At 38.5% G+C, this 60,948-nt stretch overlaps 1 protein-coding gene across 1 annotated transcript; it reads left to right on the top strand.

The window, feature by feature from the left end:
- The first annotated feature begins 6,991 nt into the window (after positions 1 to 6,991).
- On the top strand, positions 6,992 to 60,058 carry kcnk9 (potassium channel, subfamily K, member 9). The gene is made up of 2 exons (XM_033975353.2): positions 6,992 to 7,496; positions 59,184 to 60,058. Exons 1-2 carry the CDS (start codon positions 6,992 to 6,994, stop codon positions 60,056 to 60,058), a joined length of 1,380 nt encoding a protein of 459 aa, XP_033831244.1.
- Positions 60,059 to 60,948: the final 890 nt, after the last annotated feature.

The raw sequence follows: 60,948 nt of genomic DNA on the forward strand, positions 1-60,948 counted from the left end.
CACATTATTAGCTGGTAGCGTCATTAGCCTGCAGCATGTACCTGTATCCTGATTGTAATCAACACAAACATTTCACCTCCGCCTCGGTCGCTGCTCTTTCCCCTTTCAAACATTAGCACAAAATGATGATGGAAAAACAACATAACTCATATTTATGTAAATCGCAGGTTATTTCCAGCTTGTGGGGGCGTCGGTCTCTATATGGCGATGGTCTGCAGAGGGCGGGGCAGAGGGAGAACGGGAGCAGAGTGACACCTGTGAGCTCTTTCACTCTCCACTGAACACAACTTTCATAATAAAACTATCAGGCCTCAGCAATGAGTTGGCAGGAAAAGTGAGTGTGGTGCGCACGACTAATTGAAATGTCTTTTCATTTCAATGAGTTTATTTCAGGAGTTACAGAAGGCTCTTTTCCTCACCAACCTGAACCGTGAACAATATGCAAATACAGAACAAATCCTCAGCCCCGTCCTGACGTCACTGTAGAACTGCAGCTCCTGAGACTTATCCACCGCTATGGGTTTGAGAATCATGCAAAACTAAGAAAGTTGCCATAGTGATTAACAGGTTAAAACTAAATATCTTTGGGAAATAGTCCACAAAAATGTGCTCAGCAGGAAAAGCATGAATATAGTGAATAGCTCAGGTTATGGAGATGGTGGGCCTGTGCTCCTGTGGCCGCTCCAGAAACACCGAAGAGTGGGTCAAATGCAGACGGTAGTTTTCATACGATTTGAACAATAAAGTTTACCTTAAAAACCTTAGCAAAGATTTAGACTCTTAAAAGATGAGATACTTTACATTTCCTTCAGATGAAATTCCTCAAAGCTCGATCAGTGGACCTCTGTACTACACCACTGCAGTACACTGTTAACACGTGTTGATTCTGTTGTCTGAATAATCTGCTGTGATCTGCCGTCTGTGCCAGATCTTTGCTCTGTCTAAGATACAAACACATATTTTTGACACAGGTTTACCCCAACACCGCTCAAAGTTCTGAAACTATTTCCTCACCCAAACTAAAACCTCTTCTGTCTTGATTTGAACATTATTCTAAATCAGTCGCTCTCAAACACGTCTATAAAAACCTCGTGTTTAAATAGCTTTTCTTGTGCGCCGTGGTGCTATTAGTTGTGTCATCGCCATGGAGACTAACCTAAGTAGTTGCCATTATTAAACTTTTGCATGCAGCATTAGAGGTTCTGGAGGTGGGCTGGATGTGAGAACGACAGGCTAAATATAGAGGCTCCTCCATCCAGACGCTGCTGATTAGTGGATTTGTTTAGACTCCTAACGCCTGCATTTATGAAGTACTCTCAGCCTCTTCCATTTTTTGTTTTCTTATAATGTCAGCTATTGTCAATCCTTCCCATTTCATTATATCTCTATGGGGTTTTCACAGAGTCGCTCTAAAATAAATAAGTATTGAAGTGATTTACAGACTGATACTCACTGACAAGATAAGCACGTGTTTATTGGTCGGTTTTGTGTCTCTAATCTAAGCTAATGCTAACTTTTATTAACATGTAAATACAATTGGCTGTAACAGATTTTAAAGTAAATACCTGTTTATTTTTACATATCAGTTATTTTAATATTATCCATGAAAATTAGCATTAGCATTGAGACAGAAATACCTTTACAAACCCATAGAGATATAACGGGATTGTCAAGAATGTTCCACAGTTTGGTATTAAACACAGCCATCTCCATGGTAATAAGCAGCCATACCTAGTCACGGGTCAGATCTATGGAGACGTGACCCTGCTCACAGCAACAATTCAAGTTTTTTAAGGTTTTTTTTTTTTTGTAATAAAACATCTAAAGTCGAATAAATGCATGAACGATCTGTTTAATGCCATATTGTGGGACATTGCAGGCAAATAACTCCAACATTCTCTACAGACAGAAGCAGGTGTCAGACCCTAAGTCGTCACAGTGTATTTATAAGATCCTACAATATATACATGTATGTACAAGGGCACGACTCAAATACATGAAGAAATATCAGTTATGGTCTTTAATAAATGGATGTGGAACATATAGAGAAACAAATAACTGAATAATATCTCCACAAATGCATATGTTTATCATTTTGAATATTCAGTTTGTTTGTTAATCAACAGTTTTTTATGTTGTTTTTTAATTAACTGTAATATATTGAACTGGAGTCATCAATGGTACCAATGGACCCCAACACATTTATGTAAATTCCCTCACAAGCGACTTTACTCCACTTTGAACAGATGAATTCATGGTGTATTTGAAAGTAAAATGAGCATAATGGGTAAAGTTGAACGAGAATAGATGCTTTTTGTAGAATTAGCTCAAAGAAAAATGGCTATAATTACACTGTATTTTGCACCAGGTCAAAAGAACAAGAAGCTGAAGACCTGATTCTGAATAACAATTTGGGCGAATGTCTGTTTAATTACATTTTTTATATGTTGGTGCCATAATGGTGTTGATTTTTTAATAAGCAAATATACAACAACTTTAACCCCACTTTAAATTGCATTAAACATATGAATTAATTTACAATGATAATTTCTATCTTGCATCACCTTATGTTGCCTGTTATGTAAAATCTACTTTCATGAGTTTGTTCTATGCTGTGGCCGTGTCTGTCCATCATTCAGTTATTCACAGTTTTATTTGAATTGATTCATGCACGTTTGACTAACTCTGTACTGTCCTGCATTTGAGGCTTGAGTGCTCTGAAAATGTCTGTTTTCACTTACCCCTTATCCCCCGCTCACTCGTCTGCAGGGCTCAAAATGTCACAGAGACAGTGGGCCTGTTTCTAAGCAGTTAAACCAATATTTTGGTTTACAATAAAGAAAATGGAGAACAATAAAGTAGTAACAGTCCTTGACAGCACATTATGATAAAACTCTGCTGGATGAGAGCCATGAGGCAGTTGTTTCTCTGTCGTGGTGCAGCATCTTCACTCACAGTTCAATATCAAGTGTTCAGAATTAAGCTTTAACAGGGCTGGATCAGATTTTTTTAGTAATAAATTAAAATGTATTTTTCTCCAGTACAAATAAACTATTACAGCAGCTCTAAGGTCAGTTCAATTCAATTTTATTTTTCACAATGTCTGTCTAATCCCTCAGTCCAGGCCTGATCCATAGCAAAAGAAGAAGTTTAAATCTGTCAACTGGACAAATCGTTGTAAGAGTGAAGACGTTCGGCTGCTCGTCTAAGCTGCTTCTTCAGTTCTGGTCAGATTGCTGCTTGACACTGCCTTATATCTGTCTGAAGGGAGGGGCTAACTACAGCTGAAACTGGAGACAATAGCTGTTTACAGTTTCAGTGGACGTCTTCACTCCTACAACGATTTGTCCAGTTGACAGATTTAAACTTTGTCTTTTTTCACAAGGGTCAACGTTGTTTAAGGCGCATACACACACACACGTAGCATATACATTTACACACACTGTTTACATACCACACACGTGTATACTGTGCACATATATCTGTTTACACATGTATGCAGTATATGAACAACACTGTGACAAACATGGACACCCTAAGAAGCTATTCAAGCTCATGAAAGGAGCTCCATCACCCTGTGCAACACAAACTATTTGAGGCTTGGCAGGTCGTTATGTTTAACTTTTGCCATTTGAGTTTGACGAGCTGTTTTATGAAAGCAGAATATTGTAAGAAGAAAATAAATAAATAAATCAATGAGATCACTGTCTGTGTTGCAGTCTGAATTTAATCATAAAGCATTGTTATCAATTAAGAATCAGGAGGTAACACTGATGCACTGTTAACATGCTAGTTGTTGTTGGCAGTACTGTGACGGGAAGACTCCACTCTGGACTTCCAAAATTGTAAAAAAGTGCTTATAAACTCATCTCTGTGAAGAATCAGAATGGTCAGAATGCCTTAGAAAAGTGAGGGATAACTGGACCACTCTAAAGCTTTTAAAATGAACCAACTCTGTCTTTCACATTTTTGAGACAGTAAAATGAGGTACAGCATCTTTAAACATCTCAGTGTTCTCAAAGACATGTGCAAAGTGTTGATGTCCGAAACTATCTGCGCACATTAGTTTGTACTGGAGCAGAAACAGCCCCATCACCATGGAAGCCGTGCGTCATGTGATCCCCATCAGCAGGTGGAGTTTGCTCACTTCTCCTGCAGCATAGCAACAGCGGCTAAAACAATCGCTCACTGCCAGAGTTCATTAAGTAACCAGCGCTGTCTCATCATAAGATCACCATCACCGAGCAATACAGTCACAAAGTACTAGTCCAAAATAACCCAAGTTTGGTCCTTTTTTTTTTTTTTGTAGACTCTTAAAAAGTTTAGAGGCACTGAAGGCAAAGGTAACGTGGAACATAGTGTGATTTCAAATGAGAGCCGCGAGACATGTTGTATAAAATCAACTTTTTAGAAAAATTTTCCAACTCGTGAATGGGTGTACTGGTTTCTTTTATTAATTAATTTTAGAACAATATTGTTATTTATAATGTCTGCAGTGTAACTTAATGATCACAGGTAAAGTGTGACTATACAGCAGACAAAAGCACAATGTCATCTTTTATCTTTTATCTTTTTTGTTTATTCATCACGTAATTATTATTCACACAAGACAAATATTTACAGAAATGACCCCACCAATTTTTTTTTTTCATTTTTTTTTTTAGCTACAGATTGAATACTTATGATAATACAAGGCTGTGACTATGGAAACTAGTCATTTTCACTCATTTTTAAATAGAGAAGCAAACTTACCGACTTTTTTTCCCTGGAAATTCAAAATTATAGCTCGCTTAACCAGCGTTATTATCCAGTCACTTTGAAAATATATTATGGTCTGCCTCACTTCTGCCTCCAGACGTTATTCCAGAGTTTTGAACATTCTTGTAGCAGAGCATTTTATAAAGTTTATACAATCACTGGTTAAGATTGTGTCTGTGAGGTGCAGGCACAGATGACGGGGCGGGGCTCACGGGAGCGGGACTGTTATATGTCCAAGTGTCATTGTAAACTGCCACATGTCAGTTACATAATGGACATGACCGGGAGGCTGTCTGCATCCAGAGTCTTTGGTCTGAGCAAAGTCGTCTTCTGTCTTCTTTCTTTGTCTGAAATGTACCACATGTACCAACGGTGTTAAATGTATCTATCTCCATGGAGACAAGCAAGGGGCACAAGCTAACTAAGTTCCATGTCAAATCTGTGGAGACGCGACCCTGCTCATTGAAAGAAAGTATGTTTTTTTTGAGTAAACATGTTATGACTAAAAAAATACTTCTTTTGTGGTGGAGAGAAGATGACACACCCTCCAGCAGAAAAGTATACAAACATAGTGCACTTTTAAAAGAAATGAGGCAATTACATTTTTAGACTTCATATTTAAGTGTAACTTATTTCTATTGTTGAAGTTTTCGTTGTCCAAAGTTTTAATAAAAGCAAACAGAGCGTCCTTGTGACAGAGGCAGTTTCAGTGATAACTACTCTCAGATAATGACTGAATTCTGAAAGCACCTTTTGGACCGTTTCACTCATAATGTACTTCACACAAATACTTTGTGCTTGTTCTCAGTCAAGCCAACTTAGCTGTGAGACACTGGAGGTTCAGAGAGACACAGTTCAACAGGAGAATCACTGCGTCACTGTGAACAGGGACGAGCTTTGTAACAACTCAGCTGTACAAAGCCTCCATGGACTTAAAACCTCTTATACGGATATTGCACTCCCCCCTGTCACGTTCCTGAATCCCCTCGTGGTCCCCCGCGCCCCTCCCGGTGCGTGCTCGCTGCTCTGGGGCTGTTCGGCTTCAGCACCTTGGACAGCGGCGCGCGCTCTTCTCTGTTCGCGCTGAGGTCGGCTCGTGGCGGGGGCGTGGTCGTTGTAGGAGGGGCCCTTCGTGTCCCCGCGGAGCACATCGCGGAGTGGACACACGCTGAGGCGGACGGGACACGCGCGCGTCGTGACACTTGTGGAGAGGATAGTGCAGCAGGAGCCACCCCACGGAGCAGCGCGTGGAGAGCGTGGACTGTGGATCTGTCACTGCAGGAGAGGCTCGTGACACCCACACGCGCAACAAGTCTTTGCTCTCACTCTGAATCCCTGTTTATTTCGTTATTATTCTGAGAGAAAAGGTTTTGGAGAGGTGTCTCTGGACGCGCGTAAAGGAGCGGAAATACGCGCGTGTTGCCCGTTCTAAACTCTTTCTCTCCTCGTGGGACCTGTTGTTCCACACACCGACCTCCACAGCACAAAGTCAGAGCAGGACCGCGGCATGAGGCTCTGACACAGTGCGGACATGTGTGGACTTTGCACCGTGGCTCTGAGGGACAGAAAGTGCGCTTTTTACCCGGACAGGCTGTGGCGCGCGCAGTGACAGGAGCCGAGGAGCCATGAGGACCAGGACCTGAGCGAACCCCGCTTTTTAAATGCGTTTCCCCGTTTCCTTCTCTTCCCTGTCCATCCATGTATCTTGTGTTCAGACTTGGCGTTAACTCATATTCTTGGACCTGCTATAGTTTATTAAAGATAATATTTGAACAATTGGCAGTTCTGGCAATATTTTCGGAGTTAATTTTATCGAAATCACCCCAAAAGTCGCAGCTCCAAAGGCACAGCGTTTGTGGTGCTGAAAGAACAGCATAATTTTGTCTCACTCTTAAGTCATTCAACTCTGTTTCTTCCTCTCTTTACTAAGTTAAAATAAGAACAGCGTTTCGTAGCAAAAGGGTGAAATTCTAACCCGAGATAAATTGGGCTTTGGGGAGACGAAAGTTATTGATAAATGAAATTAACCGTGTAAAAGTTGGTTTTGATTTTCTCGATTTAAACCCCCAAAAACCCAAGAGAATCGGTTAGACGCCACAGCAGAGGCACAAAAACTTCTTTTTATTGTTATTTTTGACCCACACTCTCAGGACGCATGTTAGTGCCAGGTCTGAACCATGAGCGTGTGAGCGTGTGAAGAAGCCTCTCCTTTTACGCGCGGCTGTGGCTGTGGATGGCACTGCGCTCTGGCTGGGCTTGCTTCGGCCGGGTGTTGCGCAGGGTTTGCGGGCTGCAGGGCTCGTGGCCGCGGCGCTCCAGCAGCCTCCTGTGTCTGTCTGTGCACAACGACAACAAGGGGAAGGCGTGGGGACAACGTCAGCCTCCGTACGCGCGCTGCTGCTTCGCGGGGAATCCGAGGGGACATGAACCCCTCGGACTCCGCTTCCTGTCGGCCATGAAGCGGCAAAATGTGCGCACCTTGTCCCTGATCGTGTGCACGTTCACCTATCTGCTGGTGGGAGCCGCCGTGTTTGACGCGCTCGAGTCGGACTTCGAGATGCGTGAGAAGGAGCAGCTGGAAGCCGAGGAGAAGCGGCTCCAGGGCAAGTACAACATCAGCGAGGACGACTACCGCAAACTGGAGAGTATCATCATGGAGGCTGAGCCGCACCGCGCCGGGGTGCAGTGGAAGTTTGCCGGCTCCTTTTACTTTGCCATCACGGTCATCACGACTATAGGTAAGACATTTCCCCTGTACATCCTTTCAGTTCAAACTTGTTGCGCCAGCCTACATAAAACACAGGCTTGTTTCCCTAACCTGGCAGTTTCCTTTATGATTCACACCAGTCACTTATTACACAATTTAATTTGTAGAATCACGGATTTGGGGTTTTATAAATGTAAGCAAACAGCACGAGCCGCTCGAGCTAAACTTCTCAGCAACACGTTGTCGCTCTGCTCCAGTGGGAGTTGGAGGCAGCGCTGAGAGCGTGTGATGAGGAGACTCTACTATTCTCTCTCACACGACTCCAACAATGGAAACATGGCACTGTTGGAAAACCATTTCAGCGCGCAGTGGGCAGTATTGTTACGCTCAGGCAAATGTAAATCCGTTAGTGGTGCGTCATGGAGGATCGGTGTGTGGTGTGGAGGGAAGCGGGTTTGTGAGTCACAAAGGCCGGGCAGAGGTGTTTAATGCTGAGGTAAAGCTCCAGAAACTCTCCGGTCTGTGGTGCTGAAGGGACAGCGCAGCCTGACGTCACTGCTCTGACTCTCAAACATGTTGGCTTTTACGCACGCAGCTGTTGGAGCACTGTATATCATTTATGAATTATACACAGTCTGATAGAGACAGTGTACAATCAGTGCATTCAAAAACCCATCGGAAATGTTCCAAAATCATGGCTGTGATTCTCCCTCAAAGAGACAAACTGCATCACTCCCTGCGTGAATGTCTGCGTCACAACAATGAAACGTGTTTTTGCCTCCCCCACAAATCACAATTTCACACATTCTCAAGCATGAAAATAAACAAAATAAATATGAATAATGTTTGTACAGAGGTTTGTAAAAAAGAAGAGGTAATGCAGCAATTGAAAATAGAAAGAATGATGATGGTGAAGTTAGTATTATAGAAGGTCACTAGGGTCACTTCATAACTTCAAATGCACTTTTTAAGGGTAAAGTTAAGGTACACTTTATTGTCCTTACAGGAAAATTTGTCCTTTGCATTTGACCCATTGTTCAGTGCTGCTGGGGCACCTTATCGCTCATCAGGACCAGTGGGCGCTCAGTCCTGTCCCTCGGGACCCATCTCTGTGATGTCGTTGCTAGATTGATGATTTAAGACACATGCAGCGACACAGATAATAGTACAACAGAATGTAGACTTGCCCCGTCAAATAATGTATTGAATGGATGAATTCAGGGCTGTCCTTCCGTTTGTCATATAAAAAGGCATATTGCCACAAGTAAATTCCAACTGACTGTCTTTGGAGTAGTTTGTATGCAACAGTATGTATAACTACATTTTCTAAACCCCTGTGTAATGATTACCTGAATTAGCCTCCATAAAGCATGAACAAAGACTTCTTAATGAAAACATACTTTATTAATGATTCAGGGTTAGTAACTACTTGATTAAGGGATTAGGATTTGGGGTATTAATAATCATGTCTTTTCTAAGCCTGAATCATTCTTAATAAACAATCTGTTCATTATTATAAATTAAGTCTTTGTTGATGCTTTATATTAGTATTTATTTAGTAACGGTGCAGTAGTGTTTGTATCCCGTCTTCTTGCTCTCTCCTGCACTTTGGGGACACTGTTATGAAACTGTGGAGCTGTTATAGAACCAAAAGAAGCAGTGACAGCTAATACACAGTCTGTGGGTCAAGTGTGCCCAGTAACATTAAACACGAGCCCCTGTACAAACTGTAGCCATGGGTCTAACATACACTACTGCACAGTGCCATCCACATACGGACTCTTTATGAGCAGATATTTTTGGAATCTCATTGTATAGTGCATTGAAACATGTGCTGGACATAAGTCTTTCTCTGGACTTGTTCAAAACACATGCTCCTAGCTTTAGCAAACTGACTCACAGGTTTGACGGTTCGATTCTTGCTCCCGTGTGCATGTTATTGTTCTGTCCTTGGGCAAGACACACTCCCCCCTTTAACCACAAACCTGCTTTATACTTGTAATGCTAGTGCTAGTGGCTGTCGATACAACTAGCTCCAAAACCCTCTATAACGTACTGTAAACAATCTGGTTTCATATACACTCTTGTTAGCTGTCCTACGGAGCCTTCCTCCTGTAAAAAACAAGATAAGGCTTTGTTTCCCATAATGCACTTCAACATATGTAGCTCTAGGTATACTGTATACTCCTGGCCATAGAAGTCATCAATTATCCAAAAGGCAGGGCACACTTTTTGTATCCCTTATAGGAACAGAACAAACCAGTTTCTGTGGATGTGAAAGAAAAGCCTGTCTGAGTAGAGGTGATTTATCTTACTGACTTTGAGCACTGGGGAGAATATAGACGTGCACACAGACACCTCGACGTTTCATGTGCTTTTGCTGAATCACAAACATTTCTAGAGACTTGCAGGAGTTTTGCTTTTTTTTTTTTTTTTTTTTTACTGTTCAAATTTAATAGACGTCAGGAATTTTGGTAGATTTGAACCACGCAACTGTCTGGTCATATTTGCCTCTTGACAGTGTGCACTCTCCAGGTTTTATATTTGTCATGGTTTATAGCTTAAGGATAGCAAATAAGTAGGTGGTAATGTACATTTCTTCAAACAGAGGTGACAAGAGATTTGAATAACTGCTTCATTCATAAGAGATTTGACATTCAGCAGATCTCATTCTGAAATCAATAGATAAATAGATACGCTGGTGTATATAGATTTATTCACCTTTACAGTCTGCATAGAACCAGTGTACTCACTCAGTATTCTTGCAATTTGGTTCAGAGAAATTAATCTATGAGGTTTGTTTGTTTTTTTTAGTTTTTTTGAAATGTTCTCACATACTACGATGACAATCAAAAAGAGAAGTGTACTGTTAGCCATTTTTTTCCTGTGTTTTTCTGTGTTTTGCTGCAGCCCAAATCTCTAAGTCCACACTGCTTCCTACAGACATAATGCAAACAATCAATATAATTCAGATATTCTTATACCTGAAAACCATGTGATAAGATAGTGTTTAAAGTTGATTATTATACTTTATGAAAAGGGACATTTCAAATTGGAACATGTATAATCTGTCAGCAAATATATGTAATCTGTTACCAAATTTCATATCCCTGTCACAAAGTGTGTGTATATGACCTCATCCTGTTTCTTTACCTTTCAACTTTAAATTGCAGTCTACTCTAGCCATTTTTCATTCACTGCATTGCTGCTGGTGTTAGCTTCTATTGTAGCCACAGCTGCCCTGGGGTATACTGACTGAAGCGAGGCTGCCTCTGACCACATCACTCAACACTGATTACTTTTTCCTTTTCTCATTACGTCACTTGCTCCATATTTGAATCTCTTTTAGAAGATCTTATAATGTTCTTTTTTCATCTTTATTCAATTTCACGTCCGTCTCCTCTGGCAGTCCCATGCACTTAACTTAAACTGTGTAGTGTATTTGCTGTCAAAGTATGCCCCAGCCTCACGTATGTCTCACAGCTTGGATTTGATGAATGAACTCTGTGAAAGAAAAGCTATTGTTAAACACACCTTTAGGCTGACAGCACGAGCTTCTTCACCTCCACATGCTCCCCACTGTTCCAATCTAAAACTTAGTTTTCCCAATAATAAAACCACATCAATTCTTCCTCCAACCAGTTCCACTGTGAGTCTATTTTTTGTGAACCCCCACCCAGCTGAGAAGATAAGACTGACTTTCTTTAAAGTGCCACATATGAACTGTTTGTTGAAAGTAATTAAATGTGCTGCCATCATGTGGGACAAAGATATCGATTCAAATATGACGCTGGCTGGTACATAAAGAACATAGAATATAAAGGGGCATTTACTTTAGCTGTACTGTGCCTGTCGCCTCGTCAGATATAGTGTCATGTATGGTATGTATAGGAACTTTGTGTTGACGTTTTGAAGGATTTCAGATCCCAAGATAAAACAGACTTTTGCAGTGTTCCACAGAAATGTTTGGACCACTGTGTTAGGGCTGCACAATATTGGCATGATCGCAATTTTACATACGCAAAAAAAATATGTACGTACCTTAATTTACAGGTCAAACTGTCAATAATTAAATAAAACTATCTGAAAAAAGCATCCTTAATCAGTCTTTTGAGTGTTTTGAGCCAGCGTCTGTCTTGGTCTTGGAAAAAAAAAAGATGTACAGCTAAAGTCTTCCTTATGTCCACTGGATATTATTCCAAGTCAGTCAGTTCAAGGACGTTTTTGATTCTATTAGACCTTATATTGATAATGTTATGAACTTGTCTCTGATGTCTGGTTGTTTTCCCATTGCCCTGAAACATGCTGTGGTCCAGACGCTCATCAAAAAGCCTAATCTTAGCCCAAATATTCTTTCTAACTTCAAACCCATCTCGAAGTTGCCCTTTTTGTCTAAGGTTTTCGAGAAGGTTGCATATGACCAACTGCAGGTTTACCTTAATCTGAAAAAATCCTGGTTTTAAATGTCAGCACAGTACCAAAACAGCTCTTTTAAAGGTTTTTAATGACCTGCTTTCAACTGTTGACTGTTGCTTTAGATTTATCAGCTGCCTTTGACACGGTGGATCACAGCATCCTCCTGTCCCGCCTGGAGACACATGTGCATTAAATGAGTTTTGTGTGAGCCTGGGACAGTACTCTGCCTCTGTGTGTCCCTTAGAGAACAGAGGGCTTCAGGGTTGTCACTCTGTACATGTTTCCCCTGTGTGATGTTTTTAGAAAAGCACAATGTCACATTTGATTGTTTTGCAGATGACATTCAAATATATCTGCCAATGACAGTCAGACAGTCAGGGCTCTGCAGGACTGTGTCAGGGGTGTGCAGACTTGGCTGAGCATAAACGGCCTTGACTTAAATCAAAATAAAACAGAGATTGTGGTGTTTGGCCCAACTAACGCACTGGTTGGTCCTGACAGTGTGATTGGTCCTCTGTCCTCTTATTGTCGTCCTGCAGTGAGGGATCTTGGTCTGATTGTGGGCTCTGTGTTCAAACTGGACATTAGCTCTGTCATAAAGGCCAGCTTCTTTCAGATGAGGTTCTTTGGGCAGATTTTGAAAAAGCAATCCATGCTTTTGTAACGTTGTGTCTGGATTATTATAATTCTTTGTATGTGAGGCTGGACCAGGATTCCCTGCAGCACTTACAGAACGTCCAGAACACTGCAGTTCGTCTGCTGACAAAAACTAAGAGACAAGAGAACATCACATCTGTGCTCTGCAGCTGTGATGGCTCCTCATTTCATATCAGTGCAATACAAAATGTTACTGATTAAATGTGTGCACTCTATGGTCCTCTTTATTTGAGGGAGTTGATACAGCCCTATACTCCACCCACAGCCCTGAGGTCAGAGGTCAGCTGACCAGCTCCTGCTGCTGAGCCAAAGCCAGGTTCAAGAGACAGAGCGTTTTCTCTTTTATGTGAAGTACTTTGGTCAGCTGAAGTTATAGATTTAATTAAATTTAGTTGTTTTCGTTAAAAAAATATAAGTTTCTGTACCTTAGTGTTATTACAATATGTTTAAAGGTGAACTATAAAAAATGTAGCCTGCAGAGACAGTGCCCTACAGTGATGCTCTTCCGTTAAATGGCCCAGATGGAGCAGTTCCACTGAACTGGTTGTGTCCTCAAGAGTATATACACTGCTGCTGTAAAAAAAAAAAAGTCAGAATAATTAAGAAAATGTAGTGATTTTTATTGTTGACTAATACTGGACACATGGGCCATACTTCGCAGCTGTGGAAACTGTGGTTATCTATTTGGCAATACATCGGGCAGCTCTACATTACATCCATTCTTCTGACAGCACGATGTGACAAGTCAAGAGACAGATTTTATTCCACGCTGATTTATAACACATCAACTTCTGTTAGAACAAATGGCCCCAGTGTTTGAAAGTTCTGGGTGGAATATTTAGTTTTTTTGACAAGTAAAAAACAAAAGAGAGCACTATGTACTGTTCATGAGAATTCAAATGCAGTAAAGTCAAAATCATTTATGAAATGTGCTGACAATATGACAACTCAGTAATTTGAAGTAGACAGGAAGCAGGATAGAGAATATTGTGTATGTCTGTGTGTGTCTGCACGTGCATGTATGTATGTGCACGTGCATGTGTGTGTGTGCACGTGTGCATGTGTGTGCATGTTCGCGTATGTGGATATACAGTATGTGTGCAAAATGTGATTTTTGAAAATAAGTTAATACATGCTTGCCAGTGGTGTAGTGGTTTAAAGTGTAGAGTATATTTGGTTGTTATGTCGGTGGGTTTGCCTCTCAGCCCTGACCGTTAGCTGAATGTCTCTGCCCTCTCTTTCCCCGTCTCACACATGACTGTCCTGTCCCATAAAGAAAAGAGACCATGTGATAGTAGAGTTTGCATTGCAGATAGTTTTGAATTTCATAAGAAGCTGCTTTGGAGGTTGGTTGTAAACATTACACAATTAGATAGATTTGTGATCTGTGGGGATATGTTTTGTTTTTGTTTCTTAATATTCTCGACAAGAACTGCTGTTTGTTGGTTTGCACCAGGGAGCAATATACATCAGCACACTGGATATTTGCAGATAGGCACTCTGTTTATAGTGGTACAGAATACAGATGTTATCTGAGGCTGCTGATGTTATCACAACATGTGTATTTCAATGTTTGGGGTTGTGCGGTTTTAACACATTCCCAATTGTTAAATTAACTTAATGTATCCTTGTTATGACCCAGCTCATATGGGGTCAGGGAAGCAACAAAAAACAGGATGAAAAAATGGTAAAGTAAGAAGTAATTTAATAAGCAGAGTTGTACAAGATAAAAAAAACAACAAAAGGGACCTAAAATATTCAAACAGAAGGTAACGTGCAAGGGTTTAAACAAAAGAAACAAAGGTTAAGTTTAACTAAGACAAAAATTTTACCACAACATAACAACATCTTGACAAACAAACACAGAGTCAGTATTGACAGTCGAGTGTCTCAAAACAAAGTCACTTTCACATTAGTGACGTAACAAAAGAGACAATATACACATACAAAACAGCACACACAGACCTGCAGCCCCGAACAGGTGTCCTGAATCTTGGCCGGGTTGGGAAACCGTCCTCCAATCATCAGCAAGGGCTCACACAGCCAGGATTTCATGGGGACAGGGGACAGATTCACCCACACACACGAAACATAATAGACAAATATTCACAATGACAAGAACATAAGGCCGTAACAAACCTGCTCTCTTATTTATTTAAAAAGGTACTACAATTACTACTATATCTGTGTTATCAGCACCTACACCTGCAGAGGACACATACAAGTTTATGAAATTCTCAGTACATGGACAGAATGTCAGCATTAAAACTGACAACCCAAGGGACACCCACTCTAATGTTTGTGTAACTAGAATAAACCAGTATTGGGATTGTATCAGTAAAAACATGATTTTCTTCAGATACTAAGTCAAGTTTATAAAATGTAAAATCTAAATCTTACAGACAGTTCCTTTAAGTCTCACAGGGCCAGATTTATCAAAGAAATGTGCCCAAATCTGTCATTTATGGTTAGATGAATTCAGTAGAAAAGCACTAACACAGGAGCAGAATCTCTCAGCTGCTTGTCCTGAGTGAGACACGGCCAAAGCTCAATATGATGGTGAATTACTGTGGTTATTAGCATCAAGGTAACACACACACACAAATATTGCTTACAATGTAATTTCACCAGTGAGATTCAATTACACAATCTAGATATTCTCTCATATTGTGCTCTGAATTTACACAGCGTGATAATTACAACCAAAGCACTGGTTGTTACAGCTCACTTGGTTACCGGGCAACCACTGTCCATTTAGAGGTGAATTTAGCTAAATGTGTGGAAATATAAATACATAGGTTTACCCTGATGTAAGCTTGGAAAAAGTCTATCCAAAACAACATTTTTTCCCCTTTCCTCCCAAGCTCAGCAGTACACTTTTAGAACTTAATCAGTGTGAGGCATACTATGCATACTTCAAGGCTGTATTAAAACGCCAAACAAAAACATAATTGCTTTTTAATGAAGAATTTATTCCCCAAAGCAAGTAAAAAAAAAAAAAAAAAGGTTTAGAATTGATGTGCAAATGAATTTAGTGACTGAGTGTAATGGGGCTGGGTGGTCTCATGTGATGGGCTAATTGAAGCATTTCTATTAGGGCGAGAGGCAGCAGTCATGTTTGGGTAATTAGTTAATGAAAAGATCATTTTGTTATATTTATTACGCAATGTTGCCATTTTAGAAAACATGTATTGCATTTGTCATTGGTCAGTGTGTATTTGTGTGGCGTTCAGTATACAATATGGTACTTTGTGGCAGATCGGCCATAGTTCAAACTGCCAATCTCAGAAATGAAAGGGCCCATATTACGCTATTTTATGATCTATGATGTTCTCTAGGTATGTTTGTCATCACATACCTAGAGTTGTGTTTTCACACAAACCCTGCATATTTAGACTGAGTTCTTCTCTCAAACACAAAACACCCAGTTCCACCTTGTGATGTCATGTGGTGATATAATATAAATATAATATAATAATTTCAGCCCTGGAAATGCCAATTTCTACAAAACAAAAGATAAAAGGTAAAACTACCGCTTCATGACAGCACAAGGTGGGACAGAGCATCTTGAGCTTTGGAGATGTAGACACACTAATAATAAAGTGTTAGTCAAACATGTGAATGAAACAAAACACACCTCCAGGTCTGTTTGTGAGGAGCAAACAACATTTAAAGCTCACAAGAGTCAACTTTGCGTAAAATTGGACCTTTCTGGTCCTATTTTACGAGACCGTTTCTGGAATTTGGTTTCCTGTATTCCTTGTTTAGAATGTTCCACAGTATGGTATTAAACATATCTGTTTTGTATTTGTTCAATTACAGCTGTGTCTATTGTTCAAAAATACTCTCAAATACCTGAATTCTTACTGTGAGTGGGGCAGCAACATCCCAGATCTGACTTGTAACTTGTCACCTTCTTATTTACATGGAGATTGATAAGTTTAATGTCATGCTCAGAAATGTTCCAGACGATCTCCATGGAGACATGCCAAAAGGTAACAAAGCACAGCTTAATGCACTTTCTAAAACTTACTGAGGCTATATCCATATTATTATTAGAAAACAATCCTGCCATTACCAGTATGCACAGGGACACCTGTCGACAAGCTGAGCCAACAACATGTAACTTGCATATTAAGATGGAATTTTATTTTTATTTTTCATTTTTTCATGTTTTAGTAATACAACAGGTTGTCTACATGAAACCATGAGTTTCATAGTTACATACTGTGGAAATTGCATTGTACTTCATAAGAACGAGATGTAGCCTGTGAACTGTAAAAACATTAAATATTTAGTTCATGTTTCCACTGAATGAATTCAGTGGAAACATGATTTACAAGTTACAGCTTTAATACAGACTTTTTCAAAATCATATTTCTGATGATCTAATTCTAGACAAGAATTAAAATGAGAATAAAACCATTAAAATGATTTGTGGTACTAGCAATAATAGTAAACTAAAACATGTTCTGTCTGACTGCTAGCATTTTCCCTCCGTTCACGCACTATTGCTTTTTAAAACGCGGTTGCTATGTGATCTTGAAAGCGAGCGCATTAGCCCAAAATATTAAAATCATCTTTCAAGTCGGATAATCATTTTTGCGTGATTATACCCAAAACACAATTTTTCTGACGCGCACTTTGACTCACGCCTGTTTGATGTCTGCTATATGAGAGAGCTAAGTGCCATTCCAACGCCACATCGCTCAGCTGTTCCACCATAAGGCAGAGCGACAAGCGTGAATCTGGCCCTGTATTTGTTAAGATGACTCACATTACACATTTACGACCACAGCCACTTAACACACTGCTCTATACCCGTGCTGCTGTTAGAAGAAAAGAAAAAGAGAATAAGACCTTCAAATATGACTGCTCTTTCTGTCTATAATGTATCATTCAACATTTAATCTAATACAGGTGTTTTTGAAATGCCTGGAAAAACACACCATACTTACTAGTGAGGTCGCCTCTCCACAGATCTGACCAGCAACTGAATCTGGTTGTCATGGTGTGAACTTGACAAACCCCTCTTTAAGGAAAACGTTAACATCTGAACTCATTATACAAGTGATACATACTGTAACACTAGTAATACACGTACTGTGTTATGGTAGCATGAGATTATGTGATAAGGGTTTTTAGTTTGGTTTTAAAATATGGATAAGTTCACTGAGTTTGCTTTAGTTTTTTGGCATGAAAAATAGTAATTGCACATAATTACTAGCTCAGACACATTAATAATGGGGTGAATTATCCGAATTTATCCGTATTATAAGACTGATTATAACATCAGTAAAGCATCTTTGTTCTCTCCTGTACACAAAATACCATGTCTGAACTCCAACAACTCCAAATTTCCCCAAAAATATCTGTTCATCCTGCAGAATTCTACTGCAATACTTATAGTCTACCCTATATAACCACACTGTATACATACTTTCCAGATATTTGCTTCCAGTACTCTGATACTTGATAATGGGACTGTGCGAAAGCCCCACTGCTCTCCTCTGATCCCCTCATCTCTGCTCCTCTCGGGGACACGGTCTGGAGGACTTGTGCGTGCTGATTGCTGTACGTTCGTGAGTGCCTTTAAAAGAGCCATCTCAAAGCAGTTTATCCCAGGTTATATCAGATAAATCTTCCATAATACTGATAGAAGCTGATTGTAGTGCATTGAACATAGTGGTGACTGTATAACGTTTTGCTAGTGGCCAGTGCAGTTCTTTCAATTTAAAATATAATCCATTAAAGCAGACATATTGTGATTGTATCTGCTCTACAGCTATAATCTATGACACCTGTGAATCGTTATGTTATAATAAGCACATTTTAAATCACAATATTCATCTAAAACCACTTAATTAAAGAAACATGTCCGCTGACTTCTGCATTAAAAAACTGTGGTGAACAATGGAAGCTCATGTCGTCGTAAACGTCATCACAACAAAGAGTCGCACCTCCGATGGATAGCTGCCGATCACACTAGCAAACGGCATATTTTTTTCCCATTTGTACCAAAATACTACGCAATACTAACGAATCCTGCGTGTATCACCGATTAAGAAAATAAAACTGGAGAAAGGAGTAAGTACATCACAGTGGGAGTGTCCCAGTGGTAGTGAAAACAAAGATTGATTGGCAAATGGCACTGTAAAAATGATGAAATAACGATTAACGATTGCTCAAACACGCACGAATCACTCCAAATAGAACTTTGGGCAAGTAAATAATCAGGGGAAACAACTTTAACATGTTTAAAAGCTTAAAAAGTCGATTTTGCATAATAGGTCTGCTTTAAAGGGGCTCTGTATGTTTAGGTCTACTTCAGATAGATTGTAAATGAGCCAAAATTAGAAAAAAAAAAAAGATTTTATTAGCCCCAAACCAGGACGTGCACTATTGGCATGCTACTTATTGTTAACATTTCTGTGATGGCAAAACTAAAAAACTACAAAAAGTTGTGAAAAGCACTTATAAACTCATTGCGGTGAATAATTAGGATGCTAGGAATGCATTGGGATAGTGAGGAATATGACCACTGCAAACTGTTTATAAAGAACTAGCTCTGTTTTTCACAGTTTAACAACAAAATCTTTTCAAATCTAGGGCTAATTAGATTTTCCGAATCCATGACGAGAGCGGTCGATCACCTGCTTAGTCATGGAAATGTCCCAGATGACATTACAGCCCCAAACCCCACGGCTTTAGTCACCATGGATTATGTAAATCTTCAAGGACATAACGTTCAAGAGTTTGAGAAGGAAGTCAATAAAGTGATGGGGTAAAACTACATGGCATGCAGATTCATAGTTAACAAGTCTTTAAAAGTGCACTCTGTAACTTTTCTAGAAGAGAGAATGTGCCACAGTTTGACATTAAACATATATATCATCATGAAATAATGCATGAATAGCAATAAGCTTAGTAAGCTTGGCCAACTCCTTCTCTCTGCAGTGTGTCAGCAGATACAGGCTCCTGCACCCTCTGCTGGGGTTTTGTGCACAGAAACAGAGGTTTATTGACCTGTTCTATATTTATACAGGTTAGTCTATATGCAACAGCAAAGTGACAGTGTAACAGCCTGAAGTTAAGTAGACCTCAGAGTATTATGCATTATTATTATGTATGATCTAACTTCCCAAACATAGATCAATGGTCAAGACAAGCTGCTCACAGCAAAAGGCCTCCAGCTGTGTACTGTGTACTGTGTACTGTGTACTGTGTACTGTGTACTGTGTACTGTGTACCGTGTACTGTGTACTGTCAGTGCCTGGTTGAACACTGGTGACGAGGTCCATAAATATAGAGTCTATTGCCACCATAAGCTAAAGGGAGGCTATGTACATTTACTTTGATGAAGAGAACTGACCATCCATCTGCACATTTGACGCTGGATTGGGACATGTGAACAAAACTAGGCAGAAAACAAATAGACCAAGTCATATCTGAAAAGAAGTTTGAACACGCCATCTGAAAGTCTGTCTTATTCTCTTTATAGATATATGTTGCCACATTGTCTGTAGGTGAGTAAGACGTCTGAACATTTAACAAATATGCAGAGGGTATATGCTTTTGACCCATCACATGGAGGCCGGCATGAGCTGAGCTCTGCAGACTACAACTTTGTGATTGCGGATCATTTTGCATGGATCATTATGCATGAACCATTCATCCATATGGTCAATTGACTTTTATGTGAATGCCCAGAGCACCGGAAAATTATCTAAAAATATTGACATACATGGAGTTCTGACAACCCTATAGCCTGCACAGGGTTAGACTTATTTATTGTTGTTGCTTTTTATTGCTTTCTGAATCATAAGTGTAAATTTCCGCCAAAACAGGAGTAGTTATTACTTTGCAGCCACACCACATTGAGAATGCTACGTCTCGACTCATGTCACAGGATAATATGGGGTTTGGTACTTGGATGGCAGATCATAGAGGGGGCAGCTGTGGCTACAGTGCACACTGTTGTGTGAATGAATGTAGAGTGTGTGTGTGTGTGTGTGTGTGTGTGGGGGGGTGTGTGTGCGTGTGTGTGGGTGTGTGTGTGTGTGTGTGTCAGTCTGCCCCAGGGCAGCTGTGGCTACAATAGTTCATTGCCACAGTGAGTGTGAACTGAATGAAAATGTAGGCATAATTAACACATTTTTGATTCCATGATTTTTTTTCTGGTGAAGTGTCTGTCACCTTGGAGATATTATTTTTCTGCCTGGTAATGTTCCACAGTATGTCATTCAACTCATTTATCTTGTAATATTGAGCTACAGCAGTTTATATAGCCCTGAAAAGTATTCTTACTGTGATTGGGGTCATCTCTCCACCTTCCAGTCTCCATGGAGACAAATAAGTTTAATGCTGTACTGGGGATCATTCCAGGCAAAGCAATAACATCTCCATGAAGAAAAGGTTACATAATGCACCTTTAATTGGAACAGACAAATATAAATGAGTAGTTCTGACTGTACATGAGCCATGAGGAGTTTTTGTTTAATGTGAAATAAATAATAATAAATGTTCTAATCTCCCATTGGACAGACTATATATAGACAGTCCTGATGTGTATAAAGTTTCCTACAGGTGCTTCCCCTCCCTCTTCCTCCTCCTCTTCCTCGTTGAAGTCCATAAACATTACGAGGGCATGTAGCAGGCTGACTGCACCATCAGGCTGACGCTGTTCATGTCTGTGTTTTATGGCCTGATGAAGTTTTATCAGTGATTAATGGCGTGGCGCTGAAGTGGCGTGATTCCGCACTCACATTTTATTTGTGTGCTCAGATCAGATCATATCACAGTGGGAAATGAACACTGAGCGGGCTGCTAGTCAGCTGCAGTTCCTCTTTACGCCACACGGATGTCTGCTTCACCAAGTGCATCTTTTGGTTGGTTTGTTATAGAAAGTATTTTTAGTAGCAGATAAAAATAATAATAATAATAATAAAAAAACATATAAAGTATACCGTGGAAATATTTAGTTCAAAATGTATTCATGTTGCATCAATTTATTTATTTATTATTTTTTTTCAGTAGAAACAATACTTTGTGCCAAGAGTCAAATTTGGTATAATTTCAATATGTACAGGTAGGCTAGTAGTAACATAGTAGTGCCAGTAGTAACAGGAAAGAAGTAGTAGTAGATTAAGTAAAAGCAAAAATACTACACTAATAGAGAAACCAATTTTACTATAAAAACATGCACTCTACTTTAAAGTGAAATTCTGTATTTGCTGAAAACAACATATTATTTTTGACTCTGTGTCCCCCCTCCCCTTTCTCTCCATGCTAAGTCACTCCCCCTTTACAGATCTACCACAACACAATCAGCATTCATCCCACTAATATAAGTACTGCACATCGCATCATTTGTGAAGTTGTAGTGTATTCTATGCTTTTATATATTTATGGAAAATTATCGTGTGGGAGCGAGGGTGACGTAGGCTTGTGGGTGGAGCACTGCACAGAATCTTACAGCTAACCTCAGGGAGGGTTCGAATAGGGTCTGGGAGAGATCAAAACATTACTCACACATGCACGGATGACATATAAACCTCTTCAGACATGTTTTTGATGATGGAAGAACGTTTGAAAAGCTTGATTTTGCATAATGCACCATAACATTTAAGTGTGCAATTTCTCTCTCTGTATTTAGGAAAAACGCAACCTATTCTCACCACAACTCTAGTATCTACTATAGTTAGTGGTCCCTCTTCAAATGTAAAATGTACACTCTTATTGAAAAATGATTTGAAGTTCTCACCCTAGCTACACTTTGTCTCCAGTGAGGCTTTCCTTTGGCGTGGAGAGCGTCGTGGTGGGAGCTTGATGGATGTCTCTGCACAGATCGATGGGAATGTGCCCCCGTGGTGCAGAGTCACAGCGGGAGGTGCGTGAGAGAGAGCGGGAGGGGCTGTCATCCACTGCTCTTGGGCTAAACGCACGCATGGTGGCCCTGGGTATATGTGGAAGAGTACTGTAATATCCTATCAGCGATGCAAATAACATCATTAGTCAGTGTGATAAGACAATAACATGATGGACCAACAGTATTCTTGGTCCATATCTTGTAGGTTTAAAGCTGTATCATGCAACTTTTTTGGTCTGCGTCTGATTGTCTCTGTGGCAAAGTGATAGCTTTGCCTGGACTGAAGCGAATTAAGTTAATAAGTGAACAATTTTAATAAAAGCATACCTTATTTGACCTGTCTCTTCATCTTCAGTCTAACACAGTTGTGATAGTATCTGAAATCCAGCAATGTCGCATCCATAATTGACAAGAAAATTATACAATTCTACAGTCCACTGGAATCAGGTAGAATTTTGAACACAAAGAGAATAAAATTTACTCAGCGCACACAATCAAATTTGACAACCCCACACAGTGCAGTCTGGAGCTGGGAAAATTGGATGAGAAAATTCTGTCTAAAACTCTATTATGAGGAAATAGCGTGGAGGAAAGGTGCCGTTTTAGGAACTCGTTTGAAAATAAAAATGCATTTTTTCTATAAGAGTATAATTACATAACCCAATCCATGTTATAATATTGAGAAGCGACTTGTGCATCAAATGGACGGCTCAAATATCTGACTTTGTAAAATGCGTGTCTATTATTCTTAGTATTTGTCCACAATTACAGGCAAAGTGGCCACACCTCCTCGAGAAATATACATACTGTCATTGTGTCCTTAGGCAAGACACTTCACCTCCAAAGCCCCTGGTAACAGCATTATATCATGGTTTAAAGCTCACAAGAGTTTGCATAATGTAAGACTTTTAAAAGGCAACTAATAGTGATTAACTTTTTATTTTTAACCATGTACTTTGTGGTTGTTAATTCATCTGACAGGGAGATTTCTCTAAATTATTTACAACCGAGGCAAGCCAGAGATAAAGTTGCAACAGAACTGATGTAAAAACCTGCCTAAAAAACAGTTTACAGTTTATTTTTCCAGGCCAAAGAAATTCAAAATTTCATGAGATCGAAACAATAAGAGCATTTGAAACCCACTCACCCCGGCTCACCACAAGAGAATCTGGGCTTTAAATAAACCGTGAGCAAACCACCTTTAGCTTGGTAAATGTCAGCCACAGCTCTAGAGGTTTCTGCTGTTGACGTGCCCTTTGGCAAGACACATTCCCTTAGTTCCACAAGTCCTTATTTAAAACAAATAAAAAGAGTAAAAATAACCAAATCGTAATATACATATTTTTTAAAAAGAAAACTGATATATGACTGTATTTAGTGTGCAGTGTTGTATTTTCAATCATGCCGATGTTAGCAGATGTGATTTGAGATTAAAAAGTGCAACTATATTTACTTATTTATGAAAAAAAACTAAACTGCTTCAAGCCATTTGGCAACGTTGCATAAAACACCTCGGCACATACCCTAACTTGTACAAACCATCTTGTCTGTGTCTGCATGTATTTAGTCAACGTTTACTCTTGGCTCGTGGACTATCAGCCAGCTTCAGCATCTCGCTTCAGGACACATGCATGAGGTCACACAGGGGTCAATGGAAACACTTTTGTTTTACAATTCCCACTATAAAACGAATTCCCAGACTTTATGAGTGCTATAACAGCTGGGATGGAAGATGCTTGGTTATTTTTAGATGCAGTGTGGATTGTGTTATGGAGGCACAGTCATGCCTGTGTGTTTGAATACAGTTTGAATGTGCCATCATTTTCTTATGTTACAGAGCTTAAGATGCACAAGCATGTATCACATAATGGTGTCAGTAACAGAATACAAAATGAAAGCCAAGTATGTAGTATTTAGCATCTTAAATCTCCATTGGTTTAACATTAGACTAACTGAAAATGATACGAGGTGTGACGGCACAACCTGGAGAGCTATACACAAACAAACAAACAAAACAAAAACAAATACTATACCCCATTAAATTACAGAAAAGAAACCTTTCTTTCTGTACTGGATTATGGAAATATTATCTATATGCAGACTTCAGCCTCTACTTTGAAACCTTTAGATTCAATCTTTCACTCAGCTCTTTGTTTCATAACAGGAGACGGATTTAAAACCATCACTGTTCACTGAAAAAGTAGGTTGTCCATCGCTCTCTGTCAGAAGAACAACACTGTATGACATTTATGTATAAGGGCCTACTTCACAGACTGCTGGAATATCTCACTTGCTTGTTAATCATTGATACAGGAACATTTCATACAAAACCACACAGCTGTATATGTCTAAGGACTGGCCGCACCGCAACTGAAATGAGAAATTATTTGCTGCACAAACATGGAATATATTTCAAGGACATGCAAAACTGGACACTTTAGTGCCATAAATGCAATTTAATAATCCAGTGATAAACATTTATACTCACACCTGCTCCTGTTTTTAATGTTTTAAATAAACTTATGCAGTTCTTTGTTTTGTCTATTCTTGTGTATTCCGCATATTATAAACCCGATCAGCTGTCATCTTATAACTTGTAATATAGAACCAAAGAAATATGTTCTTAGCATCCTGTTGGCCTTTACTTTGCTGTACCAAACCACTGATTTCATTCATAGAAACAGGAGCAGCTCATGTCCCGTACTTCTGAAGTGTCGCCCCTCTTCCATACAGATAAACATGTCTTCTCAGTTTGTTGGCGAAAAGGTGGTGTGGACTTTCTGTTCCACTTCGGCGCCCAACAGCTCCGCAGAGTTCATCCAGGATACAGGTACACAACGCACACATCTTTGTCCAGACGACGGGACAGAGGGTGGGGGAGGAGAGGAAGAGAGGGGTGCTGGAGGTCCCGGTCCAGGTGGCATCCCTCTGAAGCGCGGCAGCAGACAGGTTGGCCTCTGCTGAGACAGAAAATGGCGACAGGGAGAAAAGGCTTTGATGTGTAAAAAACATGCGGTCCGGTGGTCCCCAGTGTCAGGAGGATGAAAGGAGAAGTTGACAAGTTTGACTTTGGTTCGCCAAGGTCTTAACTGCTGTTCAGATGGAGGCAACAAAAAAAAAACAGAAACACTTTTGTCTTGGGTTTTTATTATGTGCAATGTGGCGGTAGTGGCTTGTCCTGGATGCTAAGAATGTGTTGAGTTGGTTGTAAATAAAACATGTGGCAACAAAGCAGCAGTGGCAGTTTCCATGTGAACTTTATGCAAGTCAATGCAGTACAATTCCAGTACCATATTTTCTAGTTTTGGACATCAGCAAATTGCACCTGTCCCAATGTTAAAAAAACAAAACAAACATATTATGTAAAATTGACTTAAGTTTTTATCCATGTTATAACAATGTTCCTTCATCATTACACTATCTTACTCAAACTTATATTTTGATTGATTCATCCTGTAATCCTGTATAGTCCTGCATTTGAGGTTTGAATGCTCCGAAAATGTGTATTTTCACCTACCCCTATCTCCGCCCTCTCTGCCTCTGTACTTACTTGTGATTATTCTAGAAGTCATATTAAAAACAGCATCAAATCTGCTATAATGCCTTCATGAGGAGGCATCTGTTAATGAACCTGTTAAGATATACACTAAAAACAACAACACAATCTTTAAGAACACTCGCATATGCCCTCAAACGATACAAGCACAAATCTTTAATCCGCAAGTTACTGCTATTATGTTGTCATTTGGATCCGTATTAGATTGTGTACTTAGTAAAAGTAGCACATGCTCCTTCTCCAGACTGGCTCAGAGCACAGGACCTGCTGCCAGTCTCACAGGGAGCTCACCTCTCAGCAGCAGTAATCACAGTCATTAGGCCTCTGCGTCTCCTCACAGCTGACAAACGCGCTCCAAAAATCTGCTCTAATACGAAACATGTCGTTCAATAAGTCTGCAGTCTGTCACTTTAGAACTCAAAGTCCCCAAACTTTAATGACACACATATAACATTTATGACACGACATGAGGACAGGAATAGCTACAGGAACGTCCACTGTTCTTATAAATTTTACAGAAATGAATCCAATATGTTGGAGGACCTAGCACAGCCTGCATGCTTAAGAAGCTGCTGGGCTGAGTGGGCAGAGTAAGAAGTGGAAATATGGTTCATTTCAGAAAAGTGGTTACTAGTTACTATAGTAACAGATTTTCTCAATTTACTTCGGAAAAAAACAACAAAAAAAACAACAACAACAAAACAAAACAATAAAAACAAATCCAATTGTTTTCATGTGATAAAGTATAATTTGTCTTCCCTCAGTACACAGATACTGTAATAGCAGTAAGAGTCAAAATGAGACCGCTGTGCAGCAGTGGAAGAAGTGCTCATTTTTGTTACTTAAGTAAACGTACAGATACTGGAACAAAAAAAAACAAAAAAAAAAACAACAACAACAAAAAACACTCACGTAAAATTATCACATGAACAAAATCTACTTAAGTAAAAGTAAAAATGTACTTAAAGAGTAAAAAGTAAAAGTATTTTGTGCCAAATTTAAGATCTACTTCTAAAGTAGTGATTTTGATAAAGATTTGTGCTGAAGTTTGTTAGTTTTCTTTTTTGTAGCTGATTTTTTCTGTATACTTTTGTTTGCTCAAATTATGAACATGTTAAAAAATAAACCCTCAGTCTTTTCAGCAGGTCTCAGACAATAATAATAAAAAAAACCCCAAAACTTTTCAGTCCTGTTCAAAAATGAAATGGAGTAAAAGGTATCTACCTGCTCTCTAATGTAGTGAAGTAAAAGTAAAAAGTATACACTTTAAGATGTGCTTAAGTAAAGTATAGCTACCTAACATTTGTACTGAAGTACAGCCTTTACTACTTTTACTTGGTTATGTTCCACTGCTGCTGCTGTGTACTGTCTGCATCTAAATAAGTGTGTTTCTAATTTTCCATCCAGTAAGTGTGCTGTTGGTGTTGCCTATTAGTTGTTGTTAACATTACTCTGACAGCAAAGGACTCTGAAAGTTGTGAAAAGCGTTTATGAATTCATTGCGGTGAATTAGGATGCTTGGAATGTGTTAAGAGGAAAGTCAGGAATCTGTTTGAACCACCAAGAGATTGATTTCACATTAAAAACAAAACAAAAACAAAACAAAAAAACCCTACAGTGCCTTTAATTGCTTGTAAAACATATATAATTCTTGTTAGTATTACATCATTTGGCCTATATTGCATTATCCGTTACTACACCTCCCATGCAATATTCCATCTATTCTGGAGACTGCAGAGGTGTGACTCATGTGTAGTTATGTGTTTATTTCTACCTTTTGTTTAGTTCATAACAATTCCTGGTACAATTCTTGGGGCACATTAGTCACTTGTGCGTCCTCTATCCCCTCACACAGAGTAGGAGTGTGACTGACCATCCTCACTGTACCTGCTGTTAGCTGCGCTCTGCTCCATCACAATCCTCTGCTTCCTGCATAATGCACTCCCACATAGTTTTACATGCGCTCGCCTCTTGTATGGAGCGGGTGGGAGAGGGTGTGGGCAGGTTTTTACCACATTGTGTGGACTGAAATCTGTACACACACTCACATCATGAGGACCCGAGGGACAAAAATATGTCCCCGTGACGTAAATCCTTTATTATTAGATCAACAATATGGTTCTCTACACTCAAACTGAATATGCGTCCTAACTGTACTTCCGTGGAATCATGCAGGTGACGTGCCAATTCTATAAACGTATGCAGTGTTACTTAAAGGTTACACATGTAGTAACGAAAGGTTAGGATCAGACGCCATGAAATGAATGTGAGCCAAAGCGATGTCCTCAAAAAACATAGAAGCTCAATGTGTGTGTGTGTGTGTGTCTACGGCAGTGTGTGCGTGTATGTGTATGTGTAGGAGGGACTGAGGGGCCCACCACACTCCGCTGTCAGGAGTATGAGTGAAGCTGATACTACTGTTGTACACCAGAGAATGAAAAACAAAGCAGCGTTGTATAAGAGACAGGAGGAGCCATTGATTAAGCAGACAGGTAATGGGAAAGATGCGCTTATGTAACAGCCCTTTATTACATACAGTATGGAAAATATCATAAATTTTGTGGTTTGCATGTCATTTAAATAATCTTAAACGCCATGAAATCAGGTAATAATCAGATTTTGGTACGCATGTTGATGTGAGTAATCTGATTTTTTTCTGATTGTTCACACCTCTGCGGGATTTAACGAGGAAAAGTACGCAAAAAAAGGCAAACTAAAGTGACAAAGACAAAAATGAAAGAGAAAACGATTAAAGATTGATTTAATTTTAAAACTCATCGTACTTTGTCTTCCAAACACATGAGTTACTCTAAAACTCCACTGATTAACTGACCCGTGTCACAGAGCGTTTTGGGTGATGATGATCTCGTGCATTTAAACACATCAAAATCACATTTAATTATCGGATTGTCTGATTATTCTCGCTATCTGTTTTTACTAGCTGTGTAAATGCTACTCCTCGTACTTTTAAAGCTGTGGATATTCAAAAACCACCCGTATCAGTAGTGTAACTCTGCCGTCTGTTCCATCTCTGTTCTGCTCAGCCTTGACTATAAAGGGAAAAAAGGATTTTTATTGGGCTTTGGGGGTCAGTTTGTAGATTAACCAAAACAAGTCGCAAAAGCTTAAAGACAATCTCTGACAGACAGCGGAGTCTTTATTCAGTTGTTTAATGCCTGAAACTTCAATCTTGGTATTCTCTGTAACAAGCTCCTAAGGGGAAAATTTCAAGCATAGGCTAATGTGCTGTCGGATGAATGCTTTTGTACAAACACAGGTTTATTTTAGCCAGTGTGCTCTCTGTGTGTTTACTGAGAGTCATGTGACCACTCAGCTGTGCCAAGGACAGCAGTCAGGTGAGCATTACAGTTCACTACAGTTTACTTTATAATAACTGCATCTTAATTAGTTAAAGTGACCATATTACGCTATTCTCTGATCTATGTTATAATGTTTCCTCATGCCAAACAGACCTGAAGGTGTGTTTTGTCTCATTCACACATGTTTAACCCACAATCCCTGCATATTTAGACTGAGTTCTCCTCTCAAACATAAAACACTGTTCCACTTTGTGATGTCATGTGGTGATACAGGAAGTGCTCCACTGTGTTTTTAAACTCCACACACCTTCACTAGAATCACTTGGATGATTTCAGCTCTAGAATTACCCATTTTTTACTGAATTGAAGGTAAAAGAAGCTGTTAACTCGAAATCTACACAAGGTGGAACAGAGCATTTTGAGCTTTGGAGATGTAGACAGACTGATAATAAAGAGTTACTCATGTGTGAATGAAACAAAACACAACTCCACGTCTGTTTTTAAAAGCTATAACATGGATTAAATCTCACAAGAGTCAGTTTTGTATAAGTACTTACAAGGCCTGAATCATTCTTAATAAACCATCCATTATCTTTGTTCTTCATCCTTTATTAAAGATGCACTATGTCAATTTTGTGGAGGAGACTTTGCCACAAGCTCCATGGAGAATTTTCCATTGTATTACATTAAACTTGTTTGTATTTCAAGGATTTTGAGAAATAAAAAACACTGTAATTGATTAAACACAAGATATAGACAACCATGGAGACAATCAGGTGCCAGAGCCTCCACTAGAAAAAGTTACATAGTGCCCCTTTAAGGCTAATTAGTTATTATAAAGTGTTATCAGTGTTACTTTTTCTAAACTGGACATTCAGACAGCTATAACTAGTTTTTCTCTTTTGGGGTTTTTCTCACCCCACAAGAGAAGAAACAGTCACAATAATGAATATATCGACTTATTGTTCAGTATATGTCAGGTGAAACAATCATTTTTGTGGGTGAATATTTATCATGGGGGCTTTTTCTTTGAACTAGTGCTAAAAGTTTTGTTTTGTTTGTTATTATTTTTCTATACCACGATTGGATTTGAGCTGTGACAGGTCGAATAAATCACTTCTATGACCCGTTACAGATACAAAATAACTACTAGTGTTTCATTCTGCTACTTATGTACTGCAGTTTGTGTTTTTGAACCATATTGTACGTTTAGAATAGTTTTTGGGGTATAATCCTGCTTTAGGGTTATTGTGTCAGGGGCAGTTTCAATATTATCGTTTCTCGACACTATTTTCTTCAGCAATATATAGCACTTCAGAATGTGTTATCATGACAGGTCTATTGGCGGTTACAAAGTTTGTCCATAAAACTACCATAGTTACATGCTGTTGTTTTGCACTTGGGCAAAGCACTCCACCAAGCTGATACGTCTGAACCACATGCAGGGCCACACCGGTGTAACACCAGGGCCCAACAGGGCCAAGCGGTGCTTTTTCTCGTGAGTGGGGAGAAGAGTGTTGCTAAGCAGCACTCAGAGGCTGTTTCCAGATGCTGGTCAATCAGCTTCATTAGCCCAGGCCTAACGCCATGTGGACTGGCACCTGGGACCGAGTGGAAGCACGCAGCAGGATGTGAATGGCATGAGATCAGATATGATAATACATGTGCACAGAGATGCTTCTAAGAATGAAATATGTTCAGTCATTTACATTCTTTCAGTAACCACAAGGGTGAGACGAAACACAAGATTTTGACGTATAAATTAATAAATTAAATACAAATTGAATATGAATTAAATATATTGTGCGATCCATTTCACAGTTTGGGGCACATCATTTTTTAAATTTAATATATTTCTTTATTTATTTATTTTAACTACAACTTAACCCCTTTTTTATGCAATCCAAATATTAACAGATGGAAATATCATTTTTCTCATGTGTGCACAGTCTGGCAGTTTCTCACAACATCTTCTGGCACAAGATTTTATCCCATCCCTGTAACCACAAGTTCCCTCCAGATATTTCCTCTCACAGGTCATGTATTTTTATGCTACGTACAAAGTATTTTTGGACTATTTCATGTAATGAGTCTAACAGGTTTGTAGGACTTTAGAGTTTCAGTTTTGTGCAGGCCTCTACTGTGACAATATTTAAATCCAGGCTCAAAAAGGTTCTTTTTAGCTGTGCATATGACTGAAAGGGTTTTACTCTGCACTCTTCTCTCTAATTTTACAATTTTTTTAATGGTTTGTTTTGTTGCATTATGATTTTAATGTCTTTCTTATTTTGTAAAGTGCTTTGAATTACTTTGTTTAATTGATTAATCGATCAATAGTGTCACACTTGTATTAGTCGATTAATCATTTTATTTAGACTTCAAGAATTTCTGTGCAACAACAGCAGAAAAGAGATGTGAGTGCATTAGCTGAAGATTTGCATTCAACATCAGTCACAAGTTGAACGCATCTGCCCATAAATATACTGTTTTCTTGTATTTTTCCTGCATTTATAGTTATTTTAGCATGAACGCACGTGCAGTTGTGTCATGTGTCAGTTTACGTCAGATACATAGACACACGTGATTGTTTTTAGTCAACCAATCGATCAGCGTGACATGTTTTTAGTCGACTAAGAATATCTTTTCTCGATTACAGCCATGTAGGCGCGGCAGAATGTGAGATCAGATATGATAAAACATACAGAGAGGTGCTTCTAAGAATGAGATGTGTTCAATCATCTACATTCCTCCAGTAACCACGAGTTCCCTCCAGATATTTCCTCTCACCATTACAGCAGACATGGATGTATGGGAGCGGTAGTGAATGCAGATGTCCTGGATGACGGATTTACTGCTCTGCACGCTGCTACAGGGCCTAGCGCACGGAGAGTCTGAATCCAGAATAGCCATTAGAAGAAGAAATAAAACAAACAAAAAAAGTATAGCCAGATCTGGTGGTACTCTGAAAGTTAAATATTTTCATAGATGTAGAAAGTTTGAGAAACACTGGTCAAGTTTTGCTCAACCTTTCTTGAGTAACAGCACACTTTTTGGCTAAAAAGATTCTACAGCCAACCACCCACCACTAAACCATGACCAAAACACATAATTTAAAAAGAAAACTGCAAATATTTTCCATTCCCTTGTGTCTGGTTCTTTCTGTTTAGCATTTATGATTGTTTTGCTTCCTCAATAGTTCAGAGGGTGACACTTAGAAATGGTAAATTATTCAATTAAATGCATGTGTGAATGAACAAAACACAAATAAAACTTTTTCCAAGGTGTTCTCTGGTACACTGGTTGAAAATCAAGCATCTTGTAAAACATAACTAAGCTTATTAAAACACCAAAGAGTGATTCTAGTCAGGATCATTACGCCTACTCTTTTCCTGCAAGTTTTATTTGTTGCATAGACTGTAAATGAGTAACTTGACTTGACTAAACTCAAAGTTGAAAAAATTGTGGAATTGTGGAGCATTTTCCCTTGAATTATACTATATTTGTACATGTCTTGCTGCACATATTTGCACTAGTGAGGCAAATTACTCATGCTACATACATTACCAGTCAAATGTTTGGACACACTTTTTCCATTTATGCATTTTTTCTTTTATTTTCATGACTATTTTTGTTGTAGATTCTCACTGAAAGCATCAAAACTATGAATGAACACATGTGGGATGTAGTAAACAAAAATAAACTCAAAATAAATCCCTGTTACAGATTTTAGATTTTTAAAAACAGCCATGCTTTGCTCTGCCACCTGACACCTGACACCTGACCCATTTCAGGAGATTATATGATTAAAAACATTGAGAGAAGACCAAGAGTTTGCAGTGCTGTCAGCAAAGCAAAGGGTGGATACTTTTAGGTATTTGAATCTAAAATCTAAAAAAAAATATTTAGTTGCGTTCTGGAACTTTTTCCATATATCTTGGATCATATATTTGATGTTTTCTGTATAGATGTCTGATGGGGAATTGGGGCATTTTTAGTTATTTTTAGGTATCGTATTTTCCGGACTAGCAAAAAATGTGTAATAATGACAAAAAAAACCCAAAACATATATAAGTCGCATTTTTTGGGGAAATGTATTTTCAAAATCTGAAATCAAGAACAGACATTTTATCTAAAGGCAAGTTATAATAATAACAATAAAATAGAGAACAACAGGCTGAATATCAGTACAGCACACTAACGTAACACATTTATATTTATTCAGCTCCATGAAGCACAGACAGAACTGAACATGTGTCTGGTTTGTTAACGTAAGATATTAACAGTTAATCAGATAAATAAAGCAGAAAAAACAAGCAACAAGTTTACTCTGGATCTCACTCCAGATCACTAAATCCACTGAATTCTTCATCTTTGGTGTCGCTTCTGAACAACTCCTCCTGCTCTGGAGGTAGATGGCTGTCATACTGGGACAAGTCTAGAGTGTCCTCACCCAGTTGTCAGTGTGACAATAATGGAGATGTGAAATTATATATTTGAATCATTTCACATATAAGTCACATCTGATTATAAATTGCATCCCTGGACAAACTATGAAAAAAAGTGCAACTTAAAGTCCAGAAAATACGGTACTACGATAAGATTTAAGCTGTCAAGATTTGAATTATGAACTTCTATGACTCTTTATAGACCCAAACTAACTACATTTTGGTTTCTAATATTTCTTCACTGCAGTTCATATATTTTAACAATTAGGATACTTTTTGGGAGATAATTCTGCTTTATGGTTTGGTTTCAGTATTATCATTTATTGTCTATATTTACTTCAGCAATACATGGCACTTTTCGCAAATTCGTGACAGGCCTACTTCTGTATGTATCTAAAATGTAGAAAGTAGTAAGCAAAAAGCAACACTGAATGAGGTGTGTTTTATACTTTTGACTGGTAGTGTAATTATTGGCAATTTTAGCATCTCTTTTGCCTGTGTTGGCCCCCTGTGGCTAACTACAGCGTAAAGGGACAAAACCCAATTGGAAAGCTAAGACGCTGTAGCCATTTTCATTAGCGACTGGTGAATATCTAGCGCGTTGTGTTGCTCCCAGTGATCAATCTGAAATCTATTCTTCCCAACCCAGTGCTTTGTTGGCTCTGATGGACTAAACCTGGGTCCACAAGCTAATTACTGTCGTTTTACATAATCGACAACTCATCAATATCCTCCTTGACCATTTATTGGAAAGATAAGTTTGAGTATCTGCTTGTTCTTCTCCAGGTCAGGTGTGCTGGTCTGCTCTCTCCCCATGACAAATACCATTTAAGAAGGTAATGAGTTTGGCTGTAAACCCGATGGAATCAACGGTGAAGTATGCCAGGGACTGTATTACACTGGCATAATCCCGGATCTGCATAGGGACAATATAACGCAATTAAGCTAGCACATAAAGAGAATTTTAATCTAGCCTGCACCATGCGCTGTGCAACATGACGCATACTATAATCTGTTTTTATATAATCACTCCAGACGTATTTCTTATACTGCAGGAAGAGCAATGCAAAATAAAACATGGGAATAGTGAGGATTTAAAGATGCACTATGTCACTTTTTGCTTGAGAGTACGTCACCTTCTTGTCCCCATGGAGATGTAATTACTTTTCCAAAAATGTCCCACTGTTAGCATGAAACCTAAGTACATGGAGACAAGCCTAATAATTTTTTCCAAGTATTTTTGACCAATAAAATGTACATAATGAAAAAAAACCCCAAAACAACTAGATTTAACGTTTAATGTCATACTGTGGAACATTTCAGGAAAGCAGTAACACCTCCCCAGAGCCAAGCAGATTACACACCTTCCTACAGAAAAAGTTGCGCATTGCATTTGTATGTTTAGATTTATTTTTCACATCAGATTTGATTTAAAAATATTAGCGACTGCTGATTTTGAAATACATTTTGAGCGCTGTAAAGCAATCTCTTTTTTTTTCTAATTTTTACAAAGGTACAGTTATTTTTGGTTATGAGAGGAAAGAAGCTAATTGGCCATTAAAATAAGTTGCCCCGGGCGTATGATGATATAATGTTGCAATAAAGCAGTAGGCCTGTGATACTGGGGTTATATTCCAAACAAAAACAAATAACATGAAGAAATGAACTGTTCCTGAATAACTTAAGAATGATCTCGAGCTGTATCAGAAAAAGTATAAGACACATAGACTAGTATACACCCATGGGCCACTATGAACCTACTGGACACTGAGGAAGTACACAGATATAAGGACACATGGGAATAGAAAAGGAAGTACTATTATTTAATCTTGAGTTGTATTGAAATTAGTATTGAGTCTATTCCTTAGTATCAGAATCAAGTTTGAAATTTTAGTATCGTGACAGCACTACTACAAGTGCAGCCTACCTTTCTTGTTGAGATGGTCATTATACTGGTAGTACTGGCTCATACACATATCAGTAAGATTACATGCCAAGTACTGTATTTTTGGAGTATTACATGTCATTCATTCATAATTCATGGATAATTCATAGATCTAAATCTTCATTGGGAATTTGAACACACATTAAAGTGATGAATACTCCTGTCGCTTTAATTAGAAGCACCACTAATACTGTGAGGTGTACAGATGCTCCTCATCGTTACACTGTACATCAAACACAGCAGATATGTTTTTGACCTGAGCAAATCCCCGTCTCCTGTTGTGAACTGAAAAAAAAACAACAAAAAAAACTTCAGCACTTCAATATGGACCATGCGAGTTGCTGATTGGCTAATCCACTTGTCAATCATGCACTGGTGACCAGATCATACTGTATCTCATATGAAGTATTCAGGATGTGAGTATTCTGGATACAACGCACATGATTCACGTGTTTAATCTATTTTTATATACGTACACTGTTTCCTAGTACTTTTTTCTGTTTTTGCTTGAACTCCCGTGTAGTTGTCATCTTGTGAGTGCAATTTGGGTCAGATACATAGAGATATGCAATAGTTTGGAGAACCTTTTTATTCAACTAATCGGTATTACATGTCTTTAGTTGACCAAAGACTTCTTTAGTCGACTAGAGCCATAGTAGTTACCAATTTTAATGTATCCTCATTTTGGTTTTCCATTTAAACAATGTTAGATGATATAGGACCTTATTTGAACAAGAGGTAAAACTCCACCCATAGCATCCATGGGAAAAAAAACAAAACAAAACTCTGAATTAAGGCTCATTCTGTTTTCTGATTGAATATCGTCTTGAAAACCAAAACACCAAATGTTAACATAAGCATCTTCGTCATCATGTCCAATGTTTTTGTAATAAGGATCAAATCAGCATTAAAATCGTTATCAGTAAAAGCTGTATTTGACTTTAACATGTCGATCTTGTATCTGGGACACAGTTAGGTTAAGTGTATGGAATTTAAACTCTAAATCTTCCATACTGTCCCTTTAAATGAGGTACATTGTGTGCAGGGATTGTAATGTTATAAATAGTATGCATTTCACTGTGTGTCATCCGGAACCATTGACATTAACGTGCATGAAATCTGTTTTGTATGCAATAATTTACATAATTGCCCACCTGAAAAAAGCTCACTTCTCTTATATAAAAAATTGCACTTGTATTCTCCAGCTATAATGCCTCTTCTGAACAGAAATAGAGGCTAGTTTACAATGGCAGACAGACACACACTACTGACACTTTAAAATGAGCGAGTCTCCTTTTCAATGAAATATGTGGCTGTGATGTAGCTGGGAGCATGAGTCACCTTTGTTAATGCCTGCGTCTCTTGTGGAGCTTTATCAGGGAAATTACTCAGGTGAAAAAACACAAGATTGAAGGGCTGCTACTGTGACTATCTGATAAAAAGCCAGCTGACTCATAAGTGATTTGTAGTTCGCCAGCGATAGGTGGGGCAGGCCAGCCTTTGAGAGAATAATCAAGTGTCACTGTGCTAATGGGCCCCAGATATTTTTGATGGACAGCCCTGTCACAGCTTTCAAATATAACTCAGCAGTGCTCGGGTTACAGAGCCTTCTATGTAGGGATGTCACAATGTCAAATTTTAATGGTACGATTATTATGAGAAAAAACACCACCATTTACCAATCATTCATGATTACTGACACTGTGACTAAAAAAAACACTGAAATTGTTTATTTTCTTTTAAATCAAATGCCAAAGCCAGGTCCAGACTGCGAGCATTTGGCCCATATGTGCAACCACAATTATTATTTTTTGGATATGTATGTGGGGTGCACACGATTTCAGAGAAGTAAATGTTTTGTATTTGCTTTAAATGTATTTATTTGAATAATAACAAGTCGCTCAGGCTGGGTCTCTGTGTCTATTGCCCCGCCCACTTATGCCGTAAATGTGAATAAACTGCACTTTGTGGTGGCACTTCCAGTTAAGCAGGAATCCCATTCATTTCAATGGAGAATTTGAGCAAAATTTTGCTGCTAAAATATGTTATAAAGTAGGTTCCTTTGTGTAAAATGTGCAATGTTCATGTGACCAACAGGTCAACAAAGCTCCGATATCTCTGGGAGGCGTTAAAACGCCTCTGTGGTCCCTATACCACTTAGTTGCTGTCAAGATCGGCAGCCCCAGCAAAATAATACAACCCGAATGATAGCACCCACGACAACTTTTATAATAAGGTAAATAGCAGGGACTGTAGTTTCATATAAAAATGGACATAGCTAACCTGTTAGCCAACACGTTCCAAATAGGAAGTGGCCGTGGGTGTGCTTCTGCCTCCATCGACTCTGGCTCAAAGTCACTTTGTATTGAAAAACTGTCGCTCCTCTCTGTGACTGCTGTTGTCAGGCTCATCATTTTGGTCTTAAAATGTTCGTATTAACCAGCTCTACGTGACCCTTGAATTTTTATTTTGCTACTATGTCCTTAAATCAAGATATGGATAAATCAGGCGACTTTCAGCTAGATCACTTCCGATAGCATTAGCAACAGGTTTGATTGACAGTGTTGCTAAGTGCCTGTGGCATGGTAAACCAGTGGAGCAGACGGGAAAGGGCTTTACCTTGAACAGCCTTGCTCCAGATGGCCTCTTTGGTTGCTATGATACTTGTGGTTGGAATTCCAAATATGGAACTCGCCTCCAAATTCGCCGCTATAACTGCTCTAGCCTCGGCGAGCTTCATTTGACTGGAGCCAAATGCTGTGGGTGACGTCACACTCACTTATTCCCCTTCATTCTACAGTCTATGGGCACTGACTGCATGTGACAGCTGTACTGCTGGTCACTGCAGCCTCTGTGCTTTAAGATGGAGAAGGAGAGAACATGCAGTTACTCAGATTAAACTGTATATCTAAGTGAAACCACATATGAATAATGAGAGGAGGAATTGAGAGAAATGTTGACAGTTCTTATTCAGTTCCATAGTAAACTTTAATTGAATACATTTACTCAAGATTATGTTTCTTGCTTCCTGCTCATAAATAAATCTGTCTCCATTAAGCATCTATTATTAAATTACATTATAATTTAACATGAACAAAGCATATAAAGCATACTGACTAGAAAAAAAAAAAAATGTCGTAAAAGTTAGCTACTTTTAGTATAAATTGAATGAAATGACTTAATTTTGTTTAAAATTGTCATGATTTTTTTTTTTATTAGTATCGAAGCATGGCCGCACTATTGTGTATGCAGTGCACATGAATTTAGTACTCATAGCTCCAAATACCGCTCATGTCATGTCAGTCGTGGCCAAATAAGAGTATAATGCAAAAACTGAACATTATTATCATAAACAACCAAAAAGGAGTGGAGCCTATGTGAAAGTCACAGCCTATCAGTGACCAGGGCCCCTCACCATGACGCTGGAATGCTCAAATGCTTTCTGAAAAATGTATAGTTAGTATAGTATAGGAACATTGTTTTTGCATTGGAATATTATATTTCTTCTTTCTTATTTTTCTCAGCACCAACCTCCCCATTTTCACCAAGTGAAAACTCACGAAAATGTGCCCAAAATCAAAACTTGAGCTTCTTTAATTTCTGGCAATTTCCATTTTTCAAAAAAAAGACGCATCAGCCTTCCCCACAGAAAAAAACATGATATTAGGTAATAGGAACAATGCAAAAGACCACAGAATCATAAAATTTGACACAGAAATATAATGACAAGACAAGTAAAAACTATTATTACAGCAAAGCTCACCCAGATGTCCACCATGTTGGATTCAAATTAGTTAAGCCTGAATGAGTAGTTTTTGTAAATGTTGTACTTGTAAATCCTCCTGGGGCATTCACCTGAACAGGCTCAAATTTGATTAAAAAAAATAACTCAAGGGGCGGGACATCAAAAGTTATTAAAATTTTTGCAACTAGTCTTTTCTGTAAGTAGATATTACTCTGTTCAGCAAAGCCGCAAAAAATGCTCCGAATTTTTTATCTCAGATTTCAGTGAAATTTCAGCCAGTTGTTAAACTCCCTGTCCTAAAGCTGGTTAATGTGAAAAAATAGAATTTGGTGCTTTAGAGAGAAAAAAATATAGGTTTTTCAAAATTTTCTGAAATGTTGCAGAAAATTCAAATTTCCTGATCAAAAAAGCCAATGACACATAGGCCATATTTTTTACATTGTGGTCATAGCAATAACAGAAACTCTCAGAAACAGCCAAATCTCGCGACAAACTCACGACGTTTTTGTTGAAATAGTCTCAAATTTCATGAAAATGATCTTGGGAAGTGGGACATCAAAAGTTATCCAAATATTTTGGTCAAATTTGCTACAAACTTAAAAATTTTCAATTGAATTTCAATTTTTGTAAAATTTTAAAGTGAAACCCCCTGAACCATAAAACCTACTCAATAGAACTGGGCATCAGTGCCCCACAGAGAGAAACAAACTTTTTGACATCAAAGAAATCAACGACACCCACATACTTCTAATGATATTGTCATAGTGATTGCAAAAAACATATTATTCCAATGGTAAAATCACCAAATCTCACAATCTCAAGTTTTACAACACATGAGACTTTTACTCCTCCTAGGGCGTTTGTTGGAATGAGCTAAAATTTGGTGAAAATGATCGAGGGGATTGGGGCATCAAAAGTGATCAATTTTTTTGTGCAGGCCCTGCGGCCGATGTGTGGTGCAGCCACATGCTTTGCCCAAAATTTGAAAAGTTATGTGTTTGTAAAAATGCTCCCATTTGTGTAGCAAAGAGGAAACGAAGGCGTGATAGCGCTTCACAAATGGCAGTGGGTGTAACAAAGAGGGAAATTGAGGGCACGAGGGCTGATCATTTAGTTGTAATGATTATATTGTGGCCTGAATAATCACTGTCTCTTATTGAGCATATTTCAATATTTCATACAGGCATCACTTTACCACATGAACAACATCATCCAACAAAAAAAGATATATATGTGTATATATATATATATGTATATATATACACCCCCCCCCCCACCCCCCCCCCCCACACACACACACACACACCCCTACATACATATATACACACATACTACTACACACACATTTAATCATCCACAGAAAATGGAAGTTAGATCCCTAATGTTTTGAAGTACGGGGCTCATTGAACTTTTTTGTTGTGCCCTTTAAAGAGAATTTAACCTTTTCTTATTTCAAAAATGACATTGTGTCTTGCAGCCAGAATGGAGGTGAGCTGCTTTTCTATAACAAAAGTATTCTATGTGGAGCAATGAGTGAAGTGAAAGAAATAATACTGTAATGGCAATTTCAGACCAAGCATGGGTACCCCAAATATAGCGATGTATGGGTGCATCATGTCCCAGTATGTCAGAAATGGTCTTAAAGTATTATTTAATACTCCTTAAGACCTGGACAGGACCAAAACCATTTAAGATTACAAGGACTTTGTGAACATTTATCACTTGTTGTTGTTTGGACATATTTCTGTCAATCTACTTTTATTATAATGTGCCCCACTTTAAAGTGTATAAGCTGATGAACAACACTGTATTGTTCAGAGTGCTGCTGACCACCGGTCCTCACTGAGGGAAATGCCTAACGCTGTCTACTAGTCCACCTTTATTTGAATTAAAACAGGTGAGGAATCAGGTGCCAGCAGATTATATAAGAAAGAAATATGTCATTTAGATTTTTTTGTAACACAGAAGATCATGCCTGAGAGAGAAGGGGAGGCTGGGAATGAAGGGGTATTTGATGCAAGAAAGTGACGAATTTGGCAGTATCTAAATAGATCTGAAGCTTGAAGATTAAATTAAGAACGTAGATCTTCAAACCCAGAATCCAAGTGTGCAGGTTTAAAAAACATATCGTTACATACAATCAGGTTGTTTGTATACTGTTTAAGTTTCTGCTTTCCAGAATGACACATCAGTGCTTTTAATGGGGAATAGCATGAACTCGACTCCAAACAATACCACTGGTTTTCGGGGGGAAAAGTCTGGTACACAACTTTATGCTCAATGAAAATGTTGTAGGACAGATAAACCCAGACCTCCATCTGCCCTTGACCTCTGCAGTAAAGACTATTGAAGTCTGGGGCTTACAGCTTATTCCTCCATGTATAACGAAATCATGCCATTTATGTTAGTGAAGAATGTCTTTGGCAAGTACAGAGAAAGACACTAAAATAGATCCTGAAAATGAGGAACAATAATCGTTTCATACACCCTCCCAGCCAAGGTAGTTTAAAGTTTAACCCACTTTTGCAGATCTTTCTTAACCTTGACAATGACTGTGGCAAAGTTGTCATCAAAAAGACATTTTTTAGTGGCTGTGATATGTTGGTGCCCAAATACTTGAATTCCACAGGACAGGATCCACAGGAAACAGGAAGAGTTGATGCACACACAGTGAGATGTAGGTGAATCCAAGAGGTGAAGTGGTCACTAATGCACAGGAAACAGGAAGAGTTGATGCACACACAGTGAGATGTAGGTGAATCCAAGAGGTGAAGTGGTCACTAATGCTGAATTTATTAAGGACAAAAAATAAGTAGTCGTTTCACCCGATCGAAGGCCTTTCGGCTTCCAAAAAAAAGTACACCTCTGGGAACAGATAATGTACTTGGGGATAGCACAATATTAAGAAGTCGACGTACATTTGTAAAGGAGTGGCAGCTCCATTTAAAGCCTGTTTTGTCCTTCGATATCACACTGTGCATAACTGTATAATGTCTACATACCGATATTTTTCCCAACATTTTAACGTCCACACCAAGGAGCAAGATAGACCAATTGGATGAACATCTTTGTGGATCTTTTCCCTGCTCATAAGTTAATGAAATGACACTTGTCTAAGGTTAGGTGGAAAAACTCCCTGCTGAAAAGAGTCGCTATACAATGGTCCTCGCTATATCACGGTTCACCTTTCATGGTCTTGCTGTTTCGCAGATTTTTTTTTACAGTGTATAAACGTGCATTGTGTTCTGCGTCCTGATTGGCTGTTGGACTGTAGACCATTGTCCATCAGTCTCCTCCGTGCCTTGTCTCCTGTACAGTACAGAATGTGTTCAGACAAATTTACATAAATGTTGGATCACAGTGTGACTCTGAAGTGCTGTATGTTTGCAAGTTTTCTATGAAACACAACACCCACAATGTCGACGAAATGTTCTGCACCGACTAATATCAGAAACGCTTTTTTCTCATCACGGAGAGTCACCTCTGCGGATACCGCTGGGGCAGAGGCACATGAACAACACATTTAAAGTGATCATCGAGGAAGAGGGATTTAATATATGAAGGTTTAAACTTTGAGAGAGTTTAAACAAGAGAGGAATGTGAGAAAATGTTAATGCCTGTGCGAGAAAAGTGTATAAAGTGTGTGGTGAGGGGTTTTACAGCTACAAAATATATAGAATAATTGTACAAAATAAAGCTGAGTACTTTGCAGATTTCGCCTATTGGGGGTTATTTTTAGAACAAGGGACCACTGTACAAAAACCCATCAGGCTCCTGTGATTTCCCACTCTGCATTGATTTAATGGCTGCATAGATCTCACTGAGCATAACACGAGCATCTAGGGCGGGGCCTAGGGCCTCTTGAGCTGATATTGTAAACATTTCTATACGGTCAAAGAAATGTTGCAATGATGAGTCACCAGGTGGAGTATGAGACCTACAGAGCTGTGACTAGAAAATCCTAAATGTGCAGCCCTTCTACCCTTCAAATAGTTTGTTCAGTACAGAGAGCCATATGTGGCCTCAGCTGTCGAAATCTAGTCTCAGTTTATAAAGTTCATCAGTAGGTAATGAAGCATATTGTCTATCCAAATCAGAAATTAACTGTATTAATTCTTGTTTGCGCAAATTATTTGTTCTCTTTACATAGACTATGAAATGATCTCTCCCCTTAGAACCACTTTCAGAGTTTCCCAAATTAAACTAGATTTCGTGTTGCTAATTCGGTTGATCTCTAAAAAACTGTCTATAACCTGGGTGATGCTTACTATGAAATAATTTTCTGGGAGTACAGGGTCAAGTGCCCAAAAGTGAAAGTGGTTAATCACAAAATTGTCAATACGCAAATGTGTTTTATGAACATGAGAATAAAAAGCAACTTGCTTATCTGCTGGACACAGGTGCCACCGTACATCAGTAAAACCATACTGAGGCATGAAATGCAATTGGACTTGCGCCATCTCTGGTGGCGTGGCATCTTTGGAATTGCATTTCTCAAGAGTTGGATTTAGAATTGTGTTCATGTCCCCACCTGAAATAAAATTATGATAGTTTAATTTTGGTATTGAGGAAACCAGTTTCTTGATAAAATCCTCATAACTGTGATTAACACTTGCTACAATTACAGTCTGTTGGCAAAGCGGACTCGCTACAATGACATATCTCCCATTGTTTTTGAACACAGTTTGGGACATTGCAAAAGCATCATTCTTTTTGATCAACACAGCTGCACCCCTTGTCTTGTTACTAAATCAAGAATGAAAAATTGAGCTTATCCAAAATCAATTTAATGCACTACATGTGTTTCCTACTGAAAAATCCTATCTGCATTTAAATCTTTAATGTGGGAAAAGGTTCTTGGTCTTTTAGTAGTAGTAGTAGTACTCTTTAGTATTAACTACCTCCACCTTCCAAGACATGATATGGTTTACTACACCATCATAAGCCATACAATCAGGTGATTAGGAAACATCTGCATTGCCATGCACATTAAATACAAAAAAAAAAATAAAATAAAAAAATTGATATAGATATACACTCCTCAAGACGCTCCTGAACTGCTCTCGTGGTCTGTGGGCCTCTGTAGGATGTACAGATTCCTCAAAAATATGAAGTTGGCACCTATTATTTCAGCCTTTTTTAAACTGCTTCACTCATCAGTGCACCAGCAGAGTCACATGGGATCCAGAATACACATTTCTCCAGTACTTTACCAAGATTTGAGTCTGGTCACTGTTGAATCTCCAGTTCAGATGTGACCGACAGGTTGAGTTGAGTTATGTGTAAAAATGTCTGTAAAACAGTCAAATATCTTTTTGCTACTTGCTCATAAAATTGCACAGAACTATAATAAAAATTTAACATGAAAAGGAGAATATCTAAACATTGTTGGTTTCAGACCTTGTACACAAAATATTTAAACTAGTATTTAAATACCAAGATCAGCCTCTTCCTGTTGTAACACAGTATCCAGTATCATATAAAACATAAATAAAATGTCTGAGGCACACTGACTACAAAAATAAATGTCCTTCATTACAAGTGGGACATCTACACATTTCGACCAATGGAGGACTTGATCAGGGTCCTGATTTTATTTAAGTCCTATATGATACTGTGTTGCGACAGGAAGAGACTGTTCTTGGTATTTTTATGCACCTGATCGTACACTAAAATGATCCTTTGATGCACTCATCCTACTTGTCTTAGCATTTGTATTTAATTGCTTTTTTAGCATTACATTGTCACTGGGACTTTAGCCAACCTAAATAGAAAGCCATAGAAAAGCAAACATTAGGCTGTGCCAAGTTATGATATGCTGCATTTAATGATACTACTACTACTACTACTTCCTGATTAGCTGTTGTTTTCCATTTAGAGCTACTACCCTGCTTATTTTTGATACTTACCACTATCTTGGTGTAAACTAGTCGCAGTATTAGTATTTCCTGCTTGTATTGTATAGGATGTTTGGATGTGAATATGCCGTCTGTCGGTAACAGCAGCACCCCGGTGGTGATACTGCTCCCCTGGTGGATTTCTCCCTCTCATTATCATACAGTGTGATGGCATCTCCCAATGTTTCCATACATCTGTGACATTTGGGTGAGGATGTGTTGTGGGGAACCTCGAGAGGGGGCTTGTTTATCGTTCTGCTGGAGGCTGAGCTGTTGCCTGAATCCATCTGGGAGTGCACTCGAGGGCTGGAGACATCACAGTATTATTGTGTAAATACGTCTATAGTATCTTACAGTACAGTCGCAAGTGATTGGTTGTTTTGTGCAGGATGAATTGCAGGACACATATGGAGTGTATTGAATGGCCTTTTGTTTCCTGGTTGTCAGCCAATCACAGACTCTCATTTCCTCTCAAGATGAACCTCTTGTTGCTTTCTTTCTCTTTCTCTCTGTTGTTCAACCCCACAGATGACTCTTCTTCAAAGGCTCCACTAAGAGGACCCTCACATGACTTTCCTCCATCTATATGTCCCTGATAGAAAACAAACAGCTAAACCAAATCATATAAAAAGACTTCTACCAGAGTCTATCATCATTGCTATCATGCAAAATGGCTTTAATGCAGTTAAATAATTTATTTGACAAGTATTACTTGTTATGCTTTAGCCCGTGCCTTTGAAGAGCTTCGCTCTAATAAAGTGACCTTTGGAAATGAGTTTTATCTCTTGAAATAACTTTTAATAGACAGTGGACTAAGGGAACATATTTTAAAACATGTAATGCCAAAATTAAGGCAACAAATTATAAAAGTGTAAAAGTGTAAAAGTAAATGAATGAAAACTAGCCCAGGACATGTGTATGGAGGTAGGTCACGTGAGGGTCATACAGGTGGGGTCTTTGGGCTTGGGTCCTCTGGATGGAGATCTGCAGCCAGATGACTGCACATTGCAGTTACTGCCCTCTTTCCAACACAGCAGCAAAATCATAAAGCCACCTCAGCCTCTCCTTATCTGTCCTTGTATTACTGTTATTAGATAAACTGATTATTGAAAAATTCCCACCATATTTGTACATAGATTTTTAACACATGCCACGTACTGGAAAGAAGGTCATATTATAATAGAAGTGCAGTAATTAAATCAAAATGGGACAAGAAGAATAAATATTGATGATGTTGATTCAACAAAAACACTTGCTTTTTGTTTGAATATATTTCAGAAAAATCTTAAAGCCACAATCACAATAACTGACGAGAAAGTCATGAAAAAAATAATCTGAAGAGTCAACTACTAAAATAATACATTTGTTGCTAAGTTGTTAATCTACTTGAGAGTTCATTATATAACAAAATCTGTTATGATAACTGGATATAAACTTTCCAATAGCCATGTAACGAAGATATGAATATATGACCAGATCTGCTATGAGTTTTACTAATAACATTAAGTCTAATGTAACTGCATCATTACAGTTTGACAGTCTCCAGCTTCATTCACTTTATTAAGTCATTTGGGTCTGGAACTCTCCCATGCAAGCGATTGTTGGACACTCGTACTGCTTTAAATATAGTGTTTTGTTCAAAATTAAAAATGAAACAAAATACCTACTTAGTATATTACCAGCTCGTTTAAACTGTAGGATCTGACAACCAAAGAGTCGCTCAATCAGGATAAACATTTGAGAGTAATAAAATCTATGTAAAATGTAAAATGCAATTGTGAATAAATCAAAATAAATATTATCAGTAAAACCAATACTGATTAAAAATATTTACTGCATATCTGGAGAAACACATGTTTATGAAATATTGAAAATGAAACAAACCCTCTGAAACAAAAAAAGACTAAAAGATAGTTTTTTACTTTGCTGATTTCCTGGTCTTTGCTCCAATCTTACCAATCTCTCACTTATCACCTGCCTGCTGTGTGTGATGAGTGCTGACCTTTACAATGACCCCTCACCCTCACGCTGCTTCCCTGTTGATTTAATTGCAGAGAATGCCACAGCCTCAGATTGTTAAGGAATGGACCACCCACTCGGTCTCTCAGGTTGTATTTATTTACCCTGGATTCCTAAAAGCAGCCCTATTACCCAGGTCAAACTGAGGAACGACATGGGTGGGAGTGCTGTGATGGCTTATAATTATAGACCCACTACACGTTATTTATTGGTGAAAGGAGGAACAATGTATTGCAGTGATACACAGCTTCAACCTTGGGATATTTCTCTGCCGTGTATGTTTCTACCTTGAACTGTAGTAGTACTTTTTTTAAATGAAATCTGCAGTTTCTGAAATGTGATGGGTAGAGCATACTAATGGGACAAGATCTCAAGCCACAAGATCTCGTAAGATAAAACTGCCACAAGATCATGAATGTGGAAAGTGATATAGGAAGAACAATCCATCCAAATTTGTGTCCGCTAATTATATCCTTAATTAATTTATAATTGTACACAAATGATCTTATATTAGTTAACCTTGACCTTCAGTTAAGTGTCAGATTATTCTTTCCAGCTTTGTTTTCACTGCTGTGGGTATTACCAATAGACTTTCTGTTTACACCCAAAGCCAACTGTCTGTGTGATACCCAGAGAGACCTATAAGTCTAGACTGTGTATTATGAGCCCATATTTTAAAACCATTTTTCCACTGGGAATTCAGATGTTTTCTTCCAACTCAAGAAAAAGCATCACTCTAATTTCACTGCAGGGCCATTTTCTGTTCTCCTTATGTTATATTACTCTAATAGGCCTATATAGTTGTGGCTGTTGTGTTAACTAAGTCATTTACTAAAACATAATGTGGCCTTTATGGTGAAAGTGTGTGCAGATAGGGATGGATGATAGATATGTATATAGAAAAAATGACAAAATTGTTGGTTTGAAGTATTGTTGATTGTGTATTATCATTTAGATTAAAACTAAAACCCTTAAAAAAGGCGTCAACAATAACTTGAGTGGTATTTTTAAATCCAGCACACACTACAGGATAATTTTCCTGATTTAGGATCTGATTTGGTTCTTTGTATGAGATGTTGAATCCTCATGTGTGTGCTGCCAGTGTGACTCTGAGCTACTCTGTCATATCGTAACCATGAAACATCAGCACCACTGCACCAGCTAATACAACAGAGTGTCAGGGGCAGAGGGAGTGACGGACAGAGGAGCAACATACAAACACGAGAAATAGCAAAAAGGACAATGATTATTTATTACTCACTGTAAAGCTACAGAGTTAAACTGTAGCTTTCACCCATGCCCTTCTATCCCAAAGCTTAGCCTTTTCTCCACAAGCTCATGTCACCTAGTGCACAAAACATAGCTGTGAATCCAGTTTGAAGGATTGTTTTTAAAAAATAAGACTTTTTTAATAACCACGCTGTGAGGATTGGATGAAGCTGCTGCAGACTATCAACAGCTACATTTTAAGAAATAATAAGACATTTGACATGCTTCTAATCTATAAGTACAATGAGTTGATTGTTTTGAACAGATGAGAATCTCAAAGCCAGTCGTTTTACTCTACACAGAAAACAGCTGATGCAAGTGGGCTTGCTTTCATAACTTTTAGCTTGTAGTGTGCAGTCTCTTTGCTGCAGTGTTACAGTCATAGAATTCTCCTCATGTCTGAAGTCTGCACTTTTTGTCTCAAGTTTAAAAATTGTTTATGACTCAAAAATCCAGTAATATATGGTGAATTTTATGTTATAGACTATGTGCAGTGATTTGTGAACTTCACTTTTAGTCCCTGGTAGCCAGAGGATACACTTCAATACTTTAAGTCTAGTCACTGGTAAATCTATCAGTTTTCAGATGGCCGTAATTAACAGATGGATTAGACAATCGGGGACACGATAAACACGGCTACTTACAATGTGAAAAAAATAAAAAATAAAATAAAAAATCACAGGGAACTCAAAAACATCTTGCTGAATCAGTGAGTGAAGCACTAAACTCTGAGGTGACAAAAGTTTACTTTTGTATGTAAATGATAGGTCATCAACGAGCTCTTTCATTTCATATCTGACAGCACGGCCGTGTTTGAGCTTGGCTCAAGATGCAAAGTGGGGACCAGACAGATATCCCTCTGTATACAAAGACAGAGAGAAATCATTCTGGATTCACCAGGAAATCATTTACAGTCCATCCACTTTTTGTGCAATATCTGAACCTCAATCATAACATGTACTGACACAAACATCGTTTTGTCTGAATAATGTCATTGGAAAAATAAAAATATATGTATTGTTGTGTATACTGGCATATGATCTGTTATCATGTACTGCAAAAACATGTTAGTCGGAGAAGGTTGTCATAAAGAAGGCAGAGTCTTTTTTATACATTGCTAAAACACTAGCTCATTTCAGTGCTCCTCACCTTATCCTGCTGGCCCTGTGTCTTACCTGTACCGTGACAGAGTAGGTAACCATGGTGCTCATGCCCGTGACACACTGGAGCTCAGTTAGGAGTTGAGGCGTGCTCTTCTCACCTCTGCCTCTGTCTCCACTGACCTTCATTATAATGCCATGGCCTGTAGCAATTAATGCCATCCCCTGCACCTGAAATAAAACAGGCCAGATTAACCTGAAGTCCACATGAGCCAGAGGTGTTGGTTTAAGCCACAGCTTTGCACTTGTAGGAGAACTGGCCCAGCAGTCAGGGGTGCTAATGAGGGGGTGCTGCGCTACTGCCACAATGAATAATGAATCTCACAGTGGAGGAGGCTTGCTAGCATGGTGGTTTTTGCATTGTCAAGTATCTCACTACAAGAAGTTATAAGGAAAAAAGGAAAAACAGCTGTCAATGAGCCAATTACCAGAGAGTTTGTACAGGGATAAAAACCTGTCTTGGTTCACACAGGCACAAAGCAGGGGTTTCGTTTTAACCCGGTCAAATGGTTTCTTTAGGGAATAGGTGTAGAGGCAACTTGTACTTGTGAAATGATATTTTCACAAATATCAAAATTATTATTTTCTTGCTAAAAGAAGGTGTGCTGTGCTTCCCTGTGGCAAAGCTAACTTTACATTTTATTTATTGGAAATTCAGTTTTTCTTGTCAAATAAAAAATAGTATTTGGTAATTTAAAATTAGCTAAATAATAAAATGATCCTTAAAATCCAACTGAAACTACAGCAAGTTCTGGATTGTTTGGCATTTTATTATCTTTTATATTTTTTAATTTTTATATTAAATCTGGAATTAACCTAAAGCACAATGTATTTGTTCTGGTGGGGATCCTGTCTCCTTGGAGATGTTATTGCTTTACCTGGAATGTTCCACAATAGGGCATTCAACTTATCTTTATTATATGATATTTATTCAAGAACATGTGTTTTTACAGCTCAGTGATGCCTTGAGAAAAGTCTTACAGTGAACATGTGATACAGGAAATCACTAAAGGTGCATACATTACCTGTTATGGTGTTTAAACCTAGCATCAGAAAAATTATTAGATATTGCAAAACTATTAATAGAAGAATAATTTGAATTACACAATAATTAGACCTGACCTGTCAGCAGTGTCGGGGTTGGTCCAGCCTCTTGGTGAGACCCGTGGTTCTCATGTTGTGGGTGTGGGCCGAGTGTCAGACCAGAGCAAAGTGAAACCTAACAGTGCTGAGTCACGTTTTAGGACTTACTCTGCCTTCTGGGTAAATATAGTGCTGCCGGGGTCAAGTAATGATTTACTTTCTAACAAATGTGTAAAGTGTAAATTCAAACAAGAAGAGTGCATTTCTGGTGTCTACTTATAGCTGTCAGCCAATCACATCAAGTTTCATGTCTCAACCAGTCCCCTCTTAGACCAGTTCAGGAATATCATGATGCTGTACTTTCTGATGAGTAAAGTGTAAATTTAATGTTGTTCCTACTTCCTGTACCTTCCTGTAGCTGTCGACCAATCAGAACCTGCCTCTAAACTAATCACCTCTCAAGCCATTCATAAAAGCATGCCCTCTCATTTATCATTCAACAGTTAAATCTGCTTCAAAACTCCTCTGCCCCATCTCCACTGCAGCAGTAGAACCACTGGCCTCTTCAGTCATTCCAAATCCTCCTCCTACCAAACAATTACTATTAGTGACTAGTGCATAAGTGCAGATATTCAGTGAAACATGATGTCTTCATTACGTCATTCTCTGATGTAGCTGTCAGCTCATTTATATCTTGTGTTTGTTGAGTCCATAGATGGCTGATGACCGAAAAGTAATACAAATATGCTCTGTTGCTGCAAAATGTAGATTGTAGGTTTAGTCAGAATCAGAATTACTGTACTTGTCCAGAGGGGAAAATCTTTCTGTCACAGACATGCAATTTCCAGCTAAGAGAACAATTTTTATAATAAAGAAAATATCCCTCAGTAAAAATCATATAATAGAAAGAGAAGCATAGTTAGATGATTATTAAAGTGTTTATAATACATTTACAAGTACAGGGTTTGTATTTTAATTTAACATGTATTTTTCAGGGATGCACCAATCTGATACTAGCATCGGATATCGGCTTCCAAATATCACTGGGCATGTAGACTAGTAATAAGACTCATGTTAGAATTTGTATTTGTAAAGTTGTTATGGGGTTTCTTGAGAGCTACACCACACATTTAGATCTGTATTGTCTCATTAAATTTTTGCTTTAAAGATGGGGCTATTATGCAAAATCTAGATTATAACATTGTTCTCTCAGCAAAAAACATGTTTGAAGAGGTTTTACATGTCATCCATACATGTTTCGGTATTTTAGTGATTTCTCCGAGGCCCTGTTTGAATCCTCCTTACGGTTAGCAGTCAGATTCTGTACAATGCTCCGCCCACAAGCCTACGTCACCCATGCCCCCACATGACAATTCTCCATAAATATACAAAAACATGATACAAAACTGTACAAAATAACTCGACAAACCTGATATGATGTGCAGTAGTTTCATTACTGAGATGCACACTGATTATGTTGTGATAGTGCTCTGAAGGGGGGGTGACTTAGCATAGAGAGCAAAGGGAGGGGAGGCTCAGAGCGTGAAAAACAAAAGTGAAACTTATAGAACATGTTAATACGCTGTTTTTAGTGAATATAACATTTTCAAAACAATAAAAGGTAACATCTAAATATGTTATGTGTTAGCAGTTAATATCACATAGAAGTACAATGAAAGCATGATTTTTACTTTTAAACCTTGTGTTGATTATCTTGTGTCTTAAGCATTGAGGTGACTTGTTTCTCTGCAAGAATGTGACACAAACTTATTTTAGGCTGTCTCCACTAGAACCAGTCGCTTCGGTCATACGATACTAGTATTCCTCTTCAGGTTGACAAGGGTCTAGTAATCCATCTTTTAGTGACTGCAGGCATCTCTTAGTGACGCATTCTACCTCTCTGTAAACAGCTAACCATACATCCCTTTATGACCTTGTACGGACAGTATGTAAAATTAGTTAAGTCCTTATAAGACCTGCCTTCTATAGATAGTACCTTGAAAAGGCTATAAGTACTGGAAAACTCCTCTGAATTGTAACGCATGTGCCTGCTGTCTGTAACTTCATTCATCTCATGAGATAAACTTCTTTCAACTCTCTACCTGGTCTGCAATCTCTTCCTTCACGATTACATACAATACTTCCTCTGAAGGGTAAAAAAATGCTATTTTGATGCCTGATATCGACTGGTATCACTCAATATCAGGTATCGCAGATGTTCAAGAGTATGGAAATTGTATTGGATCTGAAAAAGCTAGATGTATCCCTAGAATTCTTCTCCAGGGCTGCTTATGAGGGAATGTCATTGAGGAGTGTGGATTCCTAAGTTGCTAGGAAAAAGATGGCAAGGTCAAAGAGGGCAGTTCTTGTAACCATGTCAGCATCCATACTTGTATCTGCGCTGCTGCTCCCTGCTAACCGCACTAATATAAAGCTATTCTTAACCACAGGAGCATATGAAGCACAATTGTGACATAAAAACATGTTGGCTCCGAGCTGCTATAAATATTTTCCTCGCCTCTGTGTGGCTGTGCTATCACACTTCCCACTCGGATTTGTTCAAACATTTAAAGAGTGACTCAACAGATGTGCGGAGCGCCACTAAAACATGCCTAAGTCCAATTGCTCTGTGATGAGAGACTCTCCTCTGAACTGACTTTTGGTTTTAATATCCAACAATATTTGAGTTTAGATGTAGGTCAACAGCTCCTTTTATTGAAGCAGATGGTAAGAATGTTAGTATTGTCTACTGGTTTTCAAGGATACTAGAAACAGTGTGTAAAACAGTCTGAAAAAAGGGAAAGTAGTCTATGAATCAAATACAATACGTTCTTGGTGATCATCTTATGTACCTGTTTTGAGGTTGTGAGAGGCCAGATTAAACTGCAAACTGTGTAAAATGGTTTTGTTTGTAGAGACAGGAAAATGCCAATGAACTGCCAAATGAACCGTTAAAGATCTATCAATGCCAATTAATTTTGTATGCAAAGATCTGGCCACAAGAGGTCAGTAAAGGAACTAATCATTACTTAAAATGATATTGTGTTGTTCAACAAGCGTGAGTAACAGTTAGTTCCCTTTACTTTTAACGTAGCAGAATTTAGATTTTAAAATTCTGATGAATTTTGGTTTTGAAAATATGCATTACAATAAAAATGTAAGATTATATTTAATCTTACTAATAATTTATACTGACAAAAATACATATCTTTGCATAGCATTTGATAAGACTGAGCCTTTTGGTAATCCATCACAATTATGCCAAAATGTGCCTGTAAATATCATGGATTAGATACTGCAAAAAAGAGTGAATGAAATGTTAAAAAAAACACAGAATTGCAGGAATATCATTGTGTGCACTTGTTTACAAATTTACTAGTTTCAGTTCTTTTTTAATCAGCTTTTTTGCAGTTATTTGCACTATTGCACTATGCACTATTATTAATAATAATAATTACTACTACTACTACTACAACTACTACTACTACTACTACTACTACTACTAGTACTACTACTACTACTACTACTAATAATAATAATAATGATAATAATAATAATGAAATGATAATGAATAATAATGAAAATGATTTTTTTTTTTATATAATAGACAATGTCAGAAAAACAACACTTGTGATGCTATGCCTTTGTTATATTCACTTATTAGTTATTTAAACCATTTAAATTCCTGCATATTTTCTCATCTTAAGAAGACTTTTTCCATAACAGGTGTGATCTGGTCAAACGGACAGTTCTGACAGATGAGGACATATATGTATTAGCCGTAGTGACATGTCCTAACGTGTCACATGCCCGCTGTCATCTGCTAGGCCTGAGCTTTAGCGTGTAGCCCATTATGTAACATGTGTGCTGTGCTGTATCCCCTGCCCTCCTCCCGTACACAAACATCACCTGTGCACACAGCGGCCCCGAGCACCTGTGTGCGGCCAATACGTCTGTTCCCACGACGACGGCAGATAATAGAGTCATTATAAGAAGACAAACAGATTACACAGCCCAGTGCCACAGCAAAGCAGAGACGCACAGACCATCAGCGGCACCACCCCACTAAACGACAGGCTACAGTCGTTTGAGCTAGTTTGACTTTTATCTCTTTTCAACTGATTGTTTTCACTCTGCTGGCATCAAATGTGAGGCAATGTTTGATTCTCATACACTTCAAGCGGGGACTGGAAATTTGTTTTACCAGCCTAATTAGTGTGATATAAATAATAAAACTAGACTAGAATAACCACATTTAAAATAATATATAAGCGTAAATATCACCATCTGATTATATCATTAAGCGTTTTCAATTGTGACCTTAATAATTAACCCTGGGAATCCTAGGCTACTGTTCCAAAACAAAATGCAGCTACTTATGACTTTTTAGCAAGCCATCAACTTATACATCAGAAGATTGCTGTGCTCTATTGTCTCTTATTAAATTAGACAGAACAGTAAAACTTAGACTATGACCCTAACACACTTGACTTGGGAGTTGCAGTTGATGACAGAATGAGCATTAAGGGATTATTATTTTTGCCAATCTATTCCTTCCTCATTTTTGTCTGATCTAATGACATTTGCCATCTCTACAGCTGCCATTGTTTTTCACTATGCCACTGAGCAAGTAGAATTAATTAGTTGACTAATTTTTGTAAATGGGAGACAAAGCTAAATGCATGATGGGTTTAGAGCAACATGTTTATTCATTCTCATTACTATTCAATTTTTTGTACAAATGTTTGAGGATGGAACAATTCATAGGCCAATGGTTTCATGATATGAGCGTGTTCTGTGGATATCTCATAATTAAGCCATTTACAACAAACTGACATCATATTTGGCGTGATAATGGTATTTCTACAAAGCACATGAGCATTAGTGTTATGGATGTCATGTGCGCCCAAAAGTCCTCAGTCACAGGCAGCTAATGAGGTTACAGGAGATGTTTATAGAAGCCTGAGCACGGAAATGATGGCCCAGCCGCTGCTCGGAGATGGACGATTCAATCAGGTCGTTAGCATTAGCACACCACCATGACACAGTGGGATAGTTGCTTCGTTTAAACCTCAATCTCATGAATTTCTTAAAGACATGATGATCTCCTTTATAGGCTGTAAAAAATATCAGATTAAAAAATAAGTCGTTGCACAAACTGTCTTAGTCCTTTTGAGAAATAATTCTGATAGTAGGAGCTGACAGCTTCACATTCTAGCCAGGTCGTACTGTTGTTGTGTCTGACATATGCAGCGAGGTTTGCAATGTTTTGAGGTATTTACAATATGTGTTCCTTTTAACACTAGAAAAAAATGTCTGACAGTTTTCTGTTTCAAATTGAGGCTGAACCTACTTTTTTCTTTTTTTGTAAAATTAGATTTGCTCAGGACAGATAGACTGTAAAAACAGATGTCCGACACAGCCGCTGCTCTGTTAGCATGCTAGTTGTTGTTAGCATTCCTGTTATGGCAAAAATCCACTTTAGCCTAGCTTGTGATACATCCTTATAAACTCATCATGGTGAATAATTAGGATGCTCGGAACGTGTTAGGTAGTTTGAACGACTGCAAACCATTTAAAATTATGATATGACAAAAAAAAAAAAAAAAAAAAGTTTATTTTATGTATTAGCAATAAAATAATAATCAGGCTGTCACTTGACAGTCTATAGCCCATTGAAGTGTGTTTTATTGAAGATCATTTGTGAGGCAGATCTCCAGTCCTGATTGGGCTCTGAATTGGAGAGCCACTTAGCACTGATGCCAGATCTGTTAAGATTACAATTTCCTGTAGCACAGCCTCAGAAATACTTATTCATCTTTGTATTGTATCTTGTAAATTTTTATATATTAGACATATGTAGTGACACACATGTGGAATTCATGTGTCTTTAGCATTTATTAATGACAAAAAAGTAATGTGTTTTTGGACATACAATCTGAACTTTAAACAAGCTCTATGTAACTTTTCTTGTGGAAAGTCCAGCACCAGTCTCCATGGAGATGTTATTGCTTTGCCAAGTATGACATTAACGCTATCTATCTCCATGGAGACAAGCAGGTGATGCCACAAGGCCAAGTTACTTGTCAGATCTGGGTAGACTAGGCAACCTGCTCACATATTTTTGCCAGGTATTTGTGAACTTTAGGAAAAACATGTAATTGAATTGAAAAATTGCAAGATCGATCAACTTCATGCCGTAGTGCGAAGCATTCCAGGAAAATTAATGACATCTCCATGGAGACAAGAAGAAGTTATCTTTCATAATACATAAAGCCACAGCCACAAAACATCAGGATTTGCCAGGATTCTATAAACAGACAAAACTGAATTCTGACTTCTAACAAAAAAAAGACTGGCATAAGGCACTACTTTTTATGCCAACTTTATGTCAGTGCTTTACTTCTTGGCTTTTAAAATATTCACTGCAGTCAATGGCGTTTTGTTTCCCTGCTGTAACTCCATGATTATATGCACCAGCACACAAGATCGTCTGGATTGAATTTGGCAAATCCATCTTGCAGGGAATATGAATCCTATTGTTAGCCCACAGGTTGCATTTTGGAAGTCGCTGCCATGTGTGACTCAGCTCCCGGTCTAAAGATAACGTTTAATTAAGCTAAAAGCACCACTGGCTATTCCGATGGACGCTCCCACCTCTCCGGAAACTTCCCTGTAATTGGACATCCCTCCCCCCTCAAGTCTTTAAGCCCAAATAAGATTAATAAGCGTGCCAGTTTTGGAAATCAATAGCTCTTTTGGCAGCGTGTACAGAATCTGAGCTTGGTAAACAAAAGTTCAAGAGGAATTTTTGGATACACTGAAGTCGACAAATAAGGTTCACAAATAACTGTCCTTGAGAAATGATTTTGAGTGTAATTTTGCACACTATCTGCAATTGTGACATAAGTTTGTGTTTTTCATGAATGTGAAGTACAGAAAGACAATATTAAGTACATTAGAATGCTGAACCCGGATTATTCGCCTATAGAAAGTGCGATGTCTCATGGCCGAAGCAAGTCATGAGTGTCTCTGACCTGGCTCTAGTAAGAAAAAGCAGGTGAAATCCCACACACATGACTCAAGACTTCAGTCAGGGGCAAAAACGCTGAGCAACACGGTGCTAATGATGCATTCTTACATCAGAGAATATTTTGAATAATTAGAATCATTTGAGTCTCTTTATTACATCAAGAAAGGCATCTGAAAGCAACGTCAATAATAAATAGAGCAAAATAAAAATGAGATAGAAATGTCAGTCGTTGCTACTAATTATATTGCATTTTTCTCTTTTTAGTACAAGCATTAAGAATGATATCAAATGCAGCCAGTTGACTTGAGTTACTTACATGATTTATCAGTGTCTGAGGTAACTAATAAAGAATAGGAGGTCAAATAGATATAGACTCCCCTTTTCCTCGGCGCTCACTTCAAATACAGAACAATACAAACAAAATACAAACAAAACAAATAAGGACATAAACCAGGAGCAGGTGTGAGTATATATGTGTCCAGTTTTGCATGTCCTTGAACTATATTCCATTTCTGGGAAGCAACACAACCAAAAGATTTCAGCTCTTGTGCGGTCAGTTTTTAGACTTCTACAATCATAAGATCGTGTATTAAAAGTTCCGGTATCAATTTTCAACAATCAAGTGAGATAACCATGCAGTCGTCCCTTATGAATACATATTATACAGTGTTGTTCTCTTCTAACAGATAACGATGGCCGACCTCCTTTTTCATAGAGAGTCCAGTGATGGGTTTTAAATTCACCTGTTATGAAACGACGGGCTGAAATATCTATTTTCACTTCACTTATCTAGGCCTAAAGAGGACACTAACCTCATCTGGTAAACTGTAAAGCAGGAGATTGCAGAGGAACCTACACATATTATGGCGGCAGTGGTTTATTTTTTAGAGCATTCCCCCATAAACCTAAAGGTTGGCGGTCCAATCCCAGATTCGTCCAATCCATTTTGTCATTCTGGGGCAAAACACTTCTTCCTACATAACATAGAATGAATGACGTGACAACATTCTATAGGCCAAGATGGAGAAAATGGAGAAATGACGGAGAAAATATCAAATCTGTTTTATTAATATGCAGATTTTGTTGTAATAATTGCAGTGGGATAGTGAACCAATGAGTCGGATCGCAAAACTATTATGAAAGCTTGTGTGGGGGGGCTACAAAAATCATCTAGACATATTTCCATCTAGTGACCTTGCATAATTTATATATTGTGTTCCAGACTTTTAACACCTCACTTGAAACTGTTAGCAAAACTGCTCCTTCCAGCTGACTGATGCTTGCCTCTCTTTGCTCTATTCCCAGGCTACGGGCATGCGGCGCCAGGGACCGACGCGGGCAAGGCCTTCTGCATGTTTTATGCCGTCCTGGGAATCCCTCTGACTCTCGTAATGTTCCAGAGTTTGGGTGAGAGGATGAACACTTTCGTCAAATACCTCCTGAAGCGAATCAAGAAGTGCTGCGGCATGAGCATTACCGACGTTTCTATGGAGAACATGGTTACGGTCGGATTTTTCTCCTGCATCGGAACGCTTTGCATAGGGGCAGCCGCTTTTTCCCATTATGAGGACTGGAGCTTTTTCCAGTCGTACTATTATTGCTTCATAACTTTGACAACAATAGGCTTTGGAGACTTTGTGGCCCTACAGAAGAACAGGGCGCTCCAGAAAAAGCCTTTATATGTTGCGTTTAGCTTCATGTACATCCTCGTAGGCTTGACCGTCATTGGGGCGTTTCTCAATTTGGTTGTCCTACGATTTCTTACGATGAACAGCGAGGATGAGAGGAGGGATGCGGAGGAGCGGGCGTCTTTAGCAGGGAACCGGAACAGCATGATTATCCACATTCAAGATGAGACGTTGCCACGAGGACGTCGGAGGAGAGAGCCGTACAGGGGGGATTTCCAGTCGGTGTGTTCTTGTATGCACTATCACTCACATGACTTGGGCAGTTCCGGGGGTGGACTTGGAAACCTGGGCTGTTCTTTCTCACATCAGAACTCATTCAGCTCGCAGCTCAACCCCAGCCCATACTTTCACTCGGTTTCCTACAGGATTGAGCAGATCTCACCCAGCACCTTGAAAAACAGTTTCTTCCCCTCGCCTGTCAGCTCGGTGTCTCCGGGCCTCCACAGCTTTACAGACAATCACCAGCTTATGAGGAGGAGGAAGTCCATATAAGGCTACAGCTCCCAGGAATATGTTATGGTGGTCCCGGAAGGTCATTGTAATGCAATTTTAAAAACGCCTTTGTAACTTTTAATATGAAGTCTTATCAAAATTTTCTGATAACATTTAGATAGAGCCACACACTGACAGTCAGTGTCATGGAGTCTATCAATTTGTTAATTTCATTTATTCTATTGTGATCTATAATGATAAGATGTATGTTTGCCAGACTTTGCAACTTGGCACTTAGCATTATTAAATAACAGCTAACTCTGATAAATCCAAGTGCTTCCCGCCTCTATTTCCAAATAAACGCAAAATCTGAAATCACTTCACCTAAACTGTTAGAATGCCATAGCTGTAGCATGTTGTTGACTTTATAGTGTTACAATGACCTTCCAATGCCACCATATCCTATGGGTTTTCATTTCTCAACAATGCTGCTCCTTACCAAATTTTATTTCAGCACTTTTCCTCTCTTGGTTGTATGTATTATATAAAGTGTTCTGGGGAACAGAAGATGACTATGCGGGCGTGGACACAATGAGATGCAAAGCATGAAGCATGGATGTCTATTTTTACAAGACGTTGCTCCATTTAAAGACTACTAAAAACTAAAATACCCTCCTTATTACAGATTTGCAGTACAGGATTGATACTATTATATTACTTGGTTATATACCAAATGATGCACACTTGGGAAATGCTATTTTTCAAAGGGATTTGCTTGTTTCACCATAACTTGAAGGATTGTATCGTTCTACAGTATATCATTGCCTCACAGCAGATAGAGAATTTAAAATGACTTCTGAGCATCAGGTATTGTTTTTTAAGCAATCATATATTACAACATGCCACATGTCAAGCCAAAATGTTGTTGCCAATATTAGCATGTGCGTTAG

The sequence above is a fragment of the Periophthalmus magnuspinnatus genome, chromosome 11, assembly GCF_009829125.3.
Source record: "Periophthalmus magnuspinnatus isolate fPerMag1 chromosome 11, fPerMag1.2.pri, whole genome shotgun sequence".
NCBI lineage: Eukaryota > Metazoa > Chordata > Actinopteri > Gobiiformes > Gobiidae > Periophthalmus > Periophthalmus magnuspinnatus.

Coding starts and splice junctions, on each gene's coding strand:
- kcnk9 (XM_033975353.2), top strand. CDS start 6,992: ATGGCACTGCGCTCTGGCTGGGCTTGCTTCGGCCGGGTGTTGCGCAGG. Junction 7,497..59,183: donor CACGGTCATCACGACTATAG/GTAAGACATTTC, acceptor CTCTATTCCCAG/GCTACGGGCATGCGGCGCCA.